The sequence below is a fragment of the Phocoena phocoena genome, chromosome 19, assembly GCF_963924675.1.
Source record: "Phocoena phocoena chromosome 19, mPhoPho1.1, whole genome shotgun sequence".
NCBI lineage: Eukaryota > Metazoa > Chordata > Mammalia > Artiodactyla > Phocoenidae > Phocoena > Phocoena phocoena.
In genome coordinates, this window is record NC_089237.1 from 48,888,703 (window position 1) to 48,951,786 (window position 63,084).

The window sequence follows — 63,084 nt, forward strand, 5'->3', positions numbered from 1 at the left end:
ACTAAATCTTACTCTGCCCAGAGTGCCTAGCCCCACTGCACATATAGTGTGTGCCCAATAGAGGCATACTGAATGAATATGCTCTAGTAAGTTGAGCTGTCCAGCCGTTATGAGAGTGAGCAGCATTGACATAAGAATGCAGCTCTCCTAAGTGGAAGGGAGATGTCTGAGAACACCCTGTTGCCGAAATTAATATCAGGAAACAAGCTACTCAGTAAAAGAACTCAATGTGCTAGCTCTGATTTATGTTACCCAATCACTGCTTGCTTACTTCTTATTAAGTACCATTTTATTCTATACAGGAAAAGCTATGGAAAACAGATTCTCTTTTTATGCTTGCTTTTGTTCTCCTACCAAGAGTCAATTTAATTATAAAGATTTGAAAAAGATTATTATACATTTATGGATCCCAATAATCAAAAAGCTAAAATACTTCAAGACCTTAGAAAGCATACAATTTGAGTGTAATTTAAAGAAATTGCCCCTCATGATTACCTATCTGGGGCTTGTGAAAATCAGCAAAGGATGCTATTGCATTGTTCTTTGTCCCATACTCCTCTTATTTTGATGTACGTTTCAGATAGCTTAGATACATCTTAAGAGTTCTATTCCTTCAAACTTTTAAAGTATTCAGTGTATACGGTACTAGAGTTTCTACTCACCTTGATTCCATTTTGCATGAAAGAACTTTGGAAAGCAACTTTGGTAGTTTTTAAGCCTATAGGTTTACTTTTGAATTTTTGAGTTATCCTTTAAGAGAATCTGATTCTTGGAATTGCAAGGAACTTGAACAATTATCTGGTCCAATCTGATGCTGAAATATCCTATATAGCAGATATAGAGGATGCCAAATCGTTGTCCAGTGCTTGAACTCTCCCAGTGATGGGGAACTCATCACCTTTCAAGGCAGTCCTTCTTTGGATGCAGCTGTTCAATTTTCCCAACACCATTTGTTGAAGAGACTGCTCTTTCCCCATTGTATATTCTTGGCTCCTTTGTCATATGTGCGAGTTTACTTCTTGGCTCTCTTCTTTCCACTGATCCATGTCTCTGTTTTTATTCCAATACCACATACTGTTTGATTACTATAGCTTTGTAATATAGTTTGAAATCAGGGAATGTGATACCTCCAGCTTTATTCTTCTTTCTCAAGATTGCTTTAGCTATTTGGGAGCTTTTATGCTTCCATAAAAGTTTTTGGATTGTTTGTTGTATTTCTGTGAAAAAATGCCTTTGGAATTTTGATAGGGATTGCACTGAATCTGTATATTGCTTTGGGTAGCACAGACATTTTAACAATATTAATTCTTCCAACCCATGAGCATGGAATATCTTTCCATTTATTTGTGTCTTCTTCAATTTCTTTCATTAATGTCTTGTAGTTTTCAATATACACATCTTTCACCTCCTTGGTTAAATTTATTTCTAGGTATTTTATTCTTTTTGATGCAATTGTAAATGAGACTATTTTCTTAATTTCTCTTTCTGATAGTTCATTATTAGTGTATAATAATATAAGGAACACAACAGGTTTTTGTGTATTGATTTTGTATACTACAACTTAGTAATGTTCTGTAATGACTATTTCTTTTTTCAGTTTTAATATCTTTTATCAAAGTATAGTTGATTTATAGTGTGTTAATTTCTGCTGTACAGCAAAGTGACTCAGTTATACATATATATATACATTCTTTTCTAATATTCTTTTCCGTTATGGTTTGTCATAGAATATTGAATACAGTTCTCTGTGTTGTACAGTAGGACCTTGTTGTTCATTCTATATATAAAAGCTTCCATCTGCTAACCCCAAACTCCCCCTCCATCCCTCCCTCAAACCCTTCCTCCTTGGCAACCACCAGTCTGTTCTCTATGTATAATGACTATTTCCTAATGTTCTATTTGAAAGTACAGTTCAGGACGTGAAACATACGTTTATTGTTTATAAATACCTATCTACTAGCATTTATGTGGGCCAAGCAAAATCTGATTGAGCCAAACCCTGGAAAATGTAATGATACTTATCCTTTTACTATATTGTCATGGCTTCGTGCTCCTGATAATTTTAATGGTATCTGCTATTGAATCTTGGCAGACACCATTGAGTATTTCTCAGAATGTGGGCGACTCTCCAATAATCTGCATCAGAACCCCCCAGGAATGCTTGTTAAAGTATGGATTCTCAGTCCCCAGCACAGACCTGCTAGATCAGAACTTAAGTTTAAGAAATGCTGCACCTTTGTGGGGCCTGCTGTGTCCTACCAGTGGTCTTCCCTTGGGTTTCACTTTTCCACAGGAAACAGAACATAAACCTCAAATTGTCTTTGCACTTGGACCAGTTCCCTCTGTTGATCTGATACAAGAATAGCTTTCTGTGCTGCAACAGTGAGCTTGTTGAATAGATCCCTTGTATTTTAGGAGAGGAAATTTAGTGCTTCATTGCTCACCATCCCTACTGGCCCGGGTAGCTCTAAGGATAAACTAGCTTGGGTTTCACCCTGGAGGATTAACATTTCATAGAGCGCACAAAGCCCCATGAAAGTCAAGATGAGGCAGAGCAAAGTGCGCGCTGGGTTCTTTGTGTGGTTGGTTTCTGTCAGGCACAGCGGCTGAAGGTGCTGAATTGGATGAGGTAGTAAATTCAAGAGTCAAACCAGCTGCCAGATGCTCCCTGGAGGCTTCCCGGAGGGTGCAGCAAAGGCTGCTAACCCACCTCCTGCCCTTTTCGCAATTATCGCCACACCTGGGGTTGCAGGAAAGAAAAAAAAGTTTCCTCTACTCTCTTATATTCCGTATCTGGGTACGTGCAAACTAAACCGACAAAGTTTAGCAGAAGAAAAGGCATACGGTTTTTATTGATGTTAATATTTTTGTGTGCAATAAAAGAAGGGAAAGCTCAAAGAAGCAGCTAGACTTGAGGCTTATATACCATTTTAACAAAGGGCAATAAATTGTGAAGAAGTGACCAGACAAAAGTAAGGAAATGTGAGCTTCTAAGGGTGATAAATTCTGGGAAAGTGACTAGGAAACATATGGGGAAACTAACGGAAAATAAGGGTTATTTAAGTAAGGTCTGTTTAGGCGGGTTCATCTCGGTGTGACCCCAGTCTCTGGTGAAAAGAGTTAGTTTCTTCTTCCTGGTACAGAGGGACACCTTCCTCCAAGGAAAATGTATGCCTTACTTTTAGGCAGATAAAGGGAGGGCAGAGAACTTTTCCTGCATCTGTTGTTTCTCAGTTACCTCCAGCTCCGAATAATCCTTATGCCAACGTGGCATATTTTAGGCTGGCATATTCTGATCCCCTTCAAGATCATCAGCACATCCAGCTGGGGAGAAGTCGGACAGAAACTGGCACAAAAGGATGATTTCAGGCAGTTTCTTTGAGCTCTAACTGCATCCCCTGTGCAGAACAATTGGCCTGGGCCCTGTGAGGCCTGCTCTCCCTGCTCCATCAGAATTGCTGTGGACTAATTTGAGAGCAGCCCTCGGAACCCAGAGGAACCATAAGAGTGAGATTGATGTGCCCGCCAGTAGAACAGCTCTGCAGGAAGGTAGATTCTTAGATGGAGAAAACCAAGCCTCCGAGTTCAAAGGATTGAGAATTAAATCATAAGTAATTTTTTTTAAAGTTTTGTAAAATATGTGGATAAGCCATATCTTCAAATGAGCCTAATACTATTAATAATAAATAATAAATGGGATATACACTACTGTATATAAAATAGATAAACAACAGGACCTACTGTACAGCACAGGGAACTATATTCAATATCTTGTAATAACCTATAGTGGAAAAAAACCTTAAAAAGAATACATATATATGTGTGTGTGTATATATATATATATATATAAAACTGAATCATTTTGCTGTACACCTGAAACATTGTAAATCAACTATATTTCAACAAAAAAAAAAGAAAAAAAAATCTGCAAGGAAATTGCAGATTTCTGAGACAAGGAAATCATCATGTTCCACTAGAGGGCAGTGTGGCAACAATCTAGAAACGTTTATAAACTAGGCTCGTGAGAACAGAGGGAGCTTGTTATTCGTTTATAAATTTATGATGAGAACGGCTTCGGGCAGAAACAAAAATCAAATACCGCTTTCAGCACAGGGTTTTGTCTAGATGACACGAAACCTACTCAAGTAGTTTTTTTTTTTAAGTCAGAATGACATTAAAAAAAAACGCAAGTTGACTGACTTGAGCAAAACGGAATTGCTTTCATTAGTTGCTATGTTGTTCTGTTGCTATGTGGTTTAGTCGAAGCTATAAACAAAATCAAGGAGATCACATTTCCTCTGCCTCAGCCATTTGAAAAGCTTCAAACCCCTGAGAGTCCTCATTTCCAGTTGTGCTCGAAGTAACAAAGTTTGCCCGAGGGTTTAAATTGGGCATGATAATAAGAGTTATATGTAGCTTTTTTTGAACGCTGAGTTCAGGCTGGGAGATTCACATGGATTATGTCTTTAATCCCCAGAGCAGTTCTATGAGTTTATTACCATCTCCACTGGAGAGATGAGGAGACTAAGCCCATGGAAGATTGAGTGCTTGCCCATGGGACACTGCTAATCAGTGGCAGAGCTGGGCTTCAAACTTAGGCAGGTTGAATCTAGATGCCTTGTTTGAGCTACTTCTAAGCCATTAATGGCAAAGACAGAACTAGAACCCAGGTCTCTTTGTTACAAATTAAAGGCTGACTTTCATGTTGAAAAAGATGTATATGAGCAGGAATAGGAAGAAGAAAACTTTAAAAGAGGGCTGAGAAGAAAGACAAAGTGTCTGTGTTTGCAAAGAGATGGGTTCATGCCAAAAAACAAGAACATTTTGGGCTGAGCTGGGATGCCCCATATATGCCGATTACGCACAGCCAGAGTGGCCAAGACCAGAGGGATTTCCCCACTGCCTCCTCAAAATCCAGAGCCCCGAGACCCATGGGCTGGTGGATCTCCCAGGAGAAGCTCACAGAAGAACGCTCTTGCTTCAGGGCACAGAAGAGGAGAGTTGGAAGTTCACCTAAATCCTCAGAGCCCTTAGTCAAGTACATTCCAAATTATAAGAATAATTATACTTTAGTACTCAAATGCCAGGCACTGTACATTTTACTTGTCTTAGTTCACTGAATCTTCATAACCGCTCTAGGAGGTGAGTCCACCACCTGGGAATTTGATGAGCTGGCCCCTGGTGGAAGGCACGTGTGGATTATGAGCGAGAATGCACATCCCGCACATAAATTGAGTATTTTAACCGCCCTCTCTTATCTTTGAGCAATACAGCCAATTCTGTTATTAGAATGCAACCCGCTTCTTAGGAAGCATGGCAGATGGCTTACTTCCCACTTCCCAAACCTCCCTAAAATGGCAGCAAAGGAATAAAAATATATACACATACGCCTGTAAGGGAGAAAATGGGAGAAGAGACAACATGGATAAGACAGTTCCACAAACAGTTGGAAAGATGGGGAGGATGGTAGCTGATTTGGTGGAACTGGGGATCACTACCTGGGCCTCTGCAGAGAAGGAGACCAACAAGCAGAAGGGGTTGGCCTTGTGCAACTCTATGTTCTGGGGACTTGGAGGCACAGGATCTACAGAAGGTGGGAACGAGGAATGGCACTAAAATCTGGGGGGCTAAAGGGCCTGTATAAGGGGTGGTTAGACCTCCTTCCCCCTTCTGCTTTTGAAAATAAGCAGGCATCACAGGCAGGCTTACCCCAGCCCTCTCCACACCCCCATCGTGCCCCTCTCACCCTCACTGCTAGAAGATTTGATGAAAGTTCTCTCTGGATAACTCAATGGCTCCAGAGAAAAGAACTCTCTTGTCTGACATTTTAGAGTCCCGCCCCCATTAAAAAGCCAGTTTGAGGCCCAATCACCTTGTAGTAAGTCTTTCCCATTGACAAGCCCACCCACTCCCTCACAGCCTCTGTTCATCTTTTTAGCGAATCAGGCTTAGACAGAATGAGCAGTCCAGGACCACCCAATATTTAAGGAAAGCTTCCAACTTGAAAGATAGAGACACAGACAAACAGGAAGAAGGAATCTGGAGGAAAGAAAGCTGATGGGAGCAGGAAAAAAATGTGAAAATAAAAGTCCTTTCAATAATTATTTCAGAGAAGTAAAATAAGATGTTATAGACATTAAATGAGTTGGATGTTATTTTTAAAAGGATTAATGAGAAAACAAGAATGAGATTTTGGGGAATTCCCTGGCAGTCCAGTGGTTAGGTCTCTGTGCTCTCACTGCTGAGGGCCCAGGTTCAATCCCTGGTCACGGAACTAAGATACCATAAGCTGTGCAACAAGGCCAAAAAAAAAAAAAAAAAGAGAGAGATTTTGGAAATATTTTAAAAGGAGAGTAAGAATAAAATACTTAAAAGAGGGACTTCCCTGGTGGTGCAGTGGTTAAGAATCCACCTGCCAATGCAGAGGACACAGGTTCGAGCCCTCGCCCGGGAAGATCCCACATGCCCCAGGGCACCTAAGCCCATGCACCACAACTACTGAGCCTGCGTGCCACAACTGCTGAAGCCCGCGTGCCTAGAGCTCGTGCTCCTCAACAAGAGAAGCCACCGCAATGAGAATCCCGTGCACCACAACGAAGAGTAGCCCCCACTCGCCGCAACTAGAGAAAGCCCGCACGCAGCAACGAAGACCCCATGCAGCCAAAAATAAATAAATAAATAAATTTATTTTAATAAATACTTAAAAGAAAGTTCAGGAGATAAAGTAGAACAAAAAGACAAAGAGATTTAAAAACAATAATAATAATTGAGGAAAGATAAGAATGAGGACCATTCCAGGAAGTCCAGTTTCCAGCTAACAGGAAGGAATTCAAGAGAGAACAGGGGAAAAGAGAAATGGAAGGAAGGAAATTCTAGCAAAAGCAATACAATTTCCCAGAACTGAAGGACATGAGTCTGCAGATTGAAAGGCCCCACTAAGTGTCTGACACAATGAATACAGACGCACCAAGATTCATCAGCACAAATTTCAGCAGACCCTGAACAGAGAAAAGATTTTCAAAGCTTCCAGAAAGGAAAAAGAAAAACATACAGAAGATCCAGAAGGGCATTAGACTTCTAAATAGCCACAGAGAAGTTAGAAAATAATGGAGCAAAGCCTTCGAACTTCTGCGTGAGAATCACCTTCAGCCTCGAATACTTGTAACCAGATGATCAGTGAAATATGAAAGTGGAATAAAACATTTCAAACATGAAAGGACTTAAATTTTTTTTTTTTTTTTTTTTTTTTTTTTTTTTTAAGGACTTAAATTTTACCTCACATGTATATCTTCTCTGAAACAGCTACTGCAGGATATACACCAACAAAATGAGAACGGAAACTAAGAAAGAAGATGTGGAACTAGGATTCGTGGGATTCAATACAGGAGGACAGTGAAAGGAGATGCCAGGATGACAGTGGCTAGAGAGCAGCCAGTCCAGCGGGGACCAGGAGGGAGGCACTCAAGGAATAAAAGAAAATGACATGTTTGAGGACATAGGAAATAATATCCAGAAATACTGAAGCGCTTGGGGGAAAAATAAGCAATTGGTATAGAGAATGCTAAGCAAATAGAAAACAAAAAGTAACTACTAGTTCCAGGAAATAAATGAAAAGAATGACTTGTGTAAAGGGCCTAAGGTAGAAGTGAGCACTTGAAGACTAGCGAAAAGAATGGGGCCGGGGCTTCCCTGGTGGCGCAGTGGCTGAGAGTCTGCCTGCCGATGCAGGGGACACGGGTTCGTGCCCCAGTCCGGGAAGTTCCCACATGCCACGGAGCAGCTAGGCCTGTGAGCCATGGCCGCTGAGACTGTGCATCCGGAGCCTGTGCTCTGCAACGGGAGAGGCCACAACAGTGAGAGGCCCGCGTATCGCAAAAAAAAAAAAAAAAAAAAAGAATAAACTGTAGCAGGCAGAAAGGTAGAAGCAAGATGCTACTGCAGTTAGAAGGCTATTGCCGTGATCCAGGTAAAAGACAACCATGATGACCCAAGAGGATGACGGTGGCTTGGACCAGGGTGTCAGCACTGGAGGTGGTAAGAAGTGAGTGGACTCTGGGTTGGCTTTGAAGGCAGAGCCAGAATATTTCTTGACATAATAGATGTGAGGGGTGAAAGAAAGAGAGAAGTCAAAAGTGCCTCCAAGATTTTTGGTCTGAGCAACTGGAAAGATGAAGTTGCAGTCAAATGAGACGGGGAGACTGAAGTGGGAACAATGATCCTGTTATCCATTGCAGAACCAACCCAGACCTAGTGGCATAAAACAACAACCATCATTTAGTATCATTAGCTGGGCTCAGCTGGGCATGTCTCACTTGCTGGTTGGGGCTAGGGTCACTAGAAGATTAGAGTAGCTGGAGGATGGACCAATGGGGGCTCCTCAGACATCCATCTCTCTCTCTCTGTCTCTCTCTCCATGGTCTCTCCATATAATCTCTCCAGCATGGTGGCCTCAGAAGAGCCAGACTTCTTCCACGGTCGCCCAGAGCTCCACAGGGTATGTCCCAAGACAGAGGGGGAAGCCACATCACCTTTAATGACCCAGCATCAGAGGCAACACAGCATCCCTTCGGCCACCTGCTATTCCTTAGAATCAAGTCACATATCAAGTAGGCAGGGGATCCGTTTCCCCTCTTGGTAGACGGAAAGTCAAAGGGTTTGTGAACATGTTTTAAAACCACCACAGCAGGTTTGGGGAAGAAGATAATTCAGTTAGGGGACATTCTGAGATGAATACTATTTGCATAGCTGTGACAAAATAAACACCGACCATTGCTTTAGCCAAAAATTATGATGTGACCACATTGGGGGCGATTGATGGGGAGAAAGTGATGGGGTCGCAGTGTGGGAGGGGCACCTTACCATCCCCCGTTGTGGGAAGTCAATGGATGTATACAAAGGGAAACTCGAGAGAGAGGAGTGAAACAATGTCCATTAGAAATACAGGGATAGGGGAGTTCCCTGGTGGCCCTGTGATTAGCATTCTGGACTTTAACTGCCACAGCCTGGATTTGATCCCTGGTCAGGGAACTTAGATCGTGCAAGCTGCATGGCATGGCAAAAAAAAACAAAAAAAAACAAAAAAAACAGGGATAAATACAAAGGGAAATATATAGAAGAAGGAACCCCAAGATGGGGTGAGGCTGTGGGAAGGGAAGGGGGCTAGTGTTTTTCAGTATGTCTTTTAGTACCATTTGACTTTTTAACCTATGAACACGTACTACTTTGATAAAACAGTTTTTTAAAGGATGTAAATTTTGTTTCACTAAAATTGATTTTTTTTTTTTTTGGCCACTCTGCACATGCAGAACTTCCCCGACCAGGGATCGAACCCATGCCCCCTTCAGTGGGAGCACAGAGGCTTAACCACTGGACCACCAGGGAAGTCCTAAAATTGATTTTTTATTTTATTTTTTTGAGTTTTTAAATGTATAGGAAAAATACCCAATCCATAATGCAAGGGCAGTTTTAGAAACTATCCCAACCCAGCCACCTTTCCACTCTGCCTTCTCCTTCACGTCTCTGGCCTGAAAGAGCGCTGAGACCAACCCGGGGCTCCATTCCTGTCCACACTGTCCCAACAAGGACCACCGCAGCTTCCCAGGTCTTAGATCACCTCACTAATCCCCCTCCCCACCCCTTCCACGCCAGTAGGGCAGGGCTGATGCCCATTTGAAAGAAGAGAAAAGTATGGCTTGGTGAGTTCACCTAGTCATTAAAAGACAGAGTAGAGACTTGAAGCCAGGTCTTCTGGTGTTACTGTCCTTCAGGTGTTATGGTCTCTCCACGCTAAACATGGTGGTTGCCATCACCGAGGGTTCTCCTGGCGTGAGATGGGGGTAAGGGAGAGAGAGAGGGAGCGTTCTTGGAAGGAAAGTGCATTATTTTTCCTGAATAAAAACACACCTGTCATGAAATCCACCTCTCCGAAAGATATTTGATACGGTGACTGTGATGGCCCCTGACTGAAAATACTCCATTTCCCCTTAGTCACGCTCCTTGGGTCAGCGTAAGCCTGCTGGATAAAGTAACAGAAAGAAACAAACAGATCTCCTTTGGGATGAAATTCCTATGCCCAGAGGAAGACTGTGGTGAGGGTGCAGGGGACACAGTTCGGGGCAGAACCTTGGGTTTTCCTCTGTGGAACTGGTCCCTCTCGGAGGGCGGGCCTGGTGTGCTGGAGCCCATCCTTGGCCTGGGGAGCAGAGGGAAAGTCACCAGTGGGAGGCAAGACCGTTGTAAATCAGTTACTCCTTTAAAGACTGAGGACTGCCAGCAGGGCTGACTAATTAACCCCTGATCTGTGGTTAGTTCTGCACAGAACCTGCTCTAGTTACGTCAAAGCCTTTATTAGCGGGATAAAGTGGCCTGGCGTCCCCCAAACTTGCCAATGTGCGATGCGATGGTAACCATGACAGTGGAGTGGTGTCAACAGGTGAGCAGGTGACCTGTCCCAGTCAGGTCAACAGAGCCCACTGAGCACCTACTATGTGCAAACTCTGTCTGAGGCCAGGATGGCAGTGGGAACGGATGGGCACACAGCTCTGCCTCTGTCCCCGGGGGCTCAGTGGACCAATTGAGTGGTTCAGGATACTTCAGTGTCATCGGTAGGAGTTTGCTCTGTGATTCTGCCATGTGCCATGTGGTTAATGCCATTTGCTTAACTATGCTAGGACTGATCTGATTCTGTACTCTGTTGTGGGCAGCGTTTTAGTCATTGGAAGGACCCTTTAGTCATTGGAAGGACCCTGTGAGTCCTTCTGGGGGTCCCAGAGCCAGGGGAGGGGCTGTGGTCTGCTTTCCCCTCCCCGGCTTTGCTTTCTCACCGAGCACAGCAGATACCCCGAAGTGTTCTCAACCCTTCTCTGTTCTAACCTAACTGGATTTTCTTTCTTTCCAGTCTCGTGATAATGACTGACGGGAAGGTGGCCTTCGTAGTGGAAAACCCGTGACACTAATCACCATCCCTCATCCAAGGCGGTGACGCTGAACTCTGGGGGCCGAAATCTGAACCTCTGAACCGATGGTGGTTCCAGTCAAGCTTGGAGAAGCTCAGTTACAGCTTGTTACCTTCGGCTTCACGTATCAGTATCAGCTCAATAAACAAACGCCTAACTCTGCTCCTCCCGTGGGCGCTTGAGAGTCTCTGGCGATTGGAACTGAAGCGACGTTGGATTAGAATGTCCCACTGCAAGGAGAGGCAGCGGCGCCTGATTCATTCTGAAAGGAGGCACTTAACCTTCAGAAACTTGGGCGGGGTCCCGGGGGCCCAGAACAACTGATTCATTTGGCCTGTTACTTCTGTGCTCGCCCAGCTCAGAATAACCTGCCCACCTGGCAGCACTGCCCATCCGTTCAGAAAGTACTCGTGGAGCACCTACTGTGTGTCAGGCTCTTGTTAGACCATGGGCACCCAGTAGGGAGCCGGGCCCACTCTCTGCCCTCCTGGCACTTACGGTCTAGTGATAAAACAAGAGTGGTGGGTGACAGGACAAAGTGAGTTTATGGTGCTCTGGGGACAGAGGTGGCGGAGGGCTGTCAATGAAGGCCTCCCGAAGGAAGTGATATTTAGACTGAGCTCTGAGCATGAAGTAGGAGAGATTCAGGTGAACAGGGCAGAGGGAACAGTGAGGGACAAAGATAAAGGTGAGAGTTGGAGCCAGGTTGGTGGTCTTCAATGCCCTGTTAAGGAATCGCTTAACCTAGGGATGATGGGAATCCATTCAATGGAGGTGGTGATGCAATCAGATTTGCATTGGAAGATCACTCTGGTGGCTGAGGGTAGAGAATGGGTTAGAGGAGGCCAAGAATGGAGGCCTGGAGGCCAGTTCTAGGAGGTAATTGTTCTAATCCAAGTGAGAAGTGATATGCGTTACATAAGGTTACCAGGCAGAGTGGATGGAGGAAACTGGGATCAAGAGATAAGAACCCCAATGTCCACAGCACCACTATTTACAATAGCCAAGATATGGAAGCAACCTAAAGGTCCATCGACAGATGAATGGATCAAGCAGATGTGGTATCAGGCTTCCATGGTGGCACAGGGGTTAAGAATCTGCCTGCCAGTGCAGGGGACACACGTTCGAGCCCTGGTCTGGGAAGATCCCACATGCCTTGGAGCAACTAAGCCCGTACGCCACAACTACTGAGCCTGCGCTCTAGAGCCCACAAGCCACAACTACTGAGCCCACGTGCCACAACTACTGAAGCCCGCGCACCTAGAGCCTGTGCTCTGCAACAAGAGAAGGCACCGCAATGAGAAGCCCACGTACCGCAACGAAGAGTAGCCCCTGCTCACCGCAACTAGAGAAAGCCCACGTACAGCAATGAAGACCCAATGCAGCCAAAAATAAATAAAATTTAAAAAATTAAAAAAAAAGAATCTGCCTGCCAATGCAGGGGACACAGGTTCGAGTCCTGGTCCGGGAAGATCCCGCACGCCCTGGAGCAACTAAGCCCGTGTGCCACAACTACTGAGCCTGCGCTCTAGAGCCCACAAGCCAGAACTACTGAAGCCTGTGCGCCTAGAGCCCGTGCTCTGCAACTAGAGAAAGCCTGCGCACAGCAATGAAGACCCAATGCAGCCATAAGTAAGTAAATAAATAAATAAAGTTTAAAACATGAAAAGAAGATGTGGTATCTGTATATAAGGGAATACTGCTCAGCTGTAAAAAGAACGAAATTTTGCCATCTGCTATAACATGGATGGACTTGGAGGGCGTTGTTAAGTGAAATAAGTCAGAGAAAGACAAATACTGTTCAATATCACTTATATGTGGAATCTAAAACATACAACAAACTAGTGAATATAACAAAAAAGAAGGAGACTCACAGACGTAGAGAACAAACTAGTGGTTACCAGTGGGGAGAGGGAAGGGGAGAGGGGCCATTTAGGGGTAGGGGGTTAAGAGGCACAAACTATTAGATGTACAACAAGCTGCAAGGGCATATTACATCATATGGGGAATAGAGCCAATATTTTGTAATAACCATAAATGGAAAGTAACCTTTCAAAATTGTATTAAAAATATAACATTTTAAAACATTTTTTTTTAAACTTTTTTTTTTTTTGCGATACGCGGGCCTCTCACTGTTGTGGCTTCTCCGGTTGCGGAGCACAGGCTCCAGACGCACAGGCTCAGCGGCCGTGGTTCACGGGCCCAGCCGCTCCCTGGCATGGTGGGATCTTCCTGGACCAGGGCACGAACCCGTGTCCCCTGCATCGGCAGGCGGACTCTCAACCACTGCGCCACCAGGGAAGCCCTAAAAACATTTTTAATAAAATAAAAATTTAAAGAAAGACATACAGAAATCTTCCTTATATAAAGAGTTATTAAAAAATCAAGGGGAGGGAAAAGAAAAGGGACAAAAAACATGAACAGAGAGTTCATGGAAAAAGATATACAAATAGCCTATAAGTATAAAATTATTCTCATCTTCACTCTTAAGCGAAATACAAATTGAAATTATACTGATACCATCCGTCACCCGTGAGACTGACAGAAGTTCCAAAGTCTGATAGCACTCACTTGGGGAAAAAGTGAGCTGGGGAAGAAGCAGGTACTCGTGGTGGGAGTGCAAAATCCACCCATAGGGAGGGGAATTTGACAATATCTAACAAAGTAGGCATTTACCCGTTAACCTAGCAACCTCATTTCTGGGATTTAACCCTGAAGACACACCGCCACAAATATAAAGCAGCACATACACAAGGCTGCTCACTGCTCGTAACAGCTAAACATCAGAAGGACCTAGATGCCCTTACACAGGAGACTGGCTAAAGAAACTGCCCACTACCCACACAGTAGAGGACCATGCAGCCACCTTTTAAAGATGAGGACGAGCTCTATGAAACAATTTCACTTGCTAATGAAAATAAAAAAGCAAGGTACGTAGCAAGTATTGGCTACGCTATCCTTTATGTAAGGAAGAAAGGAAAATAAAAACATAGCTATGTATTTGCTTATTATTGTGGATGGAAGGGAGGGAGGGAAGGGGAAAAAAAGGAGAGAAAGACACAAAGGGAGGATGAACCAGAGTGTAAAGGAGTGAACAGGAATGGATGGGGGAACGTGAATGGGAGGATACCTTTTCATACAGTGTTAATTTTTAAACTAGGGAAAGAATTTGCACATTTAAAAAATAGACTGAATTCATGAAAACAAACCCTCAATTGAATGCAAACAGAAACAGATGAACCTAACTATATATCCAATTCATAACATGACTTCAAAGAGAAAACAAATACTGCAAGCAGCTTTTTTTTTTTGCGGTACACGGGCCTCTCACTGTTGTGGCCTCTCCCGTTGCGGAGCACAGGCTCCGGACGCGCAGGCTCAGCGGCCATGGCTCACGGGCCCAGCCTCTCCACGGCATGTGGGATCTTCCCAGACCGGGGCACGAACCCGTGTCCCCTGCATCGGCAGGTGGACGCTCAACCACTGCGCCACCAGGGAAGCCCTGCAAGCAGCTTTTGAGGGAAGTATCTGTGCACTCTAAGAGGATTTATTCGGGGGGGAGGGGGGGAGAGCTGCCAAGAAATCCTGGACTTTACTTAGTGGATTCGTTATTGGCCTTGGCATCAGTTTTTAAATTCTGGAATTCTTGTCTGTGTATTACAGTATAGAAGACAGTTGTAATACATCGCAATTGTCGGGAATCAGGATTGTTGGAGAAAAAGAAATGTAAGTATGGAACAGAGGAGGGTACAGATGAATCCTGTGGTCTCGGATTTGCTGGTATGCTTGGAGGCATTTATACATAAAATTTCTTAGCTCTGTTCACTGAAAGGGCTTAGAAGCAAGACACCCAGTAGCAGTGAACATACCTAGTTCCCGGAGCAAAGAAAATAAAAGGTCAGCCTGGAACACCTTGTGCCACAAGGCAAGGAAGTGCTCAGAGGCTGAAGGGGACACATCAAAAGGACACAAGAGCTGTCTTCTCCCCCTGGACAAACTGGACAGTTTGAGTATCAAAAATAATAACAGGGACAGGGATTTCAACACATTGCATTTTTAAAAAAAGAATCATAAGTCCATAGTAATACTCAAAAAAAATGAGACATGAAGAGAGAATGGCCTTCTTTACGGAGGAGTGTCAGTTATTAAATATAGAAGAAATGATGGAACTTAAAAATCACCCCTTTCAAGAAACTTATGGTTACCAAAGGGGAAAGCAGGGTGGCGGGGCTGGGCAGGATAAATTAGGAGTTTGTGATTAACAGAGACACACTGCTATATATAAAATAGACAACCTACAAGGACCTACTGTACAGCACAGGGAACTATATTTAATATCTTATAATAACCTATAATGGAAAAGAATCTGAAAAAGAATATGTATGCATAACTGAATCACTTTGGCGTACACCTTAAACTAACACAACATTGTAAATCAACTATACTTCAATTAAAAAAAAAAATCACCCTTTTCAACTCCCAGTCTAATCACAGATTCAGGCAAAAATCATCAGCTGATAATTCTAAAGGTGTTGGGGAGAAGGATACTCACATGGTCTCAAGAGCATCAGCCACAGATTTCTAACTAGTTACAGGGGGAGAGAGTGCAGTGGAGAGGTCTGGTGGACACCCTTCCCCACACCATCAACCGTCCCATGGCCAAAAGGGGGCTAACCCGCACCACGTACTCCTCATGTGATGCTATGGAAACATCCATCACCAGGGCTGTGTTCGTGCCAAACACATTTCACGTGAATCTACTCAGGAGGAAACAAATGACAGCAGAGTGGGGAACAGTCTACAAGGCAACCGGTCTGGGCTCTTCAAAAGAGTTAAGTGAAAAATACGCAGTGAAAAGTGGAGGGACGGTTTTAGATTAAAAGCAATTAAAGAGACACAACCACCATGTGCAGTGTGTGAACTCTGATTGGATCCCGGATTGTTAACAATTTTTAACAGCCTAACAGGCATGTGGAAACAATTAGGGAAATTTGAATGTACACCGTATACAAGTAAATGTTGCATTTCTTAGGTGTGCTGGTGTATCGTGCTCATGTAGGAGGATGTTCTTATTCTCGGGAGACATCTGCTAAAAAAGCATTCAGGGCCGAGGGTCATAATGCACCTTACTTCCAAATGGCTCAGAAAAATGGAGACAGGACACAAACATGGCAGAAGGTTATCAAGACAAAAGAATACGCGATGTTCACTGAACTCTTCTTTCAACATTGCTGTAAATTTGAGGATTATCAGAATAAAACCTTGGGGTTTTATTGCGTCAGGACACTCAATAGAAATCAATGAGGCTCTGCTAGCGAGAGTTCTGCACATGCCTGGTGTACCACACACGAAAGGAAACAGGTGAACTGCTTTGGCGGCCGGTCCACGATGCCCAGGGACAAGGTGGCTTTCAGGTCTCTGGCATAGACAATGGGTAGTGATCATGCTGCCGTCTTCTGATGCAGTAAACACCGGAGAAGGAGCCAGTTGTGGAGGGAAAAGGAAGGGAAAACATTCTATCTGTACATTCAGGCTCCCAAAGCCCACACCAGTCCTGGGTTATGAACCCCTGATGTAGAAGACAGGGCACAGAGCAGAAGACACAGCACAGGGGAGTGACAGATGGAGGGAGAGGGGGCCATGGTGGAGACTGGGAAGAAACAGCCAGACAGGTGGGGGGAACCTGAGAGTGTGGGTGAGGTCAGGGATGCCAGGAAGAGGGGTCTAATAACGCACATATCACCGAGATATCAAACACGCTAAGGACACTTGTAACTGTGAGTGATGAAAAATTTGGTTTGTAAAAAATATAGATTTTTGCCCCTTGCCTATGTGACGGCATTGGATCAACTCAAGGGACCAGGGTGGAGTCAAGATGCACCCAAACACTGGCATGTCTCGGGTGTCACCACCCATATCGTCTTGCCCTACTGATTCGGGGCCTCCATCAGCTCTTTATTACACCTAGTCGGACAGTCTCCCTCCTGCAGAGGCTGCCTGGATACCCCAGAGAGCGCAGCATTCTTGGTTCATCCTTCCCAGGTATTTTTTGGTTTGTTTGGTGCTTTCTAGGGAAGAGGCAGGCCTACGCATTTTTAAGGTGCTCTTTCAAAGGACGATGAGGGCTGTTTGATGTCAAATCAAGTCCAAAAACCAAGAGATAAGAGATCAAAGGCTTTAAAAGCAAGCCCAAACCAAATCTCAAAAGCGAGACAGATAAGACGGATAATAATCCCACCGAGAACATTCGTCATTCAGCAGAAGGGGATGATGGGTGGATGTGAGAGCGTAGCTCAGAGAGGGGAACAAAGGCACATCAAGTTGGCCGTCTCAACAGGCGTAATCGATTCATCAGGATGAGTTGGTCACCTGTCACTAAGTCCGAGAAACCCAATTCAGAGTCGGTTCTCCTGGGTTGCACAGATGTCCCACCTAAAACTGACCAACTTACTCAGCATTTTCAGCGTGCCACCCAATTGCCTGGAGTCACATAGACCTGGGATGGTAGAAAAGAAAATATCCTCTCACACGTCTCCTCCAGTTACAGAGCACTGATCGCTGCAGCAGGGAAAAATGAGAACTTTTCGTCATCGAACACATTTGCGAAATTCGTTGGCCTTCACAGACTGTTCCCCGAACACCTGGCCTGAACGTTCTCCTCTAACCAGCATGTACAAGATCATATTCAGAAAGTGCTTGTGAGCTCTCCCTTGGCTAGAAAAATCTCCATCAGCTGTCAGAGAAGCTAAAACCCATCTTGGCTCTGGAGAAACATTCCCTTCAGGGAAAAACACACAAGCCAATCTGGTCACTTAATAAGTTTTAACAAAATCCAGGTGAAGGGATCTGGGAAAGCAGAAGAATCTTATGGAATACAGGCAGCTCTGAGAAATCATTTCTCTCGGGAGGTGTCGTGGGGATGGGAAATAAACATGTGAGGCCATCTGTACCATGGCAGAAGGCGACTCGACGTCCAGTTTCACAAATGGGAGCTCTCCGTGCAAGACTGATCTAAAACGATGGCTTCCAAATGTCTTGAGACTGGGCGGCTTGCTCGCGTTCCGCCCACCCCCCTACTTGCCCCACACCTTGGAACCCTCAGGCTTTGTCTTGGAGATAATCAAGTTTCCAACCCCTTAAGGCTTATGAGCCCTCATTTGCCCCTCCCCCCAAACCACAGCTGAGAACGTTACAGGACCTACTTTAAAGATATCTAGCCTGTATTACTCTGAATGTGAGACACGAGGGACACCATGCCTCAATTTAAGAGAAATTGTTCATTACGCCAGCAGGATCTGCTCTGTTTTATGTGCAGAGGTGCAAGACCACGTCTGCAATTCAGGAGAGCTCCGCTTCACACGTGCGAGGACTCAGGAATGTATAGGCATGCTTTTTATAGAGCCCCTGTGTGCTTGGATTGGCTTTAGGTTTGAAACCCTAAACTTCGGTAAGAAAAAAAAACCAGGTGCAGTGTCTTTGCTAATGATAGGGCTCACCTTCCCAAGCCTCCGCGAGACAAGAGCTGGAAAGGGAGTGGCTCCCACTGTGGAAGAATCCAAAGGATGGGACAAGGCTGCAGCCCGAACAAACAAACCTGCTGAGACTACCAGCCACCCACTTGGCAAGCTCTGCCGTGGTCCTCCCGACACCCCCGAAGAGCTCTGTCCCCCAACACAAGGGACCACAGGTGACTCTGAGAAGGCACAGATGCTGGTGGTTAGAACCCACTGCATGAGCTGAAGACATATATTAACTCCTTAAAGGGAAGTCCTCCAAGTGCATGGCTAAAATCCAACCCGATTAGAAAATGCTTCTTGAATAAGAATGAGCTAACGGCTGCAGCTTTATAGAATCTAAAGATGTTCTAAGAAAACCCTAACAGCTTTTTTTGTACCACCGAACAGCTGTGAAAATAAACCAGTGCCCCTCGATGGGCTCCCCCACGTGCGGGACCACCCCACTGCTGATCACAGATCTGTCAGTCAACTTCCAGGGGACAGAACTGCAAGGGGGGACTTTCTGTCCGTGCTCCTTCCATGACACGGAGACGGGTGACTGACAGGCAAACGCAAGAAAAGCAAATGTGATTTTCAACTTTCTGAGCGGTGATTTTGGTACAGAAACGGTTAAGGGTGGGGGGGGCAGGATGTAAGCAGATTTTCATTTGAAATGGATGAGAAATCTCTTATTCCCAGGCACCCCATCTCCCAAACAGAAATAACAAATCCCAAGCGGAGTGCGACACATCTTTTTATGTACAAACGGTCAGTGGTACAGATGGAGTTACTTTTTATAAATATCTGCATCAAATCCCTTAAAAGAAGCTGTGACTAAAAACCACCTCGCGGCACCAAATGCCTGTCCTTCCCTAAAAGCGTTAACTTCCCGGGGGGCCTATTCTCAGCCAAACACGTGTGGAGCCCTCCTGGGAAGGACAGGACCGCTTTGGGACCCGGCGAGAGCCCTCCCATTTCCCCAGAGAGCCGAGGTGACTTGCAGGTCAGCTGCTGCCCAGGACCTGGGAGTGATTAAACAGTTTCTTCCCCAAGACTTCAGTCTTCTTTGTCAAGCTGCTGACTAAGCGTCTCTATATTTCCTGGCAGTGGCCCAGAGCGAGGGAGGAAAGGAACCTACAATAGTGTGAGGAAGTAGAAAACTCTGGGTGTTTGGATTAAAAAACACTTGGTAGTCAACGCAACCCTGTAAAGCCAATGGATCCAGTTCAGCAGAGGGAACACTGATTCAGGCTTCCAGAATCTACAGACAAGCATCATTATTATTATTTTTTTTAAGGAAGGTAATTATTTAGCACCAATTTCTCTCTCTGGTAATACTTCCTTTTCCTTGGAGCCCTTGGCTGTGATCAGTGCAGTAGTGCACGCAGCTCAGCGGTACTTTCCCATCAGTAACGCAGCCGGGCAGGTTGGGGAGCGTGGTTACGAGGCACAGAACAAACAGCTCTCTCACACCAGAATGCAACTCGGCTCGGGGGGCATCCTGACTCCTTCGGGGCTTGTCTCTCCAGCCCCGAGGGGCTTCACTCAAAGCGACGCAGGTGGTTGTACAGAGACTGGACGTAAGTGAAGACGCACATGGGGTCTGGCTTGCGGCCCATCACCATCATATCCTCCACCTCAATGAGGCGCTCACAGTTGGCCAGATTCCTGAAACACAGAAGCCGCATCAGAACGCCGGCCCCAGCCATCAGCCCCAGAACAGAGCTTGGCCCGGAGCTGGAGGCTCCCAAGTGCTCTCCAACTGTGAATTCACATCACCCCAGAAGAGCCTTTGCGGTTACTTTCTCTAATGCACTGTTTCCCAGACTCCCACATCCAGGAACCGCCCTTACGACTCGTGTTTTTACATAACTAGACTTACTTTAAAATTTCAGTGAAATTCAGCTTCACTTTAAGGTTTCACTAAATTAAGTTCTGCTAAAAAATTCAATTTTATTAATTTAGACAAACATATTAATCGAAAAGGTTAGTTTTATTAATAAAAATTTAGCTCCAAAATTAAATTTCACTAAAAAAATTCAACGTGTATCAGCAGTATATGGAGAATCAGCATGGACTATAACAATAAATGTAAAATGAATAAAGTAAAAAATAAATTCACCCATATGCTTCCTAAAACAGTGTCTTTGGGCTTCCCTGGTGGCGCAGTGGTGGAGGGTCCGCCTGCCGATGCAGGGGACGCGGGTTCGTGCCCCGGTTCTGGGAGGATCCCACATGCCGCGGAGCGGCTGGGCCCGTGAGCCATGGCCACTGAGCCTGCGCGTCCGAAGCCTGTGCTCCGCAACGGGAGAGGCCACAACAGTGAGAGGCCCACGTACCGCAAAACAAAAAACAAAAAACAAAACAAACAAAAAAACCCCAGTGTCTTTAGCCTTTTTTTTAACCATAACCCATAGTTAGAGGTGTTTCATCGTGATTCATTCAGCACCTGCATACATTTATGTGGAAATAAAGTTTCACAAAGATACTGACCTTTTCTACTACTCATATCTTCTCTAGATTTCGTCTTTATTTCTCTCCCCACCTCCTTTGTTTGTTTGTTTTTCTGTTTTGTTTGTTTTAATGCTGGTCGTGAGCCACTAAATTGATTTTATTATCTACTCAAGGGTCACAACAACCCAGTTTTTTTTTTGTTTTTTTGCGGTACGCAGGCCTCTCACTGTTGTGGCCTCTCCCGTGGACGCGCAGGCTCAGCGGCCATGGCTCACGGGCCCAGCCGCTCCACGGACTGTGGGATCTTCCCGGACCGGGGCACGAACCTGTGTCCCCCGCATCGGCAGGTGGACTCTCAACCACTGCGCCACCAGGGAAGCCCCCAACTCAAAAGTTTTAAAAGTTGCTTCAAATCATCTTGTGAGCCTACCCTCAACCTCGCCCTGGGCCCACCTCATGCTCTGGGAAATACTGGTTTAACTTCTGGCCCACTGGTGTAGATGCATGTGGAAACTGGGGCCTTTCACTGGGCTGCAAAAAAAAGCTGTTCCCTCTGCCGTTCTCAGCTTGGAGGGGGACTGAAGGTCCCGGCTTCAAGGTCTCATGGAGGTGGGAAGACGAGCATCTACCTGGGAGGTAACAGCAGGGACCCTCGCCAAGCCCAGCAAAGCCCCGCCCTGTGCCGAGCCAGACGCGTCATCAGGCCGAACCCAAAAGGCCCAAAGCAACTGCACTCAGTCCAATCAGCTTCAACAGCTGTGTGCACTCTTGTAGTTCCAGGGTCTCCGGTCTTTTTGCCCCCATATCCATAAGTCCACGAGTGACACTGTTCACATCCCAGCTGTATCCTTCCTGATATGATTTGAGGATGACACTTAACTTCTCAGGGCCTCAGTTTCCCCGACTGGATAACAGCCACTTCACAAGGAGGTGGGAGGATTCATGAGCTAATCACACAACCAGCAGGAACGGTGTCTGGCACATCAGAAGAGCTCAATAAACGTTAGGAATGATCACTGTTGCTGTCTGTATTGTCATGGTTCGCTCCAAGCAGCAGAGTGGGTCATCAGGGAAAAGAGGCCTGAACTGGAACTCTAAAGAGCTGGGTTCAGATCCTGGCTCTGCCCATAGCTTCACCCTTCCGTGCCATTTCCTTGGTGGAAAGTCAGCCCCCGACCTCCGCTCCCCCTCCCGGTGGGCTTGTTCTTGTTGGGAGGCGGTGCCTTGTACCCCAAGCACTTTCTCCCAGTCCCTGCCGGCTCCTGGGCCTGCGTGCTCCAAAGGCAAGCACCGTAACATTAGCACGGGGCCCATCCTGTGGTGCTGGCCCGACGCCGGGCCTCCTATCAGAAACCGAAAGTCAGGGCAAAACGCAGACACCGGTCCTGGATCCCGTCGGCGGGCTCCCCCTCAGTTTGGAGCGGGCAGCTTGCAAGGGAAGCTGAGGGCTTCGTGGGGTGGCGAGTGGCTCTGGCCCGATAAGCGGGCACCCTGGCTGCCCAGGATGGGCCGGGGCAGGGCTCGGTGTCAGGGGAGTGGACGCTGTGACGAGGATATGCACGCAGAGGTGCTTTGTTGATAGTCAAGGACTGAAAACCTGAGTTCCTGGGGAGGCCGTGGACCTGAGTTCATCTCCTTGAGCTATCAGGTGGCGTCTGATGCCCTTCTCCCTACCTGCAGCGCAGGGAGAGCTCCTCCTACCCTCCCAGGGCTGCAGACGGAGAATGCCAGGTGTGTGCCCAGGTATCACCACTGACAGCAGTGGCCTCGGTACTCAGTCCCCCAGGAAACGTGGGCATCATTAGAACCCTAAACCTCAGCCTTGGAAGAGAACTGAAATCCCACCCTCCAAACACCCCCCTCAGAGGCACCAACCACCTGGTGAAGGCCCTGCCTCGGCCCTCAGTCCCCCAGGAAACGTGGGAACCATTAGAACCCTAAACCTCAGCCTTGGAAGAGAACTGAAATCCCACCCTCCAAACACCCCCCTCAGAGGCACCAACCACCTGGTGAAGGCCCTGCCTCGGCCATGCTCCCCTCCAGGTTCAGGGAAGGGGCCCTAATTTCCTCCAAGCACCGTTCCGATCCCTCTGCGGGTGGCCCTGGCCAGGAGGAAGTTTTCCCTCACGTTTCTTACGCTATTTTGCCTCTTGGTACTTTCTACCTATTAGCCTCACAAGGCTATTCTCAGTCTAATTGTTTTTCCCCCTACAAAAGAGCCCTTCACGTGTTGGAAGAGAATCTTAATGTCCATGTCTTTCCCTGAAACTAACCATGTCTGGTTCCTTCACTGTGCCCCCAGTGGGTACCTGGGGGCCCTCCTCTGAGCAGGTTCTGGTTTCTCTCTAGAATTGCTGGCACGTCCCAAGTGTTGTCCAACTTGGGCTGGCCCCCCTTCTTCATTCTAGAGGCTGCACTGACCCTCCCACTAATGACATCCCTGCCCCTGCCCAGGGCGGCAGTCAGGACGGGCGCTAAGGCCTGACCCTGGTATCACCCTCTACCCCGCAGACAGGAAGCTATGGGCAAGGTGCTGGCTTCCCCAGAAACCAGAGGACTGAGGCCCTAACCATCTGGTCCCCACCCCACCCCAACCAGCCGTGACAGTAATGATAAGATTTCTAGAAGCTATGGACACAACTCCTGAGACAGGATGTGAGTAAAGGAAAATGATGATGAACATTGACTTTTATAAAAACATTTCAGTCTCAAAATATTACAGGCCCCAACTGCCTTTTAAATGAAAACAAAACTGCTTTTGTGAAAACACAAACTTGTTTTAAATCGTTCAAACAGCATGGAATAATCATCCAAAGAAGAAAGTCCAGGTCATTTCAAATGTCACTACGCAGCAAGAACCAGAGCTATCGTTTGCCTACTACCAATTTTAGATGAATTAGCCCCACCTTGTTTGGGGTTAAAAAAGGGTTAGAGGATTTTCTCCTACTACTCTCCTATTGTGATCTCCTTCACTACAGGGCTAGCCTGTTGGGCAGGCAGGTGGAGGAGGTGCCTGAGGGGTTATTTTTATTTGTCTAAGCCTTCTCTAAATGCAGCCTGGGATGCCAGGGCTCGGACTACAGCCTCCTATCTGGTTTTAGAGACACATGGGCACTACAAATAGCCTGGAAGCTCCTTCAGCTGGGCTGTAACCTGAGAGTAGGACACATTCCCCGCAGGGCAAGCGGGATCCTCAGCTACACTGGCCGGCCCCGGGCCTACACCGCACTCTCCATCTCGGCGGGAACCACCCACCACAGGAGCTGGTCCTCCCGCTTTCCAAGCCCCCAACACCTGTCCGAGGAGGGGAGCTCACTGTGTTGTCGACACCGCATCTCTCACACAGATTAGGCCCCGGGGAATCTTTGGGGAGGTAAATTATCAGGGGGAGGGGCATCACAAACCCCTCTTACTCCCCAGGTTCTAGATGCGTCTCTGTGCTTTTAAGGCCCCTTGCTCGCCGAAGGGTCTGGAAGCTTCTCCTTCCTGATGTGCAGGGGCCCTGTCCACGGCTGCTTTTCCTTTCCAAAGGCTGTTCCTTCATCAGAGCCCAGGCTCCCGTCACCCTACACCGCCCACCGCAAACTGCCTTTCTGCTGCCTGCGTGGCCCTTGAGGGCTTTCCCCCAGCCCCGCGTGTCTGCTTGGCTTTTGCTGGCAAAACTAAGGAGTGTCTGTTAAGACACTGGTAGCCAGTATCCTCAAGTAGGTGTCCCTGTGCCTTCTTTCCAGCTGTTCTAACCAGCTTATTGTCCAAGAAACTAGGTGAGCCCAGCTGCCATGCTCCCAGGAGGCCTCGGGCAGGCAGGCCCACCCTCCCAGCCCTGTCCCCCACGTACCTGTGAGCTGAGTTCCCGGATGACTCAGGAGGGGAGGCACCTTCCTCCCCCTCAGGCCGGCTGTGGGCGCCCCTCCGGGCCCTCTCTTGAGTCAGCAGATAAGCCAGAACTCATCTCAGGGGCCCGAAGCCCACCCTCCCCTCCCCTCCCCTCCCCTCCCCTCCCCTCCCCTCCCCAGCTAGCTGGGAGCGGCTCAGGCGGCAGGAAGGCGGGGCCCCGTTTTTACCACGTCCTTTGCTCTGGGTGGGAGGGAGGTACAGCCTGAAGCAGGCTCCCACGCCCCAACCCCAATGTGGGAGTAGAAGAAACATCTGGTTGGAGTCTGGAGGCTCTCTGAGCTCACACCTCGTGCTGGGAAAGCACAGCCACGAATGGCTCTGGCTCCGGTCGCCAAGGGAAGTTACGTTCCCTGCGAGCTGGGGTGCAGGGCCATCATCCTGGGGCCCAGGGCACCCCTCTCCTGCCACAGCCCAGCCTGGTCCAGGGCTGAGGGTGACCAAGGTGGCCGGGGCTTGAGCGGGCACCGCCAGGCCCACTGGACTCGATGGAGAAAAACTGTCAGACAAGTGTGGCCACACCCAGCGGTGGCGGGGTGGGGGGTGGTCTTGGGTGCCCACATCAGAGCCCGGGCCCTGTACACTCTGACCATCTGCTTTTCGACAGTCACCCTTTCTGGGCTTCCAAGCAGCTGGGGAGGCGCCCCCTCCTCAACATCGAGCCGTTACACTTGGCGCTACTTCAGCATCGTCTGGATTCGGTTGTGTAACACGCTCTGCCCAAAGCTGTTTCCGCAATTAGGACGACAGCTAATCCTAAACAGCCAGGGAAGAGACGGCTTCCAAAGTATACAAGGAGTTCTTACGACCCCACGGGGCCGAGAGGCCAACGCAGGTCATCCGAGACAACACCACAGGGGCAACGCCGGCACGCCAACAAGTCAGGGTCTCCGTTCTGCCCCTAGAGTGAGACCCGCAGTCCCGGGCACGGGGCTGTAACCTGTGAGCTCCAACTCCTTCCCCGGCCGGGCTTGGGGCCAGGTGTGGGGTGGAACAGACTCGGGGTGGGGGCGGTGGGCAGGCCAGGCTTCAGGGAGGGCTCTTCCAGCTCCACCAGCACGTGAGAGCACCTCCCGGACGTGGGCACCGGGGTCGCGGACAAGACACGAGGGGGGTCAGGCACACACGGGTGGCCAGAGGCTCACTCCACCAGGCACAAAGGTGGGTGGCCAGGAGAAAATGAAAAATGTTCCCTCCAGGAAACTCAGCTCTGGGGAGGTCCTCCTGCCCTCTGACCTTCCTCCCCCTAATTCCACAAAGCCCAGCAACAGGCAGCCCTCAACACCCTCATCTCTGCCCCGTGCCTGCCCTGGACCGGGGGCACGGACTCTATGGACCGCAGCAATAGCTCCCCTGCCCTCTGCCTTCCGTGTCCAGCCCACGTGAGGCCCTGGCATGAGGGTAGGAGGTGGGGGAGGGCGGAGGGTTTACTCCCTCAGCTCCCTTCCTGCCGGGTCACTGTGAGCTGGTTGCACCCACTGCCCCAAAGTACAGCTCCTATCAGCCAGCCCTCTCCGCACAGCTGTTCTCCCCAGCCCGAGGGTACCCCACGGCGCCTGGCTCATCGTTCACTCCTGCCCACACGTTTGCAAGGAAGCCCTTTGTTAAACCCTCCTGCCTACTCAGTTTGAAGGCACCTTCACCAGAGCACTCTTTGACACCCCCCTGAGGCACTGGGGGTAGCCCTCAGCCTATGACCAAATGCCAAGCTCCCCGAGCACCTCCTGAATCCAGAATCACCCGTCACCCAATCTTCTCTCTATGAGCAGGTCTTAAGAAGGTAGGCAATTTCATATCAAACGCTTTTACGACATTTAGGGAAGCAAAGTGTACCTACTGGAGAAGTCAGATATTATTCAGTTTCCTGCTGATCAGCTGCTGGGCTCTCCCAAGCAACTGTATCTCTCACCAGCCTGGAGAGGACAGGCTCAGTGCTCCGGCAGACCCTGTCCTACTGCCCCTTGCACTTTGTCTGTGGCTGGTCTGGCAGACCGCACACCAGAGGCCGGGTACCAGCCAAGAGGGCAGGTGCACGAGAAGAGAAGAGAGCCTGGCTCTACTACTGAGTAGAAAATCCCCCCTTCCTGGCCATAGTCTCTCCATCTATACGGGAGGCGACAGACTGGGTGGCCTCAAGGCTCTCAGGTCTGCGGACAGCTGCCCCCGTCCTGCCAGCCCCTGTGCTGGACGCAGGTCAGAACTCGGGCTTGGGGACTGGGAGGGGCTGGCAGCCAGGGGACCCGCCATACTCACTCGGCCATGGTGAAGGCCAGTTCAAAGTTCTGCCGCCGCTGCGCGGGGCTCAGGGCACTGTAGTCGAAGGCATCGGGGAAGAAGGAGTGCACCAGGGCGCAGAAGGCCATCCCGTCGCTCCAGCTGGAGGAGAAGTTCTGCAGGTCCACGTGCTGCGAGGCCAACGCAGGGAGGTAAGGGGGAGCACAGCGCTGGCCTCAGCCCCTCCACCTGATTCGCTCCCACAAGCAGGTCCTCCCAGCCCCTCCCCAGGCCCACCATCTACCCAGCTCAGCAACAAGCCGTGCCTGCTGGACTCCACCTGCAGTGGCTGGGGACCGATCGGGAGGGTACAGTTTCTCCAGCTCCTACCCCTCCGCCCCAGACTGGGGCTCCCGTCCCCGGCCAAGGGAACAAGAGTGGGGGGGGGGGGCGGTGCCCACTCCCACCTCTGGCCGGGGTCCCGGCGGCTGGGCCAGGCTCACCTGGTAGCCGAGCGTCTTGTTGCGGCACCACTCGAGCAGGATCTGCTTGATGCTGCTGGCGCTGGCCACGCCGAAGCTCTGCGAGCGCTTCAGCTTCGTCCGGGTCTCACCCTTCCCCCTGCAGAGAGAGGGCAGGCCTGCTGGGGGGCTGGGGGGCTGCCCCTCGGCTGCCATCTACTCCGAGAACGTGCCGCACCTGCTCACCCAGGTAGCATGAGCCCCACACCCACGTCTAGGCATGAGCCCCCCATCCCAGGGCACAGCCTCCCTTGATGGAGTCTGGCATGAGCAGATCCCTTCCAGCCTCCATGTCCCCTGTTTACTTCCCACATGGGCAATCCTGGGGCAGAGGACCTGAGGCCGCACGTCCGCTGCCGTCTGCCTGGAGCACACTCCCCGCTTCCCTTCATCCCACCCCTCCTCTGAGCCTCCCTCTGGGGCCGCCCTCTTTCCTAGCCTGGAGCAACGGTTTCTTCCTCTGGGCCCCAAGGACACTCCTTAATGGCCAAGAACAGGTTGTCCGGGTCAGCGGGACACTTCCTGGGTGTCCCTTCTGACTCACTAGAGTCAGAGCCTTGGGAGCGGGACTGGGGGTGGTCATCATCAAATATGCCTGGGCCGCACCCCACAAGCAACAGGCATCAGCACCACCCGCGGACAGGAGCGCTGGATAAACTGCATGCAGAGGTGGGTCTCATCTGGAGCAGGGGTGGGGCGTCATAGGGGGCTGGTCTCGCTGTGTCACCTCCAGCTACTGCTGGGCATCCCAGTGACGGCCCTGTGGCCTCTCCAGTCACGCCCTGAAACCAACTTCTCCAGTTGGGTGAGGAATGTGGGTGTGAGGGCAGCTGGGGCCCCTCCAGGACTCGGGGAAGGGGGTCTAGGCTCTCCCCAGGCCTTGCCTGGCCCCCTGCCCCCTCCTCTTCTCCCCACAGCTGCTCCGTAGCTGGCCCTGACCTTGTGTCTTGTCCAAGAGGTCACATCTTGGGGAACTGCCCCCGCACTGTGCCTGCCTGACCCTAGTCTGGGCCCAGGCCTACTCTGGGGGCCCAGACTGGTCTGGGGGGCGGGGGGTGAGAGCATCCGTACTTGCCAGCTGTATCCTGCTCCCATTTCTCAAATAACGCCTTCCGGGCCTGCGCCCCCGAGGTGCGGGGCAGCGTCTGCGACCTCACCAGCTCCCGGCGACGCTCCCCCTGCCGATGGGCCTGGGTCGTGGCTGGTGGCTGCGGGGATGGGAGAGACTCGGGTGGCGTCACCAGAGGTGGGCTGAGGAGAGAAGCACGGAGTCAGGAACACAGGCCCGCCCATCCCTAGCTCACCTGGGCCCCAGGTCCCCCACCCCGCTGAGTGTAGACCGAGGCAGCAACCGGGCTACAGGCAGGGAGGAAGCACCACTTGCTCTAGTCCCCAACCGGTTCTGCAGCTTTTCCAAACTGAGCTGCTGTCCGAGGCAGGCCTGGCCGGCAGCGGGCCCCTCTCTGAGCATCGTCACCCCTCGCAGGTGTCCGTGCCTGGGCTGAGCGGGGTGGGGGTGGGGGCATCCTCCTCGCGGGAGGTGTACACAGAACCGGCCTCACCAGGACCAGGCCCCCTCCTCACCACCACGAAAAAGACCCCCTTTGTTTCTCCCCTGCAACAGTTTTCCAGAAAGCCACAATTCTCCTTTTATTACTGAAAGGGGGGACAAAAGCCAAGCCAGCCTCTATCCCCAGCTCCGATCACAATCCAGTGGGCCTGGGGGAGCATGGGGACAACCACAGGCTAGGAGGCAGCAGACCTGCCCCAGCCTAGAGACGTCCTCAGCCGCGGGCGGAAAGCAGGATGGGTGGAGAGGAAAGTGGGAGATTGCCCCACGCTCCATCCTCCTGTGGGGACTGAGACACCCCCTCCAATCTTTGCACAGACTTCCTTTCAAGGGTCCTAAGAGAAACCAGCCCGAGGCCCTATGTATATATATACTCTCCAAACAAAACCCTCCACCTAGCCCTGCGGCCTCATGTCCTCTGCTCAAACCCCACCCATTGACGCTGCTCTCCCTTGGAACCTAGCCCAGGAGGGTGCCTCATCCTGGGTCAGCAAGGGAGCTCCCTGCAGGGGCCCAGGCAGCCCGAGTTCAAGGCAAAGTCCAGACGCTGCCTGGGGAGGGCTGACCTCCCCTGACCGGGGACTGGGGCCCCGACTCACCTGCCGTTGTTCCTGCTGGCCGTCACTGCCCCGTAGCCAGAGCTGGATAAAGACCGTGGGAGAGAAGAATTCTTCTCTTCGGGACAAAGCAAGGGAGAGAAATAACAAACCCTGGCCTCGGGGAGGGTCACCACTGCCAGCCTCCCTTCCTCTGACCTGGCCCTGTGCCGTTTACCCAGTGTCACTCAGGGCAGGGGCAGGACCCCTGGGCTAAGCTGGCCCTGCCTCGGCCAACAGTTGAGGAGAAAGGATGCTGGGAACATACAGCAATGACATAAAAGAGGCCTTTTAAAGCGTCCCCCGCCCCCAGCCCTGCTTTTGAGAGCACAGAGCCCAGGGCCTCTTGTGCTACGTATCCAGCAAACACTTTGTTCCCGAGCCCTCATTCTGGAAATCCACGCAGCCTAACCCCAGGACACACCACTGAGGCCTGACCCCAGGCCCAAGACAGGCCCCGGGGACCACGCCAAAGTGTGCAGGGTAAGAGGCCACCTTCTAACCACAGCCTCGACCTGCAGTAAAAGCCACAGTCGTCTCCCGTGGGGGACGAGGCTACTTTACAGCATCTCTGGGGGGAGGGGTCGGGAAAGATGAGCCCCATCTGATGGAGCAGATGAGCTAGGGAAGGGGGTCGCAGTGACAGCAGAGGGGGGCTGGGGCTTGCCCAGGTTTCCTGAGTCTCTTGTCAACTGCCCCCAGCCCCTGCCCTGCCCCCCCAGTTTGAGGCCATGCCCTCCTGCTCCTACCAGTGGGACTGGGAGTCCAGGGTGTGGTGGCCTCGCTGGGGCTGAGGCCCCCCAGGACGGCGGCAGACGTGGGCGAGAGAGTTGCGGCTGACGTCTCCCCAGAGAACCTCTCGGAGACTCGCGTGATAGCCGTGACTGGCTGGTGAGGCAGCCGCAAGGAGAGGCTCGCAGGGCGAGGCTTGGGGGGTTCTGGTGCCGGGACAGTTTGGGTGGTCTCAGGGGGTCCATCACCTGGACCTGGAACATGGGACCAGCAGGGTTGGGGGTGTCAGCCGTGGCATCCACAGGGACCTCAGACCCTCCCAGGAGGACTCCAGTCTCTGTGAACCTTCCTCCCACCTCCTCCAGGAAGGCCTCGCTGACCACTCCAGCCTCCCTGACCTCCCCCTGCTGCGGACGTCTCGCTGCTCCAACCAGAGCTGGCGTCTGCTCCAAATTTCCCTCATAGATACTTCAATAAATAGTCACCTATCAGTCCACTTTCTACCCTGTTCAGTGCTTGGACGATTCCTCAGCCCCTGCTTGCATTCCTCCAGAAACAGGGAAGCTCACCACCTTCCGAGATCTCTCATTTTCTTCTGTGTTTACACAGTTCTACTTCACACTGAATGAGGCTGCTCTCCTGGCAGCCTCCCCACCCGCTGGGGTTTAGGCTCAAGCCCTCCATCCCTGACAAAGGGTGGCCTGGCCCAGAGGCATGGCCGAAGCCCTGACCCCAAAGCTACCCAGCCCGCTCTCCTCTGCCGCCAGCCCTACCTGCCCCAGGCTGGTGCCCGTTCTCGACGATGCACGAGTTTGAGGTCCTTCTCATCTCCGACTCTCCGGCCTCGTCATGGTGATCCACGCTCTACAGAGAGACAAACACCACCGAGGCCTAGTCAGCCGGGGCCAGCTGCCCGCACCCCCTGCGACCCCCCTGGTTCTGACAGGGCAAACAGCACTCAATTTTGAGAGAGACAGCCCCAGGAAGGTACAGTGATGGGTCTAGGTCACACAGGACTCGGTCTCACCAGCTGAGCCCCCAGGATCCTGGAGGCAAACGCCTCCACGGGGCTCATCCCAGACCCCCAAAATGCTAGGGACGAATGTCAAGACTGGGAGTTCTGAAAGCATGTGCAAGGCGCCCTACCCCTTCCCCCAGGCTGGACCAGATGCCTGGGGTCCGGAGAGCCTGGCCCTTGCTTGTCCCGGGGGCTGCCTGTGTGGGAGCAGCTTAAACCCAGCGATATAAGGTCCTTCCGGGCCAACAATGGGCCCAGGAGCCCTCACGATGCAGGGTCACAAGATCTGCCTGGATGTCCAGAGCACAGAGGCCTGATTGGCTCCATGGGGCCCCTCCATCTCCTCTGGGCTACAGCAGTGGGGGGTGTCATGCAGAGAGAGAGCCAAGACCAAGAGCCAGCAGGCAACCTGGCATCCTGGCTGTGTCGTCAGCCACCAGGTGACCCAGGTCAGGTCGTGCCCCCTCTGGGTCGGTTTCCCTGCTGGAGATGAGGGAGTAGGTTGTGCAAAGCCTCTGCCATTCCAGCATCTGCCAAGCGTCAGGTCCTTTTTCTGGGCATACCACTTAAACCAACTTGCTTCTGTCCCCCCAGGAAGATGCCACCACACCCATTTTACAGATGGGACCTGAGGGCTGAGAGAGGGGATGTGAGCAGTCCAGGTTACACAGTGAGAAACAGCTGAGATTTGTGGCCAGGAGGGATGTTGTCCTCAACCTTGGCTCTGCCCTGGTCACAGTGAGGAAGGCTGGAGGGCTCGGAGCATCTGTGAGGCCGGTAGGGTCTGCCCTGCAAGAGGAGAACACAGGCAGACCCCGATCCGGGGCTCTACTAAGAGCCCACGATGAGTGGCTTGAGAGGTGGCCGTACCTCTCCTTAGACGACTCCAGACTACCTAGCCCCCTTGTCTACCAGGTTCCCAGAATGACAAAGGCCCATCCTTGGCCCCCGATGGCTCAGCTATCACTGCAACCGGTGCAAGAGGTGTCCACCCTGCCATGGGGGGGATCAGTCTGATGGGGGAGCCAGGGCTGTGAGCAGATGATATCAAGCCAGCATGAGGGTGTGTGCCTAAGACAGACTTCATCCAGCCCCGTGGGCCAGGAAGGGCCTCCCAGAGGCAGGGGTAGCTGAGAGCCAGTCTAGAGTAAGCTAGGCGGGACCAGGAGTGGACGCGACCAGTATCTGCCAAAGCAGATAGACAGCAAGGCACAAAGCGTTCTGATCCGGTGGCTGGAGAAGCACCATGCAGCCCAAGGTGCCAGCCTGGAGAACTTGGACTTGACTCCTTGGACAGGAAGGAACTGAAGGTTGTCAGCTGTGTTTTAGGAACATCCTTCAGAAGCCAGTGACATAGTGCCATGGAAGGGGGCGACCAGATGGCCAGTTACCTCACTAGTCCCACATGGGGACCTGGGGAGGAGAGATGGGGCAGTGAAAAAGGACTCAAAGGTTTGGGGAGAGTAAGTGGATATGGAGGGATGGGGGAGTCACACCTCTTTCAAGCCTGGGCTTTGGGCCCAGCTGACTTGACTATGGCGGTGGGGGGGCGGGTCGGTGGGAAAATAAGAACTTCAATTTGGGACATGATGAGTGTAAGGTGTCCTTGGGGCATCAAGGGGTTGAGGTCAGGAGGCAGCTGGATATTTGAGTCTGAAGTTTAAGAGGAAGGACGGACAAACGATGGAGAAACAGGGCTCTCCCATCTGGAGCCCAGCAGAGGAAGAGCAGGCTTGGGGCCGATGGGGCCTGCGATGGGCACCACACCTGGGGGCAGAAGAGGCACCTGCAGAAGAGAATAAGAAGCAGAGGCCAGAGCGGGGAGGAAGAAAACCAGAAGAACGTGGAGAAAGGCAGGTGGAAGTGTGTGGAGAAGGCTGGCGTGTCAGCGGCTCCAGAGGTAGTTTCAGGTCAAGAAAAAGAAGGTCAAGACAAGATCTAAAAAGGTCCTTTGGGTTTAGCAAAAAAAAAAAAGGTTCTTGGTGACAGTTCAGGAGCTGAATCAGAGGTGGGGGTGGGTGCAGGAGACAGCCTCGGGGAGGGATGGAGACACGGAACCTGCAGCCATGAGGGGCGGGGGGAGGGCTCCTCCAAGTGGACGAGGTAGAACAATGTTTATAGGCCGAGAGAAAGCCTCCAGCCGGGTGACGGGACCCTCTGTGCGGTGGGGACCCTGGGGAAGTGGGAGAGGACAGGACTCGAGCCTGGGGAGAGCCTGGGCTTGGAGGGGAGGTGACTCCTCCAACTTCCGATTCAGGAGGATGGAGTGGGACAGGCCGGCCCCACTCGCGGGAACACTGGAGAAGAGGGGGCAACTCCTGACACCTCAGAGTGGGGAGGGCACCCCTAGAGCCTACACTGAAGCCAGCTCAGCAGAGGGAGGAGAAACAGCCAGTCCATCCTGAACCCAGCCCCCACCTGTCACAAGGGCGCTCAGCTCTGGGGGCTTCACGTCCCGCCCGCCCACTCTACTCTGGTCCAACAGGTTCCGCAGGTCTAGGCGGAGGTCTGGAGGGCCCGGCCACTGGTGAAACCATTTTCCCAGGAATGTGGGTCTCTGTGGGCCCCCTGCCGCCACCGCAGACGCCTAGCCCCCGCACATTGCAGGCCCCGTACCCACCCCACGATGCCCCAGGGGGACCAGACGCCACAATCAGGCAGGAAGAAGGTCCTGGACCAGCTGGATTCCTGCCAACGGGTCTCCCGCAAAGCAGGAGGGAAAGGGGATGGGGCTGACTCACGCCGGCAGGCCGGACTCCCCTCACTACGCCATCCCCGAGACTGGGACCCGGTGCTCGCTCAACCCATCCAGAGATCCCCCTCCAGCCCCTCATACGAGCCTGGTGGGTGGGGGTCATCCCTAACCTCACCCCGTGACCAAAGGCAGCAGCAGAGTCAAGGTTTGGGTCTCCTACCCCAAGCCAGGGCTCTATCCACAAAGCGCTCAAGACAAATTTGTGAGGCCGGGCCCTGGAGGGGGAGGGGAGGAGGAGAGCGGGGTAAGTCCTCCAGCAGGATCTGAGTCCCTGAGCCCACCCACAGGGCCCCCAGCATGCATGCTCCCTCAGTGGTCTTCCTTTGGTGGGGGCAGCCTGATTCAGCCACAGGGAAGGGAAGGGGGTGGGTTCCGTGTGCTGGGGTCAGAGTAGAAGTCACTGGAGAGCCCTGGGGATGAGACGGGTCCTGGGGAGCTGGCTCTCGCACTCCCAAGATCTGGGCTTTGTTTGAAGAAGGGGGAGGCTCCCTGTGAGGAAGCCCAGGCCTGGGAATGTTCAGGGGAGAGGCGGGGGGTGGTGAGTCTTATTTCAGGGACCCTCTCCCTGGGGAAGTGTTTAAACACTGTTGTGAGGCCAGGAATAATAGTTCAGGCACTCTTGGGGCTGCCTGACCCCACGTGGGCTCATGCGCCCGGGCAGGGGAGCACGTCTGCGTACCTAGCACAGCCCACAAGCCGCCAGAACCCCCATCCTGAGCCCCTAACACGGCTGCTCCGTCCTCCTCCTCCCTCACACCACAGTTTTAAAGACTCAATTGAAACTTCTACCCAAAGCATTTCACTCTCTTATCACACAGTGTGTCTGGGAAAGGAAGGCAGATAAGGCAAGTCTGGTTTCTTTCACGCCAGACCTCGATGCTGCTCCTGGCTGTCTCACGTGGGGACCCGGTGGCTCCAGCTCAGCTGAGGACATTTCCAGGGACCAACTCTGGCACAGCCTCCTGGGCCAGGCCTGGCCTCAGGCTACCCTCCACTAGCCAGACCACAGCTGTGGCTCCGTGGACACTCTTACGAACTGCTCGGGTTGATGTCACTGTTATAACTACGCAGCCCACTCGGCACAGGGGCCAAACAGGGATGGGCCAGTCCCCCTTGGATGCAAGGAGACTGAGGTCCAGCTGGGAGATGTCCCTAAGGCCTCACAGCAAATGTGCCCAAAGCAGCTCCTATTTGCTGCAGGGTCTCAGGCTTCCTACAGGGAGTCCTCCTGATTATTCCCACCCTACTGCCCTGCCCTCTCCCTCCTCCCAGAGCCTCCCTGGCTACTCACTACCTAGCAAGGTCAAGGTTTGTGCACTCAGAATTGGGTTACTAGATCGACCCTGCATTGAGTTCAGGGCATTAAGTATATGCTGATATGACCCACCTCCCACCCCTGCAGTCCCTGGTTTGAAACCGCAGGAAGCAAAAGGGTCTCAACCAAGGGTCTCTACATTTCATTGCCTGTTACAGAGAGGCAGTGGAACACCGGCCTCCGCACTGCCTGACGACTGCCACCACTGGCTCTCGTGCGCGGATGAGACCCTCCTACCCAGACCACCCTGCCCCCCCCCCGACCCCCGGCAACACACACGTGGGAATATGGGAGTACGAGAGGCCAGACAGCCCCGGCGCCCAGCTGACACTTTCCAGTCTCACCCTGGAGCCCCGACTCCTTGTTCACGACCAAGTGTCCGCTCACAAGCTGCCAGTAACAGCCCATGAACAAGAACGTGTGGGTGACTCTGCACAGCACCCTCCCTGCCAGAAACTGGCTCGGAGCCCGGGTGGGCGAGAGAGAGGTGGGCTGCAAGAGAAGTGGGGACCAGCGCCTCTGGTAGGGCAGGGAGAAGCTGCCTCAGGCCCAGGGAGCCTCTGATCCCACTGGAGGCCTCGACCATCCTCTACCCACAGCGCTCAACTCTGCTGGCTGTTCCACCTCCCTTCGCTTTTTTTTTGCGGTACGCGGGCCTCTCACTGTTGTGGCCTCTCCCGTTGCGCAGGACGCGCAGGCTCAGAGTCCATGGCTCACGGGCCCAGCCGCTCCACGGCATGTGGGATCCTCCCGGACCGGGGCACGAACCCGTGTCCCCTGCATCGGCAGGCGGACTCTCAACCACTGCGCCACCAGGGAAGCCCCTTTCAGGCTTTTCTGAAGTCCAGAACCTACTCCTCAACTGTGTCTCCATCCTTATCCCTCAACGAGGGGCAGCATCCCTGCTGACCCCCAACCTCTTCTTCCAGAAGGACTTCCCTCTCTCCATGTCTAAGAATGGGCTTTCCAGGGCCTCCCAGCCCCCTGGCAGCTCCCTGGACTCTGCCCAGGGCTCTGGCCTCACCCTCTCCTTCTGCATGGCTGCCCTGAAGACCTCACCCATTCTAGGGCTTCAACCACCAGTTCTGCCCCGATGTCCCCCTGACCTCCGGCCTCGACCAGATCTGTGACTCCACCTGCTCTGGGACACCTTCGCTTGGATGTCCCACAGCCTCACACCCTCAGCACAACCCAAATGGAACCCAGCATCTCCACCAGATGTGTGATTCAGGAGTCCCCCAGCAGGGCTCCCCAAGCTCTGGCTGTCCTCTCCTTGGACCACCACATTTAAGTTATCCTGTCTCCAGCCACCCTCCAACCTGCCATGCATCCATGAGGGACCTTGCTGGATACAAGGAGGACCCTGTCCCTCCCCTGCCCGGTGCCCCACACCCACCAGCTCCATAGCCAAGAGGACTAGCCCACCCCACGTGACTAATTCCCCACGGAGAAAACTTAGATGACTGGAGAGATTCCTCTCACATATTTGCGTGAATTCGTGTACCTATTTACACGACTCTGAGAGCATTTTTCGAAAACTTGGACAGCTGCTTCCATGAGCAGACAAGTAGCAAATGTGTGTTAAAATAAAATCTCAGAAACAGCCGATGACACAGTTTATTAGGTACGTGTGAGCTCACAGTGGTGATCTTATACCATGGTCAAACAGTGGTCATGCTTATAGGACAGAATTAAGTGTATCCATTTCTAGGCACTTCACACGGAGCACCGGGACGGACACCCAGGAGCTCTGCCACCAGCATGTTTAAGAACCTCTCACCCCACCCCCCAAGGCAGAGCCCAACTCCCCGGCCCAGCATCCAGGGGCCTTCACAACTCCTCCCTCTGCTCTCATACCCACCAGGCTCCCCTCCGGCCGGTGAGTCCTTCCAGCCCCTCTGCGGCGGCAGGCACAGCCCCACACACCACCCCCTGAACGAGCAGCAGCAGGTCCTTGGCCTCCAGCACAAAGCCAGCCTGAGACACCCACCGGGATGGACAGTTGTGTTTGGAGCAGAACATCTGCTCTGGCTGCCCGCGACGTTGGTACTGCTCCATCTGGGGCCATCGCCCACCCTGGCTGGGACCTCCAGGGGCAGGGGCTAATCTGATCCCCTCCTCCTGGCCCCTGGAGGTACAGCCCAACCCACACAAGAGACCTGAAGGTGTGATGGATTGAACCAAGGAGGGACTGCAGGTGCACACTACCCAGACCCTGGCACCCCAACCCCGGAGCACACGCCTGGCAGGGTGGGAAATCCCACCTAAGGGCCACTGCACACACCACAGGAACCTTCTGACCCGCCGCTCCAGGAGGCCCCAGGCTCAGGGGAGAGACCTCCGCCCCACACCCACGCCGTGTGGGCCTCTGGCCGGTCATTGACCCCGGAAATCTAGACTGCTCACGACTGGTTCCCCCTGGCCCCCACCGCCACCCCGTTTCTCCCTTCAAGGTAAGGATTTACCCCCTGCGAGTTCCCAAACGCCGCTGCCCCGGCTGCGCCCCAGCAGACGGCGTCCTCCTGCCCCCAACACACACCCGGGCTTGAGTTCTCAATCTGGGTTAATCAATAACCTGAACCGTCAGGCCTCAGTGAAGCGGCATCGCAGGGGCCGCGTCAAGGGAGGTGTGGGAGTGGGGAGTGGGGTGGGTTGCTGACCACCCCAACACGCCGGCCGGGCCCCGGGCGGTGTTAAACAGCGCCCAAGCCCTTAGTGCCACGGGACAGCAGAGAGAGGGGGACAGAACTCGGGGCGAACAGGGCCCGGCTGCAAAGAAGGGAGGGGGCCCAAGACAGGTGCAGCGGGCAGGCTAAGCCGGTGCTTTGCCGGATGGTGGCCGGACCCCCACGACGGAGTCGCAGCGGCGGGTGGCAGGGCAGCGCCCAGTCCCGCAGGCGCACGCACTCGGGACCTATAGGCTCACCTGGCCTCGGCCGGACAGCGAGAAGGTGGCGTGGCTGGCAAAGCGCGCGGTGCCCAGACGGGGCGCGCGGTCCGGGACGCCAGGCGCGGGCGGAGGGCTGGGCGTGCCGGGCGCGGGGGCCAGCCCGGTCGTCAAGCCCAGCGCCTCCACCTGGCGCGTCAAGCGCTCGAGCTGCGCCTGCAGCCGCTGGTTGTCGCGCTGCAGCTCGGTCACCGTGCGCGCCAGCGGTCCGGCCAGGTGCAGCGCCTCGGCCACGCGCTGCTCCACGCCGCGCTGCAGCCCTTGCATGTCCTCGTGCAGCGCGCGCACCGCACCCTCCAGCGCCGCCTCGTAGCGGCCCAGCGCCTCGCGCACCGTGCGCGCCTCCTCGGCGTCGGGGGCCGGCTCCATGGCGGGGCAGAGCGCTTACGTGTGACGGAGATCGGACCTAGCCGGGCGAGCAGTCGACCTCCGCAGCTCCGGGCAGCAACTGGACGCCCGCAGCCGGGTTCGCCCGAAGGTTGGTGGGAGGGGCGGGCAGGGGGCGGGGCGGGCCCCGCGAGCCGGGGGACTGGGCGCCGCGCGGGGGCGGGGCCTAGGGGGCGGGGCCAGGCGGCTCGAGGGGGACAGCCCCTGTCCAGTGGACCCGAGGGATGCAGTGAAGTGGGGGAGGGGAGGTTCCCCGGTGGCGCCGGGGGAGAAGAGCTCACTCCGCCTCTCCTCTTCCGCGGTGCGGAGCTGCACAGGGAGTGCGGAGGCCGAGCCCCCCTTGACCCTGGAGGAGCGGCGTGCGGCCTGGCGGAGGGGCTGCGGGCCACCTGAAGAAGGCCTCGATTCCCAAGTGGACTTGACCTCGGAGACCGCGGACGTGGGTTATGCGTTCCATCGGGGCTCTCACTCGCAGGGCCTAGGTCCTACTGGGGGTAGGGACCCCCTCACTGCTCAGGGAGACCTGAGAGCCACAGCAGTAATTCCCAGAACCCCGACCCTCACCCTGTGCCCGTCACTGCCCACTCTACACCGTGCACACGGCCCTCACAAACACATACTCACCTGTGGGATCTTTGCCTGGAATTTCTTGCACCTGTTATAAGACCTAAGGGAGGAGACAGGTGGTGAGGTCCCTCCCTGACTCTGCAATTATGTGCTCTCCCCTCCCAGACCCACTCTGTGTAGCAAGATCTTTGCATCCTTATTGCTGGTGGTAATAGGGGCTCAGGGCTCACTGAGGGGCCCCTGCTAGGGGATCCATGAGTGACTGAGGTTAGAGACAGAGGAGAGAGCGTGCTTAGGGCCCAATCTCCAAATCCTAGGATCGGCGACCTTGGAATTAATCACCCCCTCCCTCCATCAGAGCCTTGGTCCCTGGCCTCTATCCACAGGCCGGGGCTCCCACCTCGACTCCCTCTCAACACTCCTTTCATGCCTGAACCCAGATATTCCTCCCTTCCATACCCCCCATCCCCCAACCGTCCCAAGAAAGGGAGGAGTGAAAACAGCTGTTGCTTCAGAATGATAGGCAAAGATGCTGTACGTTCCCAAATATATTGTAAAATTGATTTAAAATAAACATGGGAACATCCCATCCTTCTTTGTGCAAAAAAAATCTTTCCTGATTAGCCTTCTCCTTCCCAGGCACGGCCCACCCGGAGGAGGCCCGGTGGCTGGGCAGGCACAGCCAGATGACTGGGGGACGAGAGGTCCGAAAGGCTTGTTCCCATCACACTAGGCTTCCAAAGATGTTTGCAGGCACAGACCTCCTGGACTGGCCTGCTCTGCCCCAAAGGAACTGGATCAGCCTAACAGATGCTGAAGGCTGGTTCCCCCTTTCCCCCCTCCACCGTGGGGACAGGAAGGAACGCTGGGTTACCTAATCCAAGGAGCCTTCCAGCAATTATTTCATGAGAAAGTCAAGTGCCAAAAGGCGTTCATGTTGTGTGTGTGTGCGTGTGTGTGTGTGTGTGTGTGTGTGTGTGTGTGTGTGTGTGTGTGTGTTCCAAGTAGCTGTGTGGACAGGGTGAGCCAGATTGCTCCCTGCATTCTTTCTTGGGGTAGAATCTTTGATAGAGACTAGGAGAGAGGCTGTTGCTGCAGCTTCTGCCCCGAGTAACACTCAGAGCCCCTCCAGGTCTGAGCCCGGGAGCCTGGAGTTCAGAGACCCAGCTCTCAGCCAGAAAAGCCCAGCCTCTTCTTTTGCAGGACCTGAGGAAGGACCAGGTGGGGAAGTCTGGGAGGGGCTGGACAGCTTGGTCCCTGGCCCTACAGTGGATGTGCATCTGGGCTGGTGCCTGGACCGGCAGCATAGGTGAGGGTAGTGGTGGAGGGGGGGCAGGGGTCCAGCTTTCTCTCCCAGCCTCCAGGAGAAGGAAGGCTGGCCAGGTCTCTAGAGTGGGACCCCTAATGGGTGATAGAATCTAGAGACTGGCTGCCCAGGATCCATCCACACTCTCCCACCTCAGCTGGGTTATCTCCTGATCCACTGTGACAACATCTGGGTAGGGCTGCTTGGGGGCTGGGCAGGGCTCCATCTGCGGCTGCAGTAGGAACTCTGTCAAGGGCAGAGATGGGGCTCACGGTGGGTTCTGGGCAGACAGTACAAGAAGCAAACCATCTCCCTTGGCCCCTCTCCCTCGGCAGTAAGACCACTGAGTCAGTAGCTGGAGATGAGCCTAGGAGAGGAGAGATGAACCAGGAGTGGGAGGAAGAGGGGCAGAGGGGCAGGGAGAGGAGAAGGGAGGGAGGAGGCGCCGATTCTAGGGCGGGGAGGGGGGCACTGAAGACCAGCGCCACCCAAGGGCTGAGGCTGATGCTCATCCCAGGCCCCAGGGGCTCCTCTCTGCTGCCCCCTCCAGACCCCTCCTCTCACCCTCCCCCGGCTCAGCTCCTGCCCAGTACCAGACCGGGGCAGCTGGGGGGGGGGGGGGGGAGGTGAGGGCTGATGGACCCAGCTGACCTCCCTCCACATTCACCAGCCCTGATGTCAGCAGGCTAGCAAGGACGACCTCCTGCCAAGTCCTGGGGTCTCTGGCACCTGCCCTTCCAGCTCCCCCTCCCCTGGTTCCGACCCGTCCACTGTCTGCTGGTCCCTTGATCTGCTCTGGTGCTGGGCTGGGGGCAGGATTCGGGACAAGCCTTCCTGTGTCCCCTGCCAGCTACCTCCTGAAATCAAATCACAGCCAAGCCAAAACCATGAAGCCAGGGACCTAAGTGGGGAAACTGAGGCCCCAGGAAGGACAGGGACAGGCCCCAGGTCACACAGCAAGGGATGCAAAGACAGGACTGGAACCCAGGGCCCTGGCTGTGCTCCCAGCACCCCTTGGAGGTAACAGTCAAATCCAGCCAAGTCTGGGCAGTGCCTCCTGTTCCCAGGTTGCCCAGAGGCTCCAATCCCCTGGAATGGCTCCTCGGAGCTCTCCAGAACCACCCTCATGGCCCTCTGGCAGGAGCCCCTGAGGACCATCCCTCCTGCCTCCCCTCCTGCCTCCTCCGCTTCTCCTCCCCGGTGACCTTCCTGAGTGACTGTGCTTTCATTCATCCCTTAACTGTGGTCCCTGGGGCTCTGAGCTGGGCCTGTCCCCCTTTCACCCGCAGACCCTTTCTGCGTGGTGTCACCCCCCCACACACACCCATACTGATGACTTCCCCTCCTCCACCTCCAGTCCAGCCCCTCTCCATATACCCACCCGCCTCCAGCCCTCAGCCCTGAAGGTCCCATCCGCTCCCCAGACTCCTGACGTTCTGAGAACACACATAGGGCTTACGGGGAGGGGAAAGGACTTAAGAAGTGGGCTGGTGCAGTCCTCTGCCGTCCTGGGCCCACCTACCTGGGACCGCTCCTCAACCTCTGCACCCTGGTCCCCGTACATGGGTGAGGTACGTACACACACTTGCGTGCACGTGTTGGAGCCCATCCTCAGAGAGCAGGGTCTGTCTCTGCTGTGCATCCATTCCCACAACTGGAGAGGCAACTGGCTTTAGAAAGTACTCCGTAAACACTGTGTGATTGAATGCCTGGGAAAGGGGACTCATTGGAGAGCCAGTGGAACCAACAGGACTAGTGGATGGATGGACTCAGTGAGATGGGTCACAGAGAGGATGCATTAGAGGGGGCTCACATGTACTACACAGGGCCTGTCTCCAAGGTCACATCAGCCTTTGCACTGAGTCAAAGGCAGCTGCCGACCTCACTGGTCACCTCACCCCTCCAAGCCCCTCTGCCAGGAAGGGCTCAGGTTGCAAAGTCATGGGGCGGGCCAGACCCGTTATCTGTCAGACCCCGATTGGCCCTGCCATGGGCTCCATGTAGCCCTCAGCCTGCTGGGACGGGCTAATGGGCCTGGCAGTCTGGCTTTGTAACTGGGAAGGTGTGTGAAGGCAGCGACACCACACTCCTCAGGGTCCCCAGCTGCAGGCACCCACAGGGAGCAGGCTAACAAGGACCCAACGAGAGCTACACTCCAGGACCGGACCCCTCCCTCCTGGCAAGCATAGCATCCCCGGCTCCTCCTCCCAAATCCTGAAATCCAGCCTCTGCCCTGGAAACCACTGCCTTGTTATGAGACCCATAGGGGTGTGGACACAGGGCCTGCGTTTATCTTTTCCTGACGGGTTGCTGGGTTCAGGAGCCAAGGGGAGTGCTAAGCAGGAAGCAGGAGCGTGGTACAGGCTGTGCAGGAGCCCAGGGTGGGCCAGTCTTGGGGCCCCCGGGCCTCATCTCCAGCCAGGACCCAGGAGAGGAGCACAGAGGCTCTGCCCCCTGCCCTGCAGCTCCGCCTGCCTGAATCGGAGCCACTGGGGCCGATCCTGGAAACTGAGGCCCCCGGGAGGGAGGACAGAAGAGACCTCTGCCCCCTGGGTCACTCCAACTCCCCGCTACCGAACCCTCCTTTAAACTCCATCCCAGGGACATGCTGCCGGACACACGTGTAAATTTGTAATGTTCCTCTTTCTCCTGTGTATCTGAGGATGCGTCTGTGCCCGTTATCAGGCTTGCGTGTACGATACCTGTGTGGGTGTGTTGGTGTAGAGGGAAGACGTGGAAGGTACAGAGTCTACAGTACCTGCACGTATATGTGGTGTGGGCACATTTTCAAGCACCCGTGGTTCTAGGAGGGATTTTTATGCATTTGCTCATAAGTGGTGAATGTGTTTCTAGACACACATGTATGCGTGCTTGCGGTACATGTGTCAACACAGGATGGGCACATGCCTGTATGTGTAGGTCAAGCGTCTACATATGCTTGTGTATATCAGATGTTTGTGTGTACATCGTGTGAGTTTGATCACACACGTCACGTGCCCTATTTCTCGCTGCTTCTTTAACCAGACCTGGAAGTCTGTCTCTAGAAGGCATGGATCCTGGGTGCTCTGCAGAGACTTGCATAGAAGATTCTAAGGGTGGTCTTGATGGGGGAAGGGGGTAAAAGGGTGGAGCTTCCCGCCCTCCCGGACCAACACGGGGCCCTCTTGGTCCCAGTGGAGGAGCATCTCCCACGGGTCTCTGCTGAAAGCCAGGCTGCACAGAGAGAAAAGGAAAAACAGCACACAAGCCTGGGTGGAGGCGCCTGCCTCTTCCGGGCAAAGGCAGGGGCTGCAGAGAGTGTGGGGTGGAGACAGCTGCTTCCAGCCCAGATAAGGCTGTGGGCTCACATTTTCCATTTCCAGGAGCCTCCCCCTCAGGGCCCGGAAAGGTCTCCGCTGACTCACCCCAGCTCCCTGCCCCCACCCTGGGATCTGCAGCGCCAAGAGGGGAAAACGAGGTGCTGGAAGAGCCGGCACCTCACCATAGCTTGTCCTGCGCCACCGGGGACTGGGGAAGTGGTCCCTGGGGCAGGACAGGCCCAGCCTGGGGCCCCTCACAGCTAATATCCTGCCCCTTGTGCCTCTGAAAAGCCACCCAGGAAGGAGGAGGGGTCTCTCCTGTCCTCTTAGAACAACAGTCCCTGCCTGTGCACGCTCTGTGCTCTGCCAGCCTGGCTGCCCCGGCCCAGAGGACCCTGAGACCCAGAGGGGCGAGCCGTCGTTGTCAGGGACAGGACCGGGCCTCGAACTCTGGGCTTTTTCTCCCTTCTCCCCGCACCTCCACGACTGCCCACCCGAAGCCTGCCCCCTCCAGCCCTGCCTGGCCTGCTCCCCCTCCCCCTCCCCCTCCCCAGGCTATTTATAGGGCCTGGCTCAGTGGCCTCCAGGAGAAGGGGAGCCAGAGCTCCAGGGCTAGAGATCACTGGGCCTTCCCCAGGCTGGGCAGGGTCCGCTTTCAGCCCAGCAAAAGGCCTTGTCACTCAGAGTGAGCAGGGGGGCTGGGGAGGCCAGGCCACGGCAGGAGGCTGGGCTAGGACCTGGGCCAGGGCCCCTCTGGAGTCCTTTGCAGTCCACAGACAAGCTGGGCTTCCTCAGAAGTGTCCTGTAGACTCCTTGGGGCTGGGGCGGATAAGGGAGGTGTACAAGGGCACGAGCCATCCTTGGGAAGGCCTGGAGTGCGGAGGCCAACACGAGGGCCCACCAGGCTGCCGCCTCCCTTGGAAGCCCCCAGAGTTTCCTTTCTCTAACAAAACGGTCCCTCTGGCCCATGGATCTGCTCCGCCAACAAGTGAATGGCTTAGGGTGCCATTCAAGGCCCTTCCAGCAAAATGCACAAACTCTCACATTTCTGCCATTGTGGCTGCACTGGTCCCGCTGTCTGAAGCATCCTTTCCACTTGTCATCCTGTCTGACAACCTCCCCACTCCTTCTTTAGACCTTCAGAGCCCAGTTTAAACGCCACCTCCTCTGGGAAGCCAAACCTGATGGAGCCTGCAGCACTCCCCGTCTCTCCTCCCTGCCCCACACTGCCCACTGGAATACATCCCTCCTCTCCCGCCCTGGCTCCCTCCTCCAATGTGTGGCTTGTGTCTCTCTTGAGCAGTGATCTCAGTTTGGGGCTCCTGAAAGGTCAGGGCCCCACCTCACTCAGCCCTCTGCCCCATCGCCCAGCCCGCAGCTCCACAGCCAAGGCCTGTTGAATGAGTGAGTGACGGCGAGGGGCACTGGATGCGTGAGCTCAGGAACTAGTGATTGAACAGCAAATGGAGATGAAGAGAACCAGCGGGGAAAGAAAGCAGGAAAGATCCCTTCTGTGTCTCCTGAGCCCTGGAGGGACTGCCTGGTGTCCCAGTGGGCAGGAAGGTGACAGGGACAGCCCAGGCCAGGTCTCAGTGACACTGCTCGGCCCTGGGCAGCAGCCAGCTCGGTCACTCTCATTCTTTCCAGATCAAAGTTCCCCCAGGGAACAGCCCGGAACCTGACACTGGCCCCGGGGTGGGGGGTTGGACCAGCTGGTGCTGTTGAGGAGGACACTGAGAGGCAGGGCATTTGTCCCCAGCTCCACAGACACCAGGTCAGCAGCCCAGGGAGGAGGCTGGAAACGCTTCCACACACCTACTCCAGCCCCAGCCCCACTCTCGGATGAAGGGCCGCACCGGTAGGTCGGGAACCCCTGGCTCTAGACCCTTCTGTTCCAGAATCCCCAAGGACCCCAAGCCCCTCAGGGCCTCAGGGGCTCGGCTCCCTGTACTGCCACCCCTCCACACACATCAGTTTTGACCCATCCCCACCCCATCTCCCAGCAGCTCCCATCTCAGACACCCTCCAGGTGTCTGAAACATACGTTTCTCTGTCTCCCAGCATCTCCCATCTCAGACACCCTCCAGGTGTCTGAAACATACGTTTCTCTGTCTCCCAGCATCTGCGTCTGTTTCTGTCTTTCCACGTTTCTGTCTTTGCATCTTTCTGTCTAGACTCTCCGTATTTCTGTGTTTCTCTGTAGTTTTTGTTCTCCCCTCAGTCCTTACTCCTGTGTCTTCTTCCATCTCTCTGTTCCCTGGACATGAAGTGGAACTATGGAGTGGTGTGTTAGCCCTTCGGTCTGCAGTGAACAGAGTTTTCCTGTTGCTGGGACTGGGCTGGGAGAGGATGGGAGAGAACAGAACCCAGTGCCCCTGCTGCAGCTAGGCCTCCCTGGTACCCTCAGCTGCTGTGTCTGAGCCAGACCTAGGTCAGCCCCACGGCCACATGAGCAGACAGAGAAGAAGTGGGCAGAGCTGGTCTGGGGTGGGAGGCTGTGTCAGTGGGCCAGATCCCTGAGTCTGCCACTCTTCTGTCCCTCTTCCTCATTCCACGCCTAGTTGTGGAAAGTCATACCACAGCCAGAGTTTGACTTCCTAGTCCCCATTCCCATGTGCAAGCTGGTGTTACACACACACACAGCATAGGGGAGTGGCTCAGAGCATAGGACTCTGCATCTCAGTCATGGCTCACTCATCTTTGGACCTCAGTTTTCTTATCTGTAAAATGGGGATTATATTAATAGTATCTGTGTTCTGGGATTGTTAAGAAACATTAAACTAGTTCATGTCTGTAAGGCCCTTACAAACAAACGTCCTATGTCTGGCACATAGTAAGCACCCTATCTATCTATCTGTCTACCTATCTGTTACATAAAATTAATAAATATGCATGCATGCTTCAAACTTGACTCTCAATAAAAATTACATGTTGCTTTCACCTTTATCCTGTTGCCCCAGGCTGAGCCAGACCCTGGTCACCAGCAGGTCCAAACAATTTTGGTGTGAGTAGTTGTTAATTCAAGTACAGGAAAAGCATATAGCTCTGGGTGTGTGCATTTCTACAGATCTGCTTGTGGAACCACATGTCATTAATAGCAGCTGTATGACATGTGGAGAAGTCGCCATTGCTTCTGGTTGAAGACGGCTGAAACCATCTCCTTCTGCTCCAGACACGTAGACGTGAGATTGTTAAAAATTAATGAGGGGGACGTGTCTGTAGACAAGAAATGGAGACTACTCCGTAAAAGAAAGAAGACAGGAGGCCGCAGGGAGAGAAGGGGCTGAAGCTGGCAGTCCCCAGGGGCTGGGAAGAGAGCAGGGCTGAACTTGTAGGGTGTGGGCCATGGTGTAAATGCTAAGCCAGGCTGGGACCTGAGCCTGGCTGGTGTCAGGATCTGTGGTGCCAGTTGTGATGATAAACCAGAGCAGCTCTGTCCACCCTTCAAGGTCGTGGCAAAAACCAAAGCCACATACCTGTGGTTGGGCCCTCAGCAGAGCCACTAGGCTTAAAGGGACTGTCCCAGAAATGTGTCATCCACATGAGGTTGGAGGCCCACAGTGGACACTTCTGAGAAAACCCTGGTCTGGAGCCCAGCCAGATACAGACCAAGCTGAGGCCACTCGCAGATGGCCTTGGGTTTTGCAGAACCTCCAGATAACCTCACAACCAAGAATCACAGAGCACTGAGGAAGCCAACAAACTTGGCAAATGGAAGAACTGATAGCTGAGAAAACAAAGTTTTAGAGCAATTTGAAAAGCCTTTAAAGTAGGTATCGTTAAGGTCCTCAAAGAAACCGCAACCACAAAACAACAAAAGGAGGTCGTGAAATAAGAGTAGGACAGATGACAGAATCCATTACAAACACGGGAAATTAAAATTACAGATAATAAAAAACTGAAAAGGTGAGCTGAATATCTTAACTGAATAGAGCTGGAGAGAGACATAATGAATTAGAAGTTTTGAGTTGAGGAAATCTCCAAGAACTTATGACTAAGAGATCGAGAGATGGAAAATATGAAGGAAAAAAATTAGACATGAGGAGAATAGAAACAGATGTATCTGGAACAGATATATAGAAAGAGTGATGGAGAGAATTGCTAAAGAGGTCATGGTTGAGGATTTTCCAGAAATTAAAAAAAAAATCCATAAATCCTTAGACTGGGAAAACTCTTAGCACATCCTAAGCACGGTGAACAAAAAACCAAAAAATCTATACTAGTTTCACATTTTAGTAAAACTTCAGAACATCAAGGATCAAGACAAAAAAATCCTAGTACCAGAAAACAAGGAATAAGAATATGACACCAGAGTCTTCATCAACAGTACTAGAAGCCAGAAGACGATAAAATATTTTCAAAGGAGTAAAGGACAACAAAGCTGAACCTAGAGTTGTGAACATGGCAATACTATCGTTTAAGAGTAATGGCAGATTAAGTACATTTTCAGACATCACTTAAAAGGAAAAATGAGCTTGGAAAGAAGCAGTGGGTTGGAATAAGAAAAAGTGAGCAAATAAATCAGCTAAATATATTGGCAAATCTAAATAACTATCATTAATATTATTATGTTTAGTTCCTGGTCCTAAAATTTCAGATCACAAGAACATGGGAGTTGGAAGGGAAGAGTATGGAGAGCAGTCATGAGTATCATGTATCCCAAATGAACTTATTTACAAAACAGAAATAGACCCACAGACACAGAAAGCAAACTTATGGTTACCAAAGGGGAAAGGTGGGGGAGGGATAAATTAGGAGGTTGGGATTAACATATACGTGCTACTATACATAAAATAGACAACCAACAAGGACCTACTATATAGCACAGGGAACCACACTCAATATTTTGTAATAATCTATAAGGGAAACTAATGTGAAAATTTATATATATACACAACTGAATCATTTTGCTGTGCGCCTGAAACAGAGCATTGTAAATAAACAATACTTCAGTTAAAAAAAAAAAAAAGATTTCCACGTATCAGATGCTGCTGGCGTCCTAACTCACATCCTCCCTGCCTCTCCTCTGATTTCAGCTAAAGCTGCAACCAACTCTTCCTGGGGGGCTCTGGATGACAGGCTCAGTTTTTGCTCCAGGGCTTCTGGAGTTAACGCCTCCAGAGGCGGCCCTCAACCAGGGGGCATGGGAGCTGACGGATAAATGCTTCTCCCACTAGCTCTTCATGTGGACAATTTTGAGAGGCTTTCTACAGGCTCCTCAGAAGGTCCCCACCGGAACTGAGCCCAAATTGCCCACGGCAGAGACCTCAGTATCACACTCATAGTGGTGCTTTCTCCATCCCTCACTCTCCCGGTCTCTCTCTCCAGCTTCCTGCCGTGATTTCCAGATCAACCTTCTAACGCAAGAGTCCTTATCACAAGTTTTGCTTTCAGTAGGACTCTGAGCTAAGACACTAAGGTTCTTGTCTTCTTCAGAAGGATCATAGAGATGCAGATTGCTTTTTTACTGAGATAGTTTACATCCATTAAGTAAATTTTGCAGATGTAAAGTCAGTGGTTTTTCATATATCCACAAAGGTGTGCAACCATGACCGCTATCTAGTTCCAAAATATTTTCATCACTCCAAGCAGAAATCCTGTACCCACTAGCAGCCATTCCCCAATTCCACCACTAACCTACTTTCTGTCTCTATGGATTTGCCCATTCTGTATATTTCATATACATGGAATCATATAACATGTGGTCTTATGTGATTGGCTTCTTCCATTTGGCATGTTTCCGAGGTTCAACCATGCAACATGCATTGTGGTCCTTCATTCCTTTTCATGGCTGAATGATATCCCATTGTATAGCAGAGCAAAATATGGAGGACAGGATGAAGCTGCAAGATAGTTTAATAATCAGGAAGTAGTAACACAAACATGTCATTTAGAAATACAGGAGTAAATATTTTACTTTATTTTTTACACCAACTTCACTCAAGTTCATTTACAGACATTTAAAATGCAAAACTATCAAAATTATAGAGATAAACATAGAAAATCTACATGACCTTGGGTTTGGTCTGTAGATCATGAGCTTTGAGTTTTAATACACAGCACAAAAAGCCAATCCACAAAAGAAAAAAGTAATATTGTGGACTTTATAAAATGAAAGATTTCTACTGTGTAGGAGTAAATATTTCAAAAATCAACTCCAGAGGAAATAAGAAAGTGATTGCCAAAAAAAAACCCGTAACCCAACAAACATCTTTTTCTAAACAAACATTGAAGGAAATGACCTCATTCTTTATGTGCATGTATAACTAATGGAAATAAAAACTAAAATTAGAAAAAGAAAAGGAAAAAAACATGGTAAATAGAAGATACAAAATAAGATGTCAAAGTAAGTCCAAATATATACCCATCACAATGCATTTAAGTGACTTAAATTTACCTATTAAGAAAACGAAGCCTTTCAGAATGGATAAAATCCAATCATATTCTACTAACAAGAGCAAACTTGTTGCTAAAAAGCAACTATAATATGGAAATACTAACATAGGAGGGATGGACAAAAATATCCTTCTCAGGCAAGAACAAAAGAGGAAAGCTGTTGTGGCAATAGTGAGGTCAGACAACATAGAATTCAGAACAAAAGGCATTAAGATTAAGGTGGCTATTTCATACTAATAAAATGAACAACCCACTAACAGGATTCAGCAGTCATGAGTGTGTCGATCATGTTCTTGTTTTACTGTGGTACAAAACACATAACAAAATTTACCACCTCGGGGCTTCCCTGGTGGCGCAGTGGTTGAGAGTCCGCCTGCCGATGCAGGGGACACGAGTTCGTGCCCCGGTCTGGGAAGATCCCACGTGCCGCGGAGCGGCTGGGCCCGTGAGCCATGGCCGCTGAGCCTGCGCGTCCGGAGCCTGTGTTCCGCAACGGGAGAGGCCACAACAGTGAGAGGCCCGCGTACCGCAAAAAAAAAAAAAATTACCGCCTTAACCATTTCTAAGTATACAGTTCAGTGGTGTTAAGGACACTCACATTGTTGCACAATCACCACCACCATCCATCTTCAAACTCTTTCCTCTTGCAAAACCGAAACTCTGTACCCGTTAAACAATAAATCCCCATGTCCCGCTCCCTCTAGCCTCTGGGAACCACCATTCTATTTTCTGTCTCAGAATCTGATTGCTCTAAGTACCTTATGAAAGTGGAATCGTACAGTATTTGTCTTATTGTGACTGGCATATTTCACTTAGCATAATGTCCTCAAGGTTCATCCAAATTCTGACAGTGTATGTCAGAATTTCCTTGCTTTTTAAAGCCAAATGATATTCCATTGTACGTATGTACCACATTTTGTTTATCCATTCTCCATCCATGGACACGGGCTGCTTCTGCCCCATAGCTATTGTGAATAACGCTGCTATGAACATGAGTGTGAATGCATGTGTCCATCAGTAGTCAACCAATGGTCACTTACTGAAACCTCACTGTCTTCTAGGTATGGCTCCAGGCGTGGGGAATACAGCCGGGAACAAGACAGCAGTCTGCCTTCCAGAGGCTTATATTCTGGTGGAGGGACTCAATATGCACACAAATGGTGCAGTCACGTGACAGCAGGTGCTGGTCAGTGCCATGAGGAAGACGAACCCTGTGGTCCATGAGCGACTGTAGGGAGCTGGGGGCTGTTTTATCCAGGAGGGTGTGAAAAGGCCTGTCCAAAGAAGGTGAAATTTGTGTTGAGACCTGAAAAGTAAGATGGTAGCTAAGACCTGTATAGGAAAGAACATTCCAGGCAGAAGCAGCAGCAGGAGCAAAGAAGCCCGAGCCTGGATCCAGTCTGGAGCGTTAAAATGCTTTGAGGATGGTGAGGCTGGTGGGCAGCAGAAAGATGGCCAGAGGCTTGAGGACAGAGAGGGAGGCAGCGGTGAGGGGGTGGGTCCACATGAGGGGCGGCCTTGAGGGCAGTGGTGCAGGGGAGGGAGCTCTGGAAGGTGTCAAGTAAGGGGAGGACCTGGTCTCCTTTACTGCCACGTGGAACGTGGATTTCAACAGGGCCAGCGTGAAGGAGGGGATTGCAGTGAGGCATGTACCTAACTCAGCCCTGAAGTGGGGAATGCCAGAACTGATAGCTCTACAAGGAGAAGTTGAGAAATCTAGTAACCACAGCGGGCAGTTTTAACCTCTGGGTGAAGGAGAGTCTCTCAGCCCCGCCCGTGTTGCCCTGTAGCCCCCACTTTCTCCCCCGCCCCCTGCGGCCATCCCTCCCACGCCTCACCCACGTCTTCATATCACCTCTCTCTTCTTCCCAGAGCCTCTAGCGCCTCCCAGCCCCTGAACGTCACTGACGGTTCTTCCAGGCCCTAACATCCTTCCAGTGAGCCCCCAGCCTTCCTGGCCTCTCCCAGGCTCTCCCAATTCACCTCTTCCCTCCTACGCCCCCTATTACCCCTTTTGGAATCTCAGCTCCTCTTACCTCCTTAGTTCCTTCCATTCCCAGTCTCTCCCTAGCAACTCAAATCCCCAAATCATCACCAGTTCTATTTCATAGCTCCCCTAGTCCTTGCCTAACCCTCCCAGACACTCAGTCTTTTTATACCCCCAGCCCTGAACCCCACCAACTTCCTCCCATTTCCCAGAGTCCCTCCAGGACCCCCCGCTCCCCGTTTGGTCCGTCTGCTTAGAGACTCATTTTCTAGTTCCTCATGTGGGACCAGAGCATCTTCATTTATTTTCCATTATTTCCCACTTGCCAGAAGGGCCCTTACACTGAGACCCTTGGTTGGCCAGATATGAGTAAAACACAAACACGGTTTTAATGCCACCTCCAGCCACCCCCGGACCCAGTGAGGAGGAAAGGCAGGGTCCCCCGGGCTCCCTTTCATTTCCTACCCCAAGCAGGATGACAGCATGCTGAGCACAGGGTGGGGGCAGGGCCCATCCTGGCAGCCAGGGAGCTCCAGGTCCAGCCAGCAGAGGGTCCTAGCAGCTGCCACCACACACCCAGCCAGAGCATGGGGCCTGCTGCAGCAGCTGGTCACGGAGTGGGGGGCCAGAGGCGTCTGTTTTTGGAAGGGCTGTGATTTATCAAGATGGCCAGCCCTGGTTGCCTCCCTTCCCATCTGTCCTATCACCATGCAATTCCTCCAAATTCCTCCCAGCTCCCCCATCCCTTCCCAGACCCCTGGTCCCTCCACCTCACCCATCCTCCCAGTCTCTCCAACCCTCCACAGGGCTTCCTAGTGTCTGTCCCACCCCCCCATTTCCCCTCCGGTCCCTGCCATTTCCCCCAGGGCCCCAGACCTCCACCTGGGTTAAGGCTAGGGGACTGGGATCCCCAGAGGATTGGGCTAAGAACTGATGTGCTTGTGTGTGAGAGGAAACTACCCAAGGCAAGGGAAAGAACCATCATAGAGGAGCAGACCAAACATTTCTGGGGCTCACACAGGAGTAGGAATAGTCCCTGTTTCCACCAGTCAGAATGGAGAGGCCTCGTAATATACCAAGCATTGGGTAGAGTCTTCAGATGGATCATGCATTTCAACAAAATGAAAAGGCAACCCATGGAATGGGAGAAAATATTTGCAAACCACATATCCGATAAGGGGTTGATATCCAAAAAGGATAAGGAATGCATACAACGCAACAGCAAAAAAACCCAATTATAAAATGGGCAAAGGACCTGAATAGATATTTTTCCAAAGAAGATGTGCAAATGGCCAATATGAAAAGATGACTGACATCACTAATTATCAGAGAAATGCAAGTCGAAACCACAATAAGATATCATTTCACACCTGTTAGGATGTTTATTATCAAAAAGACACGAGGGACTTCCCTGGTGGCACAGTGGTTAAGAATCCGCCTGCCAATGCAGGGGACACGGGTTCGAGCCCTGGTCCAGGAAGATCCCACATGCCACGGAGCAACTAAGCCTGTGCGCCGCAACTACTGAGCCTGCTCTCTAGAGCCCACAAGCCACAACTACTGAAGCCCACGCGCCTAAAGCCCATGTTCCACAACAAGAGAAGCCACCACAATGAGAAGCCCATGCACCGCAACAAAGAGTAGCCCCTGCTCGCCGCAACTAGAGGAAAGCCCAGGCACAGCAACAAAGACCCAACGCAGCCATTAAAAAAAAAAAAAAAAAAGACATGAGATAACCAATGTTGATGAGGATGTTGAGAAAAGTCAATTCCAGCACTCTTGTCGGTGGGAGCGTAAACTGGTACAGTCACTATGGAAAACAGTCCAGGGGTTCCTCAAAAAATTAAAAATAGAACTACTATAAGATCCAGCAATCTCACTTCTGGGAGATTCACATCCAAAGGAAATGAAAGCACTGTCTCTAAGAGATAACTGTACTCCCATGTTCGTTGCAGCATTATTCATGATAGCAAAGATATGGAAAGAACCTAGGTGTCTGCTGACAGATGAATGGATAAAGAAAATTACACACACACATATGTGCGCGTACACACGCACACGAGGGAATATTATTCAGTACCTAGAGGGGTGGGATAGGGAGGGTGGGAGGGAGGCTCAAGAGGGAGGGGATGTGGGGACATGTGTACGCATGTGGCTGATTCACTTTGTTGTGCAACAGAAACTAACACAGTATGGTGAAGCAATGACACTCCAATGAAGATCTATTTAAAAAAAAGAAAGGAAGGAAATCCCGTCATTTGCAGATTCATGGATGAACCTGGAGGGCATTAAGCTAAGTGAAATAAGCCAGACAGAGAGAGACAAGTACTGCATAATATCACTTACACGTTAAAAAAAAAAAAAAGTCAAACTCATAGAAACAGAATACAGTGGTGGTTGCCAGGGGCTGGAGAGAGGGGGGAATGGGGAGAGGTTGGTAAAAGGGTACAAACTCTCCGTTGGAAGACGGATGAGTTCTGAGGATCTAATGCACGGCGTGGTGACTACAGCTGATAACACACTATTGTATAGTTACTCTCTCAGCAGACCTTAAGCTTCCCCCACACACCCAACAAAGGTAACTATGTGCGGTGATGGATGTGTTAATTCACTTGACTGTGGGAATCCATAGTCACAGTGTCTATGTATATCAACTAATGTTGTACACTTTAAATATATTACAATTTAATTCGTCAACTATACGTCAGTAAAGCTGGTGGGGAGGGGAATAAGGATGATGCATTAGTAGTAGGGCTAATTAGTCCCAAAATAAAGGCTTCCTGCCATAACAAAGTATAAAAAGAAGCCTGAAAGGACAAACTGAGTCACAGGTGAGTTAACCGTATGCCAGAACAACACCCAGCACTCTTTAAAGGAATACAATAAAACACAGCACATAAGACTCAACAAGATAAAATTCAGCACCCATTAGAAAATTACAAGACATATGTAATGAAACAGAAAAATCTGACCCATACCTAGGAGAAAAACAAATAAGAAACAGACCCAGAAATGACAGAGATTATGGAATTAGTAGATAAAGACTTTAAAACAGCTATTTTATTTTATTTATTTATATATATTTTAAACAGCTTTATTAGAGTATAATTGCTTTACAATGTATGTTAGTTTCTGCTAAAACAGCTATTTTAAATCTTAAAATATAATCAAGGAAAATCTGGCCATGATAGGGACAGAAATAAAAGATATAAAAGAGACCAGGGCTTCCCTGGTAGCGCGGTGGTTGAGAGGCCGCCTGCCGATGCAGGGGACATGGGTTTGTGCCCCGGTCTGGGAAGATCCCACGTGCCGCGGAGCGGCTGGGCCCGTGAGCCATGGCCGCTGAGCCTGCGCGTCCGGAACCTGTTCTCTTGCAACGGGAGAGGCCACAACAGTGAGAGGCCCACGTACAGCAAAAAAAAAAAGAGACCAAAATGGAACTTCTAAAGCTTAAATACACAATATCCAAAATGAAATATACACTGGATGGGCTTAAGAGCAGATGAAATATTACAGAAGAGAAGATCAGTTTTCTGGAAGAGATTGCAATATAAGCTACCCAAGATAAAGTAAGCAGAGTAGTGGTGGGCTGTAGGACAATATCAAGCAATCTAACATATTCCAATTACAATTGGTATCCCAGAAGAAGAGGAGAAAATGGGGGAACAGAACAAGTATTTGTTTGTTTATTTATTTATTTGGCTGCGCCAGGTCTTAGTTGTGGCATGCGGGATCTTTTAGTTGTGGCAGGTGGGATCTTTAGTTGTGGTATGTGAATTCTTAGTTGCGGCATGTGGGAACTAGTTCCCTGACCAGGGATTGAACCCAGGCCCCCTGCATCGGGAGTGCGGAGTCTTAGCCACTGGACCACCAGGGAAGTCCCCAGAACAAATATTTGAAGAAATCGTGGCTTAAAATTTTCCAAATTAGATGAAGACTATAAACCCATAGATCCAATAATCTCAAAGAAACCCAAGCAAAGAAACAAAGAAAACCACACCAAGGCACATCGCAGTCAGATTGCTAATACCAATGATAAAAAGAAAATCTTAAAAGTTGCCGAAAAGATTCGACTTCTAACCAAGAAGGAATAATGAGGATTGGATTTACCCTCTTACTGAAACAATCTAAGAACAGACAAAATATATGAAATAACAATTTTCAAGACACTTGATTTCAGGCAACAAAGGACAGTGATCTCTGAAAGATGGGGGAAAATTAGGTGAACTCTACAATTGCTCCAGTTCACGGATTTGGATGTACTATTGTAAGGTTCTTATGCTATACATGAGATGGTATAACATCACCGTAACCTATAAACCTGAAACCAACCAGTAACGACAAGCTATAGCCAATAAACTAACAAACGGGACAAAATGGAATCATAAGTAATATTTGATTGATCCAAAGAAATCACAAAAGGACGATAAATGGGAACAAGTAAAATAAGCAGAAGAAAATAATATAACAAGCAGAATTTAAGTAGAAAACAGAACAACAATAAAGTCAGTTATGCCAGAAATGAATTCAAAAGCTGGTTCTTTGAAATTATCTATAAAATGGGTTGGAGGTGGGGGAATATAGGCAGATTGATCAGGAAAAAGGAAAAGGAGGGAAGACACAAATGATCAGGAATGAAAAGAGGACAGTTCTACAGACATCAAAAGGGAATATCATGAAATACTTCATGCCAATAAACTTGTATAAATTGTATAAATTCCTTGAAAGACACATGCTATCAAAGTTCACTCAGAAAGAATAACTAAAAAAAAAAAAAAAAAAAGAATAGCTAAGGGCTTCCCTGTTTGCGCAGTGGTTGAGAGTCCGCCTGCTGATGCAGGGGACACAGGTTCGTGTCCCGGTCCGGGAAGATCCCACATGCTGCAGAATGGCTGGGCCTGTGAGCCATGGCCACTGAGCCTGCGCGTCCGCAACCTGTGCTCTGCAACGGGAGAGGCCACAACAGTGAGAGGCCCACGTACCGCAAAAAAAGAAAAGAAAAAAAAAAAGAATAGCTAATCTTTCCAAAAAAAAACAGAAACAAAAAACTCAAGGCACAAATGACTTCACAGATGAATTCTACCAAACAGTTAAGAAAGAAATACTAAAAACTGTGCACAGACTCTTCCAGAAATCTGTAGAGAAGGAAATACTTCCCAACTCATGCTATGAGGCCAGCTCCTGGCCTGGTTTTTCCTGGTACCAAAACCAGCTAAGAACATTACAACAAAACTACAGAACAATATCCCTTATGCACATAGATACAAAATCCTTAACAGGATTTTAGCAAATCAAATTCAGTAATATATAACAAAATAAGGCATCATGACCATAAGGGGTTTATCCCAGGAGTGCAAGCTTGGTTTAACATTTGAAAATTAATCAATATAATCCAAATTACCAGTGCAAATAAGAACTACAGGATTCTCTCAAAAGACGCAGAAAGAGCATTTGACGATATGCAACATCCACTAATGATTTAGGGGGAAAAAAAAAACCACCTCAGCAAACTAGGAACAGAAAGGAACTTCCTCAGCCTTACAGAGGACAGTCAAGATAAGCCTACAACTAACATTATACTTTAATATAAAAGGCTGAATGCTTTTCCCCTAAGAGGAGAAAAAAATCAGGATATCAGATTTTTTCCTCCCTTCATATCAGATATCTGATATCTGTCTCACCTCTTCTATTCAAAATTGTACTGGAAGTCTTAGCCAGTGCAATAAGGCAAGGGAAAGGAAAGGCATACAGATTGGATAAGAAGCAGGAAAAGTCTTTATTTACAAAACATGATTGTCCAGGTAGAAAGTCTTAAGCAATCTACCAAAATACTACTGGAACAACTAAATGAATTTAGCAAAGTCTCAGGATCAAAGGATCAAGGTTAATATACAAAACACAACTGTATTTCTTTATATTAGTGAGACATTAGTGGGACGTTGAATTTTTAAAATATCATTTACATAGTATTTACAATAGCAGACAATGCAATACCATACACAATAGAGGAAAACTCAAAACACTTAAGAATATATTTAACAAAATATATACCAAACATAGAAAATTACAAAATATTGCTGAGATAAATTAAAGAAGTTCTAAATAAACAGAGAGATATACCAAGTTGATGAATCATAAGACAGTATTATTGTTGATTCACCCCAACTGGATCTGTAGAGTATAACTATCCCAGTCAAAATTCCTGCCTGCTTTCTTTCTTGAAAATTGCTGAGATAATTCTAAAATTTAGCCCAAAAATGTTTTAAAAAGAAGAAATATATTAGAGGACTCAAACTACCCAATTTTGAGAGCTACCGTAATCAAGATAGCTCAGTATAAGGGTACAGAGACATCAATGGCACAGAATAGAAAGTCCATAAATAGGCTCACACACACAGAGTCAAGGCTGGGACATGGGACCTGGGACCCTTTACTGGAGTGCTTGCACTTGCAGCTGGACAAGTCTCTCTTCCTCTCCTGGAGCAACCGAATCCAAAGAAACTATAAGGGACTAAAAATAAGTTCATGCATGTGCAGTAACGGGGCGAATTATGAACAATAAGATACAAAGAGGCCACAAACCAACTGCCACTTCTGAGGTGCTGGGAGAAAAGCCGGGTACTACGCATGATCCCTGCATACAGCACCACAAAGGGGCTGGTGGACCACCTAAGCTACACCTCCTGCCCAACCCACGGACCCACCCCTATTGTTACCCAATTTAAGGAGCCAGCTCGCGGCTCCTCCAGGAGTGAGCAAGGGCACCTGTTACGTGTTTTCGCTCCCTCCTGATGAAACCTGAATTTCTCATCTGGCCTCTTTTCAATTTCTGTTGATTAAAGAGTCCAAGGACCCGAGTCTGAGTCCGTAGCAAATTGATTTTCAACAAAGGCTGGAAAGTGTGAAAGGGATTGTCTTTGCTACAGATGGTGCTGGAATAACTGGATACCTATATGCAAAAATAAAATGAACCTTGATCTGTACCTCACACCATACCCTCAAATTAATTCAAAATTAATCATAGACCTAATTATAAGAACTAAAACACTTCTAGAAAAAAACATAGGACAAAAATCTTTGTGATCCTTTTTTTTTTTTTTGGCCGCGCTGCATGGCTTGCAGGATCTCAGTTCCCCAACCAGGGATTGAACCTGGGACACAGCAGTGAAAGCCTGGAATCCTAACCACCAGGCCACCCCCTTGGCAAGTACTACTTAGATAGGAAACAAAAGCAAAATGATAAATAGAACTTTATCAAAAATAAAAAATTCTGATCTTCAAAAGATATCATTAAGAACAATGAAAAGGCAAGCCATATTTGCAAAATACATTTATCCAGTAAAGGACCTGTACTAGAATGTACAAGGAATTCTTAAAACTCAATAAAAACAGCTTACTTTTTTTAATGGGCAAAAGATGTGAACAGACACTTCACCAAAGGAGATATATGAATGGAAAATAAACAAATAAAATGATGTTCAGCATTCTTAGACCTTAGGGAAATGCAAATTAAAACCACATGAAATGGAAGTGAGCAGCAGGGCCGGCTGACAGTAATGGTGCTGAGAGGCTGTGTGCAGGGTGACTTGGGTTTGGATCTCAGCTAAAGGACAGTATTCCAGTTACTGAACTTTCAGCAAGTGGACATTTTGAAAGCCATGATCTTCTTTGAAAAGGTTTTTCTCTTATGTGAAAAATGAACGTTTTCCCAGTCATCCTCTTAAACTGTCAGAAATAAAATTTCCAGCTCAACCAAGACAAAATGAATTTTTCTGCACTGAGAAACTCTGGGGTCTATTTGCTCCACTAAATTTACAAATGGAATTCAAAGCAATGCAGCATGTTCTGCATCTTCCATTTCTTCCAAGCTCAAACCTTTCACTGGATATTTGAGGAATAATGATGAGCCTATTGGATTTGAAGATATTTTTAATGACACATCACAAAGCGAACTAATGGGAGAACCACACTTGGTGGAATATAAACTCAATTTCCTATAACGCAGTGTGCTATTCATGAAAACAGAGGGGCTGCTTCTTGTTTATAGTCATCTATTTACTATAATTTGGTGCACACAACATTAAAAGTACTGACACATTAGAAAAAAAACCCCAACAAACCCACATACACATACCCTAGAGTGGCTAAAATTTTTTAAAACTGACGATACTAAGTGCTGTCAAGAATATAGAGCAACTGGAGCTTTCATCCATTGCTGGTGGGAATGCAAAGTGGTGCAGTCACTCTGGAAAGTAATTTGGTAGTTTTGTTTTTTTTTTTAAATCAAGTTAACCATACACTTACCATATGAACCAGAAATCCCACTCTTAGATATTTACTTAAGAGGAATAAAAATATGTATTCACACAAAGACTTGTACACAAATGTTTATAGCAGCTATATTCGTAACGATAAAATTTTGGAAACAACTCCATCAATGGGTGAATAAATTGTAGTGTATAGATACAACAAACACTACTCAGCAAAAAGAGAAAAATCTGGTAATACATGCAACAATATGAATGTTTCTCAACGTTAATGCTAAGTGAAAGAAACCAAATCTGAGTGATTATTTGTTGTATGATTCCATTTATAATCTGTAAATCCTCAAAACATGATTCCTTTGGTGAAGGCAAATGTATAAGGATAGAAATCAGATTGGTGGTTGCTAAAGGCCAGAGGTGAGAGGTGAGGCAAAGGGCACAATGAACCTTTTTAGTCGAGGGAAATGTTCTTTATGCTGATTGTGGTGTTGGTCAACGGTGGTATATAGCTAAAATTGGTGAATTTTACTTTAAGTAAATTATACCTCAATTCATCCGATTTTTAAAATAGAATGCATGACAGACTTGCTGGCTACCACTGGTTTTTGTTTGTTTGTTTGTTTTTCAACATCTTTATTGGAGTATAATTGCTTTACAATGTTGTGTTAGTTCTACCACTGGTTTTGATAGTAAAGTGAAGACAGTTTCCTGCACTGGAAACTGGTTCCCCTAAAATCTGTAGGAAGGAAAGTATGTGTGACTGTTTCCCTTGGACCAGATGTGAGCCATTGGAGAGCGAAGACCTGCATAGAGCGATAATAAAACCTGTCCAAGGGCGCCACCAGGAGGGCATCTGAGACTTAGCAAGAAGGTGGAGCCTAGGCCTGCCCGTGGGCCTAGGAGAGGTCAGCTGCCAGTCCAGACCAAGGATGAGAATTATGGGTGACAGACCCAGGTAATGGTGTGGGCTGGAGGGTTGGGAAGAACTTACAAAAGAGCCCCGCTAGATGAACAGTCAGCTTTATACACATGCCAGGCCCGGGGAGATTATGTGGCAGCTCACACAGTACTAGTCAGAATAAGACCTTTCTTGCTCCTTTCTTCCTCCCTCTCCCTCCCCCATTTCAACTCCAGAGAAAGCAAAAGCAGCCTAGTGAGTGAGTGAGGAAGAGGATCTCAGGGTGTAAGAGCAGTGGGGGAATGGAAACAGGCATTTGTCAGACGCACACATTTCCCCTCCCCCCGCCACCACTTATGCACACTTTTTCCAGCTGCATGCTGTCTACCCAAAACACATCAGGAAGGTGCAAGGGAGACATTTTTCACCTTAAACTTTTAATTTTTTTGACTTGTACTTTTTTTGCATTTTTTATTGTGGTAAAATATACATAAAATTTACCATTTTAAGATGTATAATTCAGTGGCAGCAAGTACACTTACATTGTTATGCATCCATCTCTGGAAGCTTTTCTTCATCCCCGACTGAAACTAAAAATAGAACTACCATATGATCCAGCAATTCCAATTCTGGGTATTTACCAGAGGAAAACAAAAGCACTAATTCGGAAAGATACATGCACCCCTACATTCATTGCAGCATTATTTACAATAGCCAAGACATAGAAAAAACCCAAGTGCCCATCAACAGACAACTGGTTTAAGAAGGTGTGGTATAAATATATACAATGGAATATTATTCAGCCATAAAAAAGAATGAAATCTTGCCACTTGCGACAACATGGATGGACCTAGAGGGTATTACGCTAAGTGAAATAAGTCAGACAGAGAAAACAAATACTACATGATTCCACTTATATGTGGAATCTAAAAAACAAAACAGACAAACAAAACAGAAACAGACTCATAAATACAGAGAATAAATGGGTGATTGCCAGAGAGGAGGAGAGTGGGGGAATGGACAAAATAGGTGAAGGGGATTAAGAGGTACAACTTTCCAGCTATAGATAAATAATTCAGGGGTTTCCCTGGTGGCGCAGTGGTTAAGAATCTGCCTGCCAATGCAGGGGACACGGGTTCGAGCACTGGTCCGGGAAGATCCCACATGCCTCGGAGCAACTAAGCCCGTGCGCCACAACTACTGAGCCTGCGCTCTAGAGCCCGCGAGCCAGAACTACTGAGCCTGCATGCCACAACTACTGAAGCCTGCGCGCCTAGAGCCCGTGCTCCGCAACAAGAGAAGCCACTGCAATGAGAAGCCCGCGCACCGCAACGAAAAGTAGCCCCCACTCGCCGCAACTAGAGAAAGCCTGCGTGCAGCAACGAAGACCCAACGCAGCCAAATAAATAAATAAGTAATTCACTGGGATGTAATGCACAGTATAGGGAATATAGTCAATAATATTGTAACAACTCTGTATGTTGACATACGGTAACCAGATTTACGGTGATCA

General features: G+C 50.4%; 1 protein-coding gene and 1 pseudogene across 2 annotated transcripts; one reads left to right on the plus strand and one right to left on the minus strand.

The window, feature by feature from the left end:
- Nucleotides 1-19,183: 19,183 nt before the first annotated feature.
- On the minus strand, nt 19,184-38,917 carry SMTNL2 (smoothelin like 2). 2 transcript variants are annotated; one of them, XM_065897461.1, is made up of 8 exons: nt 38,447-38,917; nt 31,206-31,296; nt 30,450-30,686; nt 29,704-29,779; nt 28,606-28,785; nt 27,517-27,634; nt 27,053-27,204; nt 19,184-20,119 (listed from the first exon to the last, which is right to left on the minus strand). In XM_065897461.1, exons 1-8 carry the CDS (start codon nt 38,834-38,836, stop codon nt 19,993-19,995), a joined length of 1,371 nt encoding a protein of 456 aa, XP_065753533.1. In that variant the 5' UTR covers nt 38,837-38,917; the 3' UTR covers nt 19,184-19,992. The 2 variants fall into 2 exon arrangements, with proteins under 2 accessions (XP_065753533.1, XP_065753534.1); XM_065897462.1 differs by lacking the exon at nt 30,450-30,686 and having other exon boundaries at nt 19,993-20,119; nt 38,447-38,836.
- Nucleotides 38,918-60,006: 21,089 nt separating this feature from the next.
- Nucleotides 60,007-60,409, plus strand: LOC136139155 (proteasome maturation protein pseudogene; annotated as a pseudogene).
- The last annotated feature ends 2,675 nt before the right edge of the window (nt 60,410-63,084 follow it).

Coding starts and splice junctions, on each gene's coding strand:
- SMTNL2 (XM_065897461.1), bottom strand. CDS start 38,836: ATGGAGCCGGCCCCCGACGCCGAGGAGGCGCGCACGGTGCGCGAGGCG. Junction 29,780..30,449: donor CTGGACTCCCAGTCCCACTG/GTAGGAGCAGGA, acceptor TTTGTCCCGAAG/AGAAGAATTCTTCTCTCCCA. Junction 28,786..29,703: donor GCCAGCAGGAACAACGGCAG/GTGAGTCGGGGC, acceptor TTCTCTCCTCAG/CCCACCTCTGGTGACGCCAC.